The sequence below is a fragment of the Salvia hispanica genome, chromosome 2, assembly GCF_023119035.1.
Source record: "Salvia hispanica cultivar TCC Black 2014 chromosome 2, UniMelb_Shisp_WGS_1.0, whole genome shotgun sequence".
Taxonomy (NCBI): Eukaryota; Viridiplantae; Streptophyta; class Magnoliopsida; order Lamiales; family Lamiaceae; genus Salvia; species Salvia hispanica.
The window spans coordinates 38,623,474-38,680,691 of NC_062966.1; the positions used below are offsets into that span (position 1 = coordinate 38,623,474).

Sequence of the window (57,218 nt, forward strand, 5' to 3'; positions counted from 1 at the left end):
TTTTACATATATTTTTAATTCTTAAAAAAATTATTAATAATTATAAATATACATTATATGTAAAATTTATGGTCCTAAATGTTAAATGTTAAAATTAAATATGTATGTGTGTGCATGAAAAGGTATGGTAATTATGAATCTTGTATGTGCATGGAAAACTATATGGCACGTACAAGTTTAATATGCATATGTTCTAAATGGGTTTTTACTATATATGGAGTATATGTTTATTACACCTACTAAAAAGTAACAAAATAAAATAAAGTAAGAGGGTTAGTCATCAAAATTAAATACGTGGCCTAGTTACTAGTTGAAACACTTGTCTATGTTATATATATTCTCAATTCTAATAATTATTTTATGTGCATATAATTGGGGTGAAACCGACTACAAAGAAACTCTCGAGTATATATATACCTTGAGATTATTTAGCTAAATTGAGAAATGAGATGTAATATAGGCTACTAATCCACAAACTAAACAAAATGTCAACAAATACAACATTATATTAACAAGGGGTAAAATCATGATTTCATTAATAAAAAAAATCGTAAAACTCAAAACTGATTTCAAATCGTTCTAAAAGTTTCTCAAAATCTCTCTTCAAAAATCTCAAATCTCGCTCATCTTCATCAAATTCATAGAACTCGAATCTCTTCAAAATCTGCAAAATCTCGCGATATTCAAAATCTCGCTGATCTAAATGACGAATGAAGAGGAAAATCGGAATGAATCGGTTGAAAAATCAATTGAAGCGAGGAACAGCATCAAAATCGGCAATGCATGAAGCCACTTCTTCGGTTAAGAAATTGATTCAAATTTTAAGTATATTGCTTTGATTTTGGTGTTTTAATAAACATCTCGATTTCGTTTTTTATGAATTCGATACTTTAAATTTTTTATCGATTTACGATTGTAGAATCTAAAAGATGGCAATCGAAAAATGCAAATAAAAAGGAAGGAAGAAGCTTCACCTTCCGAGTTAAGGATTTGTTTAAATTTTTAAGATTATTGACATTTTATATACTAGTCAGTTGACATAGCTATAATAATATACTCGATGTAATGCAGTAGTGTATGCTTGTTTGAATAGGTATTTACATAATAATATTGACATATTGTATGCTTGTTAGAGTTGTAGAAAAATACAAATGTATGGTCAGTAGTAGTATGTCAACAACTATTGACATAGGTATGCTTGTTTCAATGGCTAGTTAGATGTATGTAAAAAACATATGTATGGTTGTAGTAGCTGTGTCAATAGGTATTGACATATTCCAAGCTTGTTTAAATAATAGTTGACATAGTAATATTTATATAAACAGAGCCATAAACTTTATTAAATAATCAACAGTTATGTTAACTTTAACTATTGACATAATAGTAATAATATAATTGTTTTAACTATATATGAAAAATACGCTAATGACGAGCATACTTAATGCATGAAATTCGTTAATTGTGCTTGGTATATCTAATGAAATAACTTTAGTAATATACACACACTTGATGTCAGAGTAAACTTGTTATTGTCATGATACTTTGTATAATTGATATAGATTTATTATGTTTGATTTTAAACCAGAAAACCAGATTAATTATGTGAAGGAGTTGGGTTTCGAGAGTGTCCTACATTTCAAGATTGATTACATTCCTAGCAGATTAGTAGTATTATTAAAATTTTTTGAAGAGAATAAGTGCAAGATAAAGCTTAACAATGGTAAAAAAAATTCATATCACTGAAGAGGATGTGGAGCTTGTATATGGATTCTCAAGAGGTGACATTACATATTCTAGAGATAAGTGTAAAAAGTAATGCAGCTTTCATGAGGAAGATAGCAAAGAAATGTGGTACGAAAAAAGAAAGTGTGCACCATAACGATGTTTTAAAGGTTATGTCGAATGATCTTCAAGGAGGAAGACAGTTTAAGACAATATTTTTGTTATTGCTAGAATCAACATTGATTGAGCAATCAACATGTGGAATGGTAAAATCTAAGATTGGAGAGATAATTGATGATCCGGATAACGTGAGAAATGTAAATTGGTGTTCGTATGTAATATCGTTCTCAAATTTGCAAAACAAAATTGGTCAATCACAGAGAAGAATGCATTTGCTGGACCACTTCCCTTTCTTATGGTATGTTTTACATTTTGCATTGTTGATTATTAACATTATTACATTAGGTTGTGTGTGTAGTTGATATAGCTCGTATTATAGTTGACATAAGCTGTATTAGTTATTTTAAGTGGCTTTTGTATTGAGTTGACACGACACAATAGTAATTGACATGCATTTTTTAACATATGCAAGATAGAGAGATCAAGGCAGAGTTTTTGGTTTAGGAAATATAAAGAAGAGATACATTCGAAATGAAGAGCAAGAAGCAAGAGAATGAAGAATAAAGTGTTGATGTAGATGCATGTGGAGTGGGGTCTTCTTCTCGAACATACTTGTAACAGTCCCGCCCTCCTAGGGTACAAAATGCAGGCGCTACCCAAACGGACTCAAAGAAGTAAACATAGGCTAGGGTTTCATTTAAAGAGTGTTGACCAAAAGATTTGAAAGAACTATCAGAGTATTTAAAGCAATAACTTAACTTAGAAGTTTAAATAAGAAAGAGAAAGGGGTATCTTAAATAACGATCGTAGTCTCAAGAGTACGACAAAATATCCAAGATAAAAAAGTCACAAGAAAAGGGCTAAGGCCTCAAAACCGAAGGCAAGACGCAAATATCCAAAACAAATCCTAAAGTGTATCAAAATTCAAATGTAGTGTTTACCAAGAGAAAGAATAGCTATGTATGAAGACACAACTACACGCTTAAAGTTCATAACAACCATCTTAATTAATTATCATGGCCTAACACCCGCCACCGTCACATTGCTCAACCCGCACATATGAAAACACATATATGGCCGAAAAGTATTTTGAAATACCAAGAGCTCATTGCCAAAACATTTATAAGTTATACTCACCCTTACCAAGTGAACTCGAGTTTTAAGCGCTATAAGAGAATATCACGAGTATCACAAAATATATTTTCCATAGACTCGTCAAATAACTCCCCATTTTTCCTCAACAAAAACCAACAATCACAATCATTCCATGGTGCGACGAGTGTGGCCATTTTCGCCCCCACGACCGACCTCCGACTAGCAAGGACGGCTCCCGATCCTTGTGTACACACTGTAGGGCTTGCGGCCCATACTGCATCTCGACCGTATAATCATATCCATAACCATGTTCCAACGGGAGCGAACTCACAACCAGGCATCGCGCACACACATCACGTATAAATGATAGGCATGGCATAAAGAGAGTTTTAAGAGTAAAGCCCACCTCGACCGTTTTAGATTTCAAGTAGTTTCTGCCAGTTTCGTATCCGTCGCAACCAAAGTTTCACCTTTAATCACATTAAAACATATCACAAATTAAGTTCAACACTACTCTTACTCATGCATGTCTCAAAACTTTTTCCTTTTTCCCATAGATTTATCTTATCATTACTTAATCAGTCAAAATCATGTTTATCATATCACACAAGAATATTTAGCCATCAAACACACACTACACAAACACTACACACACACACACACGCACATACACACACGCCACACACACATACACGAACATTACATACTCTCACATCCCTTTTATCCCAATTTCACTCAACCAAGATGCATGAGGGTTCAAGAAGACCGATTAATCGTTAGAAAGAAGAGGAATCGAGTAGAATCAAGAAGATGAATATAGAAATACTCAAGAGAGAGAAAACGAACTGTAGAATAAGAGGATAGACTCTTTTTCTTCAAAATTCTTAGATCAAACTTCACTTTCAAAGGATGAAGGATTAATGGAGTATAGTAGAAGAAAATTGAGGGAGAATGGAAGATGAGAGGGGCTGCCAAAAGGTGGGGTAAATATGGGGGCTAGTGGTTAGGGCTTTATTCTATTATAGTCCAATAAGATCTTTAGAATATTTTAAGATTCTATTCTCCACAATTAAATAAATAAAGGAGTAGGGAAGAACATTAACAAAAATAGATCCTAGGGCAAATCCCATACAAAATTGTGCTTCTAAAATACCCAAGACTTTTAGTTTTGGTATATTTTACGGAGTAGAATAAAATATCAATGAGCAAAATAAAAAATAAGATTCTACCTAAGTCAAAAGAGGCGTGTAGTAGCCTTTTTTAAATAAGGTATGGATTTTTGAATATTAACTAAAATAAGGTAAGGCAAGATCTCGCGGGAGGTATGGAAAGATTTGGTGTATTATTTAAATTCTAGGTATGGAAGGAATCAAATAAGGGATTAACTAAAATAAAATAACTCTTTCCTTCCCACAATAGGTGATTTTCGAAATCACCAAGGCAACAAGGGGCTCAGATTTTCCCCTTTTAAAAATAAGGAATAAATAGGTCTTCGATTTAATTGATAAATATCCCAAGAATTAAATCGAACCGGAAAATAGAATTCCTCCTCTAAAAATCAAGGGGGTTCGAAAATCTCAAGAATTTGGAGGCTAGTATTTATGGAAATTTTCTCTAATATTCTCACTACACTAGACAATCAATTTACCACATAATCTCATAATTTAATAAATCACATGCCATAAAATAAACAAGTTCTCGACTTTTCAAACTTCCAACGCAAACCCTAGACTCCAACTTGGCCATATCATCTCATGAAATAAATGCATTTCGACTCATCAATAATACCCTTAGGGCTCTAAAATTAGGGTTCTAAATTCGAGATGTTATAATGTGGTGTTCCCACGATTTTGTCGCCTACAATGATGTCACGTAGGTTCCCAATGAGACACACAAAACAATTCATTTGGATTCTACGCTTCTAGAGGTGGCCAATGTGATTCTCGTGATCGACGAAGATGTCTTGTTTGATGCGAATTTGGAAACATATAACACAAATGTGGATACTATCGGCACCGAACCCGTTATCGGTGACATAGATGCTGATCGAGCTGTCCACTGCTCAATTGGGTGATGGCAATGGAGTTCATATTTGACCTTTGTGAGCTTTTGAGCCAGATGATGGTTCCGTCGGTGAGACCCTCAAGCAGACTTCAACACGGTAATTCCATGCTCTCCTCTTAGAAGATGCTGATCGGAGCAAAGGAACCATCTAAAGCAAGAAAAATTACTACCATTACGGCATTTGAATAAGCAGCCACCTATTGACTTAGTGATGGGTGTGGATGGGGAGTTTAAGCTCTTGAATTGCACGGTGAAGTGGGGGACTGATGAGCAGCAGAGCTGTGATGCTTGTGGGACTTCAGGTAGACCGTTTGGGGACTGTGATATTCGGGCTTCAACTATATGTGGCAGGTGTTCGAGCTTGTTGACAAAGGAGAAGAGGATTCTGGGGAACATATTGCAATATGCTACTGGTGGAACTCAGGGAGAGGAAGTTATTATCTTCTGTCTCTAAGGTTCTGGATTTCTCGCAAACCAGTTCGTCTGTGGTGCAGATGAGTGCCGAGGCAGATTTTTGGGGAACTATTCTTTCATAGCTTATTTGAATGCTGATTACTATAAAAATCATTTATGTTTCACACATTGGTGTTCTAAGCGGTGGTTTTCGAGGGGGTGCCAATATTACATTGTTTGTCGTCTTCAATTTCGAATCAAGGAGAGTGTAGTTAAGGGCAGCGAAAAAGTTTAATTATGTTTTTTGTTTAGAGTGTCATTAGTAGGTTGGCTGATTATGACACTAGTCATTAATCTCTAGCATGTGTTTTCATTTCCTAAAAAAGGGTGTCTCGTATTCCATCTTTAATTAGTAGAGATGGAGAGTCTTTGTAAGTTGAATCATTTTCATCTATCTAAGTATCACATTTTCTCCTGAAAACTCACCTCCATAACAACTCCTAAAACGAGACTATACAACATTATCTCAATCAAAAACAAAGAGAAATTCTAGTGCACGATCACGTTGGCATCGAGCTAGTTGAAATACTAGGATTTCTCCAACAAAAAAAGCCTCGAAGGTGAAAGGAAGACAATAGTTGTGTAAAGTTTAGTAAGTATCTCATACAAAATGGAGAACTCACAACATGTTTCTCTACCAATCTTTGCCGGAGAGAACTTTGAGTTTGGTGCGAAGATGAAGGACACTTTTGCCTCATTGGACTTGTGGGAGCTCGTTGATGAAGGCTATGACGACGAAGCAACGAGAATCTACGCAAATAAAGGAGTTAAAAGAAGGCAAGAGATGTTCAGCTTTGTCAAAGATCAACAAGCCGATCGGTTCGATTTTCCCTCAGTCATGGGAGTGAAAAAATCAAAGGAGGCATGGGAGATTCTTCAAAAAATTGGAGGAGATGAAAAGGTTAGACCCATTAAACTCCAAACTACAAAAGAGTTTTTGAGAATACAAAAATGAAAGACAATGAAACCTTAAATCGGTTTCATTCAATTTTTATTGAGCTCAAAAATCAAATGAGGTATGGTGAAGAGTTTGGATGAGAGAAATGATAGAAAAGATTTTGATATGTCTTCCAAAAGGTTTAATGCTATAGTTGTGTTATTGAGCAAACTAAAGACATTTCTCAAATGACATTCATGAGTTGATGGGTTCTTTGAAATCATATAAAGAAAGGCTAAAGGCGATGGAAAAGCGATTGAGAGTGCTTTTAATCAAAACGCATTAAATGTTAAAGTGTTGGTGAATCTTGTTTAGTGGTGGCGAACGTAGTGGAGCATGGTGGTGGAAGAGGTAGGAAAACCCAAACATGGTGGTAGAGTTTTCAAAAGCTGAAAAGGGAAGAAGTGTATCTTGTGGAAAGATAACCATGAAGTCAAGGATTGTTGTTCAAGGACAAGCAGAAATGCACAAGTTATTCGGTTTGGTCATCTTCAAAGGATTGCTAAGAACCAATCAACCCACAACAGCTGATTATGCAAATTTTTGGAAAAAAGGAGTAAGAATATATTTTATTTTCACAAAAGCAAAAAACAAAAAGATGAATTGTTGTACAGACGATGGGGTTGTAACACATATGGATAGGTCCATCTTTGTGAGCATTTACTCGTAAATTCTGGGTTAAGAGGGAAATGGTGTCTTGTCAAAACCCCAAGGGAAAAGGGCGATAATATTGACAAAGAAAGGATGAAGCGCATAAGTGATGCTTCTTGAGGGGGGAATTTGTTAGTGTTGGACAACTTATTGAACATGGATACCGTCCATTTAAAGGAAATTCATTTTCACCCCAAGAAAAAGAGGGGGACAAATTGTGCAAATTAAATGGAGAAGAATTGGGTTTTCCTCTAATTTTATTTTTGAAAATATGGGATAAAGCTCGTAATAGATGAATCATGGTTATGGCTTTGAGACTTGGCCCTTAACCCAATAGTCAAAAAACCCCCCAAACAAAAATATGGCCCATGTCCCCAAAATATGATAAAGGTTCCCCTTGGAAAAATCCCAAAAAGGAGTTGCTTGGAGAGCAAAGGAACCTCTAGAGCTTGTACACACCGATGTGTGCGGACCAATGTCGATAAATTCTAATGGTGGAAACAGGTACTGCATTCTCTTCATTGATGATTTTACTCGTATGACGTGGGTTTACTTCTTGAAGCAAAAATCCGAAGTGTTTGAAGTCTTTCGGAAATTCAAGCTCCTTGTGGAGAATCAAAGTGGTCGTACCATCAAAGTGCTTAGAAGTGACAATGGAAAGGAGTACACTTCAAATCAATTCACCAAGTATTGCGAGGAAGAAGGCATTGGAAGACAACTAAGTGTTGGATACACACCACAACAAAATGGTGTATCCGAACGCAAGAATAGGACGGTGATGGAGATGGCAAAATCAATGATACATGCCAAGTGATTGCTTAAAAGTTTTTGGGCAGATGCCGTTCATTAAGCAGTATACTTGCTGAATCGATGTCCAACAAAAGCTGTGATGGATAGAACTCCAACTGAAGCATGGAGTGGAAGAAAGCCATCAGTGAAGCATTTGAGAGTTTTTGGGTCAGTCTGCTATGCCCAAATTCCAAAATAAAAAAGGCAAAAGCTTGATGAAACAAGTGTGAAATGTATACTTGTTGGCTATAGCAACATGTCCAAAGGCTATAGACTTTACAACTTGAAGACAAGAAGTGTTATCACAAGTCGAGATGTGATATTCGACGAAAATGCAAGTTGGAATTGGGAAGTAAATGAAGTGCAGAAGAATGGATCAATCATTGATGAAACAAAGCAAGTTTCAACTGTCGAAGATGAGGGAGATGGTGATGAAGGTACTGACTTTTCATCCCCAAATGATTCAAGCTCCAATTCAGATCCAAGTTCGTCCACATTATCATCAAGTCCTGCTCCTAGAATGAAAAGCTTGCAAGATGTCTATGAGAGATGCAATGTTTGCCTCATAGAACCTGAAAATTTTGATGAAGCAATGGAGCAAGAAGCTTGGAGAAAAGCTATGCAAGAAGAAATTGATGTGATCGAAAAGAACAAGACATGGGAGTTGGTCGAACGCCCACGAGAAAAAGAAATCATTGGAGTGAAATGGGTCTACAAAGTTAAAGTAAATGAAGATGGATCATTTCAAAGAAACAAGGCAAGACTTGTAGCAAAAGGCTACACACAACAGCCCGGAATTGACTACGACGAAACATTTTCGCCGGTTTCACGTTTGGATACAATCCGGATGCTCATTGCTCTTGCAGCTCAAAAGGGGTGGTTATTATACCAACTTGACATCAAATCAGCCTTCTTGAATGGAGAATTGACCAATGAAATTTATGTGGAGCAACCTCAAGGTTTTGTAATCGAAGGTGCCGAAGATAAAGTTTATCGGTTGAAGAAAGCATTGTACGGATTGAAGCAAGCATCAAGAGCTTGGTACAGCCAAATCGATGCATATTTCATTGAGCATGGATTTGAAAGGAGCAAAAGTGAGTCTACTTTGTACGTGAAGACTCAAGGTACATCTACTCTCATTGTTGCTTTATATGTTGATGATTTGTTGTTTTGTGGTGATGATGAGAAGATGATACATGATTTTAAAATTGAGATGATGAAGAGATATGAAATGAGTGATATGGGGCTGCTACATCATTTCTTGGGTATGGAGATATACCAAGAAAATGATGGGGTGTTTATTTGTCAGATAAAGTATGCAAATAATATTCTGAAAAAATTTGGAATGGGTGATTGCAACCCAACTTTGATTCCATTGGTGGTGAATGAGAAAATGAAGAAAGAAGATGGTGAAAAGAAGATTGATGCTTCTATCTATCGAAGTATGGTTGGAAGTTTGTTGTATCTTTGTGCGACAAGACCGGACATTATGTTTGCTTCTAGTATGTTGTCAAGATTCATGAATAGTCCAAGTCAAATCCATATTGGTGCAGCCAAGAGAGTTCTTAGATACATCAAAGGCACAACAAATTTTGGGATCAAGTATGTCAAAGGTGCCCAAATTAATTTGCAAGGCTATTGCGATAGCGATTGGGCCGGATGTTTGGATGATATGAAGAGTACTACGGGTTACTCATTTTCTCTTGGTTCAAGTGTGTTTTCTTGGAGTTCAAAGAAGCAGGAGAGTGTGGCACAGTCAACTGCCGAAGCTGAATATGTTGCAGCTGCTATGGCAACATCACAGGTGTATTGGCTGAGAAAGATTCTTGGCGATATTGGAATGAAGCAGAAGGAGGCTACCGAGCTGTTTTGCGACAACCAATCAGCAATTGCTATGAGCAAGAATCCTGTTTTTCATAGCCGCACTCGACACATCAACATCAAATATCATTTCATCCGAGAAGCCATTGAAGAAGGTGAAGTTCAGCTCACATTTTGCAAGTCCGAAGATCAAGTGGCAGACATCTTCACCAAAGCACTTCCAAAGGAAAAGTTTTTCAAGTTCAGAGAACTTCTTGGTGTCATGGAGCAGCACATTAAGAGGGAGAACTGTAGTTAATGTGCAGCAGAAAAAGTTTAATTATGCTTTTTGTTTGGAGTGTCATTAGTAGGTTGGCTGATTATGACACTAGTCATTAATTCTCTAGTATGTGTTTTCATTTCCTAGAAAAGGTGTCTCGTATTCCATCTTTAATTAGTAGAGATGGAGAGTCTTTTGTAAGTTGAACCATTTTCATCTATCTAAGTATCACATTTTCTCCCTGAAAACTCACCTCCATAACAACTCCTAAAACAGAGACTATACAACCATTATCTCAATCAAAAACAAAGAGAAATTCTAGTGCCAACGATCCAACAGAGAGGTATGCCATGATTTCAGTGGTGGTTGGTTCAGTGCGCATATCTGTTATGATATGCATTGCTTGGCCTTGGATGGTAATGGAACAAGGAGATAATTCAGAATGGAGTAGAGTCTTCAAAGCAGAGCAAATATTTTCTGTAAATTCAGCTGAAATGGTACTCAGTCAGATGCACCAGTTGTCATTGTTTGGGTTTGAGTCTGCTGCAAATGCCATATATCAGTTTCTTGACAACAATTTTCTTGGAAAAGAAATAGTGATGAAGAGGCTATCCGTAGCATGTGGACAAAGAATTCAAAAGTACACGAATTATGAGCAGCACTTGGTGATTTTCATACTACGAACCATAATTTCAATTAAGTTGAGGGGAGATTGTATGGAGAAAGAAGGGAAGATGTTGATATATGAGTACATGCCAACAAAAGCTTGGATATTTGTATTCGTGATTACAATCCATCACAGAAGGATTAGAAGGCGCATTTTCATATCATGGAAGGCAATGACGTGGACCATTGCTATTCTAATTCTCATGGCCCACCTTGAGGGCAAGGTGGTTTTCAACGGCGGGAGAGTTGATAGGGTCCTCGATCTAGCAAATCTCGCCCAAGATCATCTTCAATATTTTTTAGTATCTTTTATTTGTGTTGGTTATCTTTATTTAATTTCCATATCTTTTTGAAATCTTCTATTTTAATTATGTTTCTTGATTAGCAAGACATATGTTAGGTTTAGAATTCTATATAATAGAATTCTATCGTATTTTCATTTATTGAGAAATAAAGTTAATTACTTGTTCTCATTCCTCCGGTTCTGGCGGAAATCGCCCCCCGCACCTCAACTAGGGTTTATCTTGTTCTTCGTAATCGTTCGAGTGCTCTATTGCTGATCGATAGGATTCAAAATTCTATCAATTACCAATTCCGCCTATCCCTGTGATGAGGATGATTTGGCGGTTGAGTTGATCTCTAGTGAGCTTATCCAAAACTTCAAGAAACACTTCCTCAGAGCCCACCATCACGTTTTCCTTCACAGTGGAAGAAGACGTCAAGGCAGCAACTGGCTTTTGTTGCAGATGAGCTTCCACTGCAATCTTCTCCACCTCTTTCTTGATCAAATTCATATCTTCTATCACTTTCTGCAGATCTTGATAGAAGCCATGACCCTCAACGATTGGTGATCGTTTGTCAATCTGAACCACAATCTGGGATTTGATAACGTCCTCAGCTGCATAAACTGCATTAGCAATGCGACACTCCAATGGATCAGCTTCACGGCCATCAACAACAACAGGGGAAATATAAGCATCAAGAAACTCCAGCAAGAAGGTAACAATTTGAGTGAGAGATTCAACTTGTTTTGTGTCGATAGAAATGGGAGGAGAAGGATGTTTGTGAAGGGTATCTAAGATATGCATAAGAGAAACTAGAGCTCCGTAAGCCGCCATGCTTAACTCTTTCAATGAAAGAAATACAACGAATCTGTTACACAGTTTAATTAATACTCAAAGATGAAATAAACCATTCTGATTTCACAATTGAGATTTACAACTTTCCAAAGGTGCAGCATTATTGAGATCAATTATTTGTGAAATGCTTTTTTATGCCTTTCCACTTTATTACCCCAAAGATAAGATTTGTCGATAAGATGACCCTACACTACATGCTCTTAATTTTGGCATGAAGCAGCAAAAAGATTTCAAAATATTGTCAAATGGATCTGGATGATGGGCCTGAATTTGGGCCTTTCAGCATAATGGACCCAGCCCGTATTCACAATATAAGAGCTCATTGCCTGGCACCCGGGCCCCCAAAGATATAGATCGACATGGTCAACGAGCTCCAGATGGGCTCGATGGAAAGACAATTTTTCGCCGACCATGTCAACACACATCTCGGGGCGCCTGTGGGGCCGGAAAACTGCCTCGGATAGTGTCTAATTTTGGTCATCGAAAGTTGTTGGAAAATTGCCTGAAACGGATCATTAAAATTAAGTGCAACATTTTATTATAACACATAACTTATAGCACCATGCATTGCAATAAGTCTGAAATGCGAAGCAAATATTTACATGGAATTATAGAGGTGAAGTGGAAGTCTAGGCTGAGCAATAGTAATAAGTGGGAATTTTTTTGGCGTAGAAAGTCCGAAAGTCTCCTCCATGTTCAACTCTTCGGGCTTCATGTCACCCGGCAAACTCCAATTGAACCCATGCAATAGATTCGCCAAGCTTGATTGGATCACCTTTAGGCCTAGTGCATAGCCCGGGCACATTCTTCGGCCCGATCCAAATGGCAAAAGCTCGAAATCTTGTCCCTTAACATCAATATTCTTTCGAAGAAATCTATCCGGATAAAATTCATTGGGATTTTCCCATATGGATGGATCTCTATGGATTGTCCATGTATTAACAAACACTTGGGTCCCCTTCTTGATATCATACTCACCCACCTGCATATATGATATTTTAATAACAAATTCATTGAATTTTCTATAATTACTAACCAACACCAACCATTAACTATAGTTAAATGCCAATTTTATGAAACACAATAATAAATAAATAATATACCTTACAGTCTTCCCTTGCTAGACGGGGCACCAACATTGGTGCCACCGGGTGCAGTCTCATGATTTCCTTGACAATGGCCTCCACATAAGGGAGGCTAGGTATATCTTTCTCCGTCACCCACCTATTTTGACCTATGACTCGATCGAGCTCCTCAGTCGCCTTCTTAAAAAACTCATGTTTTTTTAGCAATTCCGACATTGCCCATTCCACAGTCACAGCTGAACTCTCAGTCCCACCGGCCAACATATCCTAAATAAAAAATAAAAAAAAAAACAAAACAAAATGTTGCACCACACAACTCATAACAATAACAAAAGTGACACCTATTTAATGAACTACTACAATTATCATCAATTGATTTTAAGATGGAATTTCATAAATTACTACGACAATGATCATATATACCTGAGTAAACGCTTTGACCATGTGTCTCTCAAGCTTCACCTCCAACGTCGGATCCTCAGCGAACTCGAGAAGCACGTCGACCATATCCCGGCTCGGGTGATCCGTCGCATCCTGCCTCCTCACCTCGTGCTCGTTGAGCACGCGCTCCAAAAACCGGTCGAATTTCTCGCTCAACACCTTCATCCTCTTCACATACCCTTGCAAATCCAAGAAATTGATATACGGAATCATATCACCAATATTAAACACCCCACCAAGAAAGAAAAGCTCATCCAACATCTTCTTGAACTCCTCCGGCGAGACGGCGGCGCTCTCCCTGCCGTCCATATAGCGCCGCCCCAAAACCATCCTGCTGATCACGTTCAAGCTCAGAGTCGACAAGCTATCCTTAACCAAAAAAGCCCGGCCCGAAAGCCCGAAAATCTCCTTCACGAGAGAGCCCGTTTCTTCGGCCCGAATGTACTCGTATGAGTCGATCCGCCGCGCGCTGAAGAGCTCCATCAAGCACATTTTTCGGGCCTGCCGCCAGTGCGGGCCGTAGTCGGACCACGTGATGTCGGAGTAGTTGTAGGTGAGGTATTTTCCGGCGGAGGTTTTGGGGCGCGAGGCGAAGGTGAGGTCCATTGTTTTGAGGAAGATCTTGGCTGCATCGACTGAGGAGCCAACGACGACCGGAAAGGAGCCGAATTTGAGGAGCATTACCGGGCCGTATTGTAGGGAGAGTTGGTGGATGGAGCGGTGTGGGAGCGGCCCGATTAGGTTGAGATTGCCTATCACGGGCCATGGTTTCGGGCCGGGCGGTGGGTTTAGTTTTTTTTGTGGGAATAATTTTTTTAGGATGTGTAATGTTAGCAAGGTGAGTATGAGGAGTAAGGATATTGCTATGATTTGGTTTTCCATTGGGAATAATTTTATGAAAGAGAATGTTGATTAGGTGTATTATGTATACTTATATAGATAGGAGGGTTGGAATAATTGTAAAATATTATACTACTATTAAAATATTTAAAGAAAATAGTAGTTTAATATTTAATGATGAGATAAATAATTTTTGTTTTAGTCTACAAGAAGTAAAACTTTGACTGAATCATTGGTGGTTCGTATATCCTATTACTAATTCAAAAGAAACACTCCATATAATAATAAAATAATTCAACTCTAAATTATTGCTAAAAATAGACTCATATGGAGTATTTTTGATTGGCAAATAAATAAAATTTAAAGAAATTGAATCCAAGACCAAACCACATTCTTTAGATGCTTTTAAAGATTGGGACTCATGTTGTTACTTCTCTTGATAAAAATGTAAATTTCCACTTACTTGGAGAAGTTGTTAGAAAAATATTAATTTGGAGGACTACTATAAACTCATATAAATACTATATTTACGAACCACTATACATATACATACAAATAGAGGATTAAATTAAAAAAAAAATTAATACCAAGTAGTAAATATGAATTTGCACTGCTAATTATTTTATTATTTTTGGATAATGATTTCTACTTATAAACTATGTGCAATTAAGAGTCAAAGAATGGTGATTTTGAATGTGTAGTTTTTGTTAACTACATTAGATGTTGCAAGCATCTTTTGTAACAATGTGTAGTGGAGTATTTCTTAAATCAATCATGCGTATGTGACAATGTATAAGACAACTTGACAATTTGCATGATTCCTTGATTACTGTAAATCTAATAATCTATATATGTAGTATTGAATCAAAGTGGCTAAATTTCACATCCAACCAAAACAAAACAAAAATCAAAGTTCACCATCCAGAAGTCATAAACACACTAACAATTCACCACAATAAAAACAGGAACATTGCAATCAATTCATTAAAGGAAACCCTAAATAATACTAGTATAAACTCAACGATAGAGTATTTAATAGTAGTAGCTAGTAAGACAATCTACAATAATAAAACACCTTAAAATTAATATATACAAACAATGAAAATCTCTTTTTCGACAGATAATGACGATCAAATTATTGACAACACATAACCATAATTAGATTAAGCCCATTTAATATATTGGCTAATTCAGGCCCACTAATATAATGCATTCAAATCATTGAATTATAGAGGTTATTCAAATCATTGAATTATAGAGGTTATGTGGAAGTCGGGCTCGGCACATAACAAGTGGAACTTTCTTGGGGTGAAAGCCCCCTAAATCTCATCCATATTCAACTCTTGGGGGTTCATTTCACGTAAACTCCCAAATTTAATCCGGCAATAGATTGCTAAGCTTGAGTGAATTACCTTCAAACCCAATGTATAGCCCGGGCACATTCTACGGCCTGATCCGAACGGCAAAAGCTCAAAATCTTGTCCCTTGACATCAATATCCTTTCCAATAAATCTGTCTGGATTAAATTCATTGGGATTTTCCCATAACAATGGATCTGTATGGATTGTCCACGTATTAATAAGAACTTGGGTGCCTTTCTTGATATCATACTCACCTACCTGCAAATATGTCAATTTAATTTAAATTTATTGGCTTTTAATATACTTTTTAGTTCTATATTAATTCTAATCAATTTTCCTTTTCAATCTGTTCCCAATTAACTATCTATCACTATTTTTTTCTTTTAGTAATGGACTACATATTCAATTAACTAACTCCTTTTAGTAATGGAGATGGCATATTTTACTAACTCATTACATCACATTTTATAATATTATTACGGAGTATATAAAGGTAAGAATTCATACTTCACTTACATTTTTTGTCCACTTTTCACTATATTTTGAACTTGTGTTAAGTCAAATGATGTCAAAAGAATAACTAATAATGAAGCACATATAAGGACTATTATAATTAAATACCAATTGTATGTTTTGCATTTATTAACTACTCTCTCCAACAAAGCGTTTGGGGCATTTCTTTCAATACGAAGATTAAAAAAAATTGTGTTAAATGAATTAAGTAAACGAAGAATAAAATAGGAAAGGAAAAGATAGAGAGATGAAAAAGAATAAAGTAAAGTGAGAAAAATATGTTGACTTTTTATTAGAAAGGAAAATGATTTACTACTATGAAACGTCTAAAATAACAAATAGCCTCTATAATGGAGGGGTACTACCTTACGTCTTTCCCAAGCGTGGCGAACATAGCCCTGGTGCAATCTCATGGTTTCCTTCACAATAGCCTTCACATAGGGGAGGCTAGGTATATCATTCTCCATCACCCACCTATTTTTGCCAATAACGATCAAGCTCCTCTGTCGCCTTTTTAAAAATTTCGGTTTTTAATAATTCTGACATCGCCCACTCCACTAAAAGATGAACTTCGGTCCCACCCTAACAAATCCTAAATTAACAACAAAATGCTATGTCACGCCACTCATAAATATATTAAGGCTCACGTGTTACTCCACTTATCATCAATTAATTTAAAGATGGAATATTGAATTTTTACGACAATGATCATACATACCAGAGTAAACGCTTTGACGCCGTCTCTCTGAACCTTACATCTAGCATCGGATCTTCGGCGAGCTCGAGAAGCACGTCCACCATGTCGGCTCGCATAACCCGCGTCTCCGCCTCCTCGCCTCGTGCTCGTCGAGCACATTCTCCAAAAACCTATCAAATTCTCTCTCAACACCTTCATCCTCTTCACATACCCTTGCAAATCCAAGAAATTAATCCACGGAATCATATCCCCAACATTCAACACCCCAGTCAGAAGGAAAAGCTCATCCAACATCTCCTTGAACTCCTCCACCGCCACGCCGCCGCCGCCGTCCAAAACCGCCGCCCCAAAACCATCCTGCATATCACGTTCAAGCTCATCGTCGACAAGCTGTCCTTGAGCACAAACGGCCGGCCCGAAATCCCGAAAATCTCCTTCACTAGAGAGCCCATTTCCTCGGCCCGAATGTACTCGTACGACTCGAGCCGCCTCACGCTGAAGAGCTCCATCAAGAAGATTTTTCGGGCCTGGCGCCAGTACGGGCCGTAGTCGGACCAGACTACGTCGGTGTAGTTGTAGGTGAGGTATTTTCCGGCGGAGGTTTTGGGGCGCGAGGCAAGGTGGGGTCCATTGTTTTGAGGATGACGGCGGCGTGGGCCGAGGAGCCGACGACGACGGAAACGAGCCGAGTTTGAGGAGCATTACCGGGCCGTATTGTAGGGAGAGTTGGTGGATGGAGCGGTGGGGAGCGGCCCGATTAGGTTGAGATTGCCTATCACGGGCCATGGTTTCGGGCCGGGTGGGAGGTTTAGTTTTTTTGTGGGAATATTTTTTTTGGGATTTTAATGTTAGTAAGGTGAGTATGAGGAGTGATGATATTGCTATGATTTGGTTTTCCATTGGAAAATATTTTGATGAAAGGGAGCGAATGTTGATTGGGTGTATTACTGTATTATGTATATTTATATAGATAGGAGGTTTGGAATAAATTGGGATTAAGTGGTGGTTTAGGATAATTAAGTCGTTCATTTTGCACATTTACAATGTGATGCTTACGAAGCTGCGAAGTCGAGAGTAGCACGCCTATGATGATTAGCAATAATACTACCCGTCCCGATTAACTGCAATTTTTTCAAAACGAAAAGAAGAAAGGACATTTATACGGACGGGGGAGAAATTTTTCCCCTCCGCCTTCATAATAATTGTCACTCTTATGGGATCCAGTTTTAGAAATGTAGAAAAGTTTAGAAAAAAAAGTGTGGACCCACTTTTATATTAGTCATATAATAAAATGTCAATGAGTTAATAGAACGGAGATCTACTTAACATTTATGGTGAAAATGAATGTGACAATATTAATGATGATAAATGAAAGATGATAATTACTAGGAGGGGGTATTTATTTTAATTGAAAAGTCAAATTTTGATGAGTCGTCCGTATTTATAATATTTGTTAATTATACAGATTGGTTATGTCGAATACTGATGGGTTATGTTATGACAAGAAGATTAGACAAAGTAGGAGTACTTTTAGCCTGCTTACTGGACTTTAAAAAATAACCCAAGCTTTTCTTGGCACTTTCTTGGGATTTCAACATCAAAATCCAAATAAAAAACATATACAAATATGGGTGTACTATTCATTATTTATAGCTGTGAACTAGACTTTCTTTGAGATACTTTTTATAACATGAGATTTTAACTATTTCACATAATAATGATAATGTAAGCTTAATTTATTGTACTCCTTCTTCTGTCCCCATTAATTAGCAACATTTGATTTGACACGAGTTTAAAATATAGTAAAAGATATATTTATGCAAAATCTTCAGGTTTCAGTTCATCTTGCAAACTCCATTTGAACCTCAGCTCATAGTTTCCTTGACAATGGCCTCTACTTAAGGAAGGCTTGGCTGCATCGACCACCAGAAATGAGCCAAATTTGAGGAGCACTACCAGGCCGTATTTTGGGAGAGGTTGTGGAGGGAGCGGCCTGATTAAGTTGAGATTGCCTATCACGGGCCATGGTTTCGGGCCAAGTATTTTTTTAGGATGTGTAATGTAACTTACAGTGAGCATGAGGAGTAATGATAGTACTCGTATATAGATAGGGGTGTGAATAAATTGGGATTTTATTGATCATGATAATTTGACATCATATGTAGGTGTTATGAAATCTAAATCTCCAGCTTATATAACTCAAAATGAAAAAATAAAAAAACTTCATAATAATTGAATACTAATAATTGAAATAAAAAAACTAAATTCTTCTATAGTAGTAGTAAGCAAAGGCAGAGGGCCATACCCATACCTGTCACATTCTCTTGATTAATTGAATATATGATCGATATTGATATTTCCATCAAAACATACGAGCTCACTTAAATTTTATCATCATCAAGATGCAATGTAAAATATGAATGATATGTATCGTCAGTTTTACCAACTAGACAAATTCATTATTGCCCCATTACTACTTGTTGAAATTGTTTTTTCGAGATTTAACTTCGAATTTAATCTATGATTTTATATATTTTAGGTCTCTAAAGTTAAACAAATAATCACATCTCTCGAAAACTTTGATCATTTTCAGATCATTTTCACTATATGACTTATTTTTCTTTGAATTTGCTCCTTAACCCCTAAGGAGAATAAATGGAAAAAAAATAGGCCTAAGACTCGTAAAAAAGGGTCTGAAATGCGATTAATATATTTTCAAAAATATAAGGTGATATTTTTAGATTTAGAGATCAAAAATGTGCCAAGTGCAGGCACACTTAATTTGAATCAAACTCATTATGTTAGGCAGATTTTCATCTAGTGATTTTCTATTTCATAAAGTTGATTTTTTTTTAAATGGGCTAATTTTTTTATTTCAATGCAAAAAATAAAAAAAAGTAGAGAAATGTATTTTATGAGGCCAATAATTAAAAAATGATTCCAAGCCTAATCTTGCATATCATTGACTCATCTATGCACTTAAAACAGCAATTATAAAGGCTAATTTCTATAAATTACATATTTAAGCCTACGTTGAACTTTTGAGCACTACAACATTAATCTTAGATACAAATATACATAAATACATACATACAAACCTAATTACCAACCTTTTTTCTAGCATTATTGTCAACTTATATGGACACACTATTAGGTACACCTTACATGTCACTCCTGGTTCCGAACTCGGCACGAGAAGCTCATACGGCAAGACTCCGCGCGCACGTTCCAAGGCTCGGTCCGAAGTTCTCTTCTCGATTTCCTTCTCGATCTGCCTTATCTCGGCCGAGAACTCGTAAACGTCGATGACCTCGGCATCACCGGACCATATGGACTGGTGATGCCTCCGCCGAGGTACCCCCGCCGGCAGTGAGTCGACAACGTGTCGACCACCGCCATGAACTCGTGGCTTGTAGCAAGCTGGCTTGAAAAGAAGTACTTTTGGTCGGAGGGGAAAAATGGCGTACCCGGGTCGCTTCGCTGGGGATGAGCCGCCGATGAGCGGGGGCCCGGGTTCGGGACATACCCTCCGTAGGGGTACTGGCCGTTTAGGGCCGCGTGTGGGCCAAGCAGCCATATTAAGGTGGTGAGAATCGAACTCAAGTCCTCAGAGTCCATTGGGCCACCAGTCTGCGTGACGTAGATCTGCGTGGCCCACATTGATGGACTCGGCGTACGCCTGCAACTCCTTGTGGGCAGAGCTCGGCCGAGCTCGGGTAGAGTGGTTCACGTAATGTCGGACCCAATTCTCGATAGCCCCCCATATCATTAGCCCGCCGACCCCTACGGATAGTCTTCGACAACCACTTCCGCCCGTGCGGCTGTGTGGGTCCGGCACGCCATTCCTCTGAAATGATTGAAACAAGTAAAATCCATTAGACTTCAAGATTTGATTCAACATTTGTTTGTTTCAAAATTCAAACTGATATTTGGCAATAGATATATACCTTCTGATGAGATCGGCAGGAGGCTTTCTGATCAAAGCGCCAGAAGCTCGAATAGGCAGCCGCGTCATCTCCATACAGTAACGGCCGGGGTGAAGAAGACTCAATCACACCGGGGCCACACTGAGCAAGCTTTGGCGAGCTAGCCCATTGATCTCCAGCTGTACCTCATGGAGGATCCAAGAGCTTAAAAAACGGGTGCATAGGCCATCTGCCTATGCGCTGCCAAGATGAACGGCTCCAGTGTTGCGTGGGGGTTTGTAGCCTATACAACCAACATTAAACCATCAGAAACGACACTTCAAGATCAAGCTACATTCATCGTGCTCACGAAACAGAGGAATACGTACTCAATGGTGGACAAGCTGATGAACTCCGGCATCATTAGAGCAAACATGGGCTTTAGCCAGCTGCCACATCCAATAGGTGGTGGCATCCACCGGCGGGGTGACTACACGGTTTGGCTTCGAGAGCTTGGCGCAAGACTGAGCTCTATAGCTATGGGCTTGAGGGTTCCAGCATCGGTCAAGAAGTAAACAGTTCGTGTTGCGTATGATTTCCGGCCATCAAGGGCATTGATTTTGTCGATGAATGAAGTAAATGTCATGGTAATCAATGATAAAGAGCTTGTTCGCATCCAAAGCCTCAGAAAATAGTTACATTAGATGAACGGGAGAATCATATTCTACTACGACCACCATTGATTTTTCGTACTTTCCAAAAGGCCCAAATAACTACCTCTTTGTATGGTCATGCCATTGAGTTGTCCAGCAATGTGTTCTTCCTTGAGAGCTGATTCCAGAGGTCCATAGACTTCGGGTCAAGTTTACTCACTGGGGAAACGACTGAAGCCCTCAATGGAGACAGGGTTTACCCAAGTTAGGCTTGACGCAGCAAACTCGCCATCCCTCAACCATGCATATTTGTCCTCTGCAAGCCACAAGCACAGTTCACATTAGCACTTCGACATCTTTAAGAGCTACAAATTGCGTTCTAATTAAACCAAACGAAGTCGATAATAAACTAAATATCGACTAAGGGGAGGGACCCCCACTAGTCGAAAGTGATAGCCAACAGAATTTTCTTCATGTCTATACCTAAACCCGTATTTCTAGTCTCCCTGTTTCCCACCAAACAGAGACTATTGCTATCATACGTGTACTACACTACGCCCCTGAATCGAGAAAAGAGAACAGAGCTACTTACTTGATACAATCTTTGGAAGGTCATATTTGAGCAGACCACCTTCTTGAATTGTGGTGACAGCTTTAGGCAATTGGATCTTGTTCATGATCTCGTCGTGGAGGCCGAGTTTGAGGAGAAGGCCTTCACTGTACAGGCTGTCAATGTCCGAGAATCCCTTGAAATCTTGGTTATTCGCTGATATGCTAGCCATCAGAGACGGTATGAGGTTATTACCTTATTAGTGAAGAAAATTCTTTTCCCAGAACGATCTTTCTTGGGCTGAACCCAAGAATTGCAGGGGAAATTAACAGGGCCACATGCAAATCCTTCAACCATAATACTCTCCAAAAAGAACTCCTTTTGGTGCTTATTGGCAACTGTAATTGCACCAGGAATCCCAAAATTTGAATCCACCTCAAACTCTGCTGTGTAATTCACTTTCTCAGTTTTGAGGTTTGACTTCTTTGACCAGTCCTTCAACACAGCTTCTCTGCTCTTCTTTGGAGATTTTGTTTCTAACAAACATCACAAAAGGAAAAATACTAAAATTAGTTAATTTTCAAGCAAGTACCAATTGAGGCATTTCATCAAACAAAATGTGGGGGTAAAAAATCAGTAACTTACTTGGATCAAAATCAGTGCTGATGAGCTCCAAAACAACATTTCTCCCAATCCTGTCAGTGAAAGCATCCAAATGTTTGACCAAAGTCTCCTTAAAATCCTCCTTATTCTTGTTCCTAACAGTCAAAACCGCCCTGACTTTGAACTTCACGGCCTTTTCCGGCACCACTTTCACCAAATCCAGATCCTCGCTGATCGCCGCAACAGGGGTTGTTGTACTCTTCCGTATCGCCACTTGTACCTTCCTCCCCTCCAAGGGCAGAAAGGACCGGCTCCGTTTCTGGCTCAGAAGCAGCCTCGTTGAAGAAGCTGAAGCGAGAAACGGCGATTTCTCCATTAGAGACGAGCCCATTAGCTCTCGAGCTAGCGCCATGGCTCAATCTGGTTGGAAATGTTGGAAAGGTTGGATCTTTGGAGTAGAATTGATGACCCTTTTGTCGGAGGAGGAGAATTGGAGGTTTAATTAGCGGAATTAATGGTGTTTTGTTAAGCTCTGTGTGTAGATTTATACAGTTATGGAGATGGTGGAATTGATGTTGAAAGTGGAAAATCAGAATGATCTCACCGTCCACACGTTTTTTAATTTTCTAATATATGACCACATGCAGAAAAGAGAGAAAAAATCATTTTATTCGTTTTTATATTTTAGTAGTGTTGAAATTTCAAAGAATTTTCGTCTTATTATCAAACGTGGTGGTGGAACTTGGAAGTGAGTTAAGTGAGTTTTTTGTTGAGTGGTTGGACCGTTTTGTCCTCGGGTGTTGGATTAAATGGCGAACTTTGGAGGCGTTGGACTTTTTTCTGATCGATTGGACCACTTGGCCCAAATTTTAAGTCCAGATATACTGCTAGGTCAGTCATTTTTTCGGTTTCGGCCCAGATATACTGCTGAGTCAGTTAAATTCAACCCTCAATCGGTGACCCGCTCTGATACCATGATAGAAATCCATGGGTTTCATCCAAAAACCAATTGGTACTAGGAGGAGCGGCCCATGAGACTTATATACTAGTTTCAGTTTTCTCTTGACACCGATGTGAGACAGTTATAAGTTACTCCCTCCGTCCCAGAGAAGTTGGCATACTTTGAAAATGGCACGGGATTTTAGGAGGTTTTGTTTTGTGTGTTAAATGGAGAGAGAAAATATAATTTTTATATTCATGTGAGAGATAACTTTTTCCAAAAAGGGAAATGTGACATCTTTTGTGGACAAACTAAAAAGGAAAGTGTGCCAACTTCTTTGGGACGGAGGGAGTACTTTTTTAGTTTCAATTGCCAACAATACTCGTTGCTAGCAATTGAAAATGAACAAAGAACTATCGTCGAAGGATTTGGGTGGAACTATTGTACGGTGAAGTCAGTTGTAGTTCTAAATGCGGAATTTAATGAAGTTTCGGCTACCATGAGCAAGTGCGGACGCAGAAAAATGTCTATAGTAAAGGCCGCAAGCAGGAATTTGTTATTCAATACTAGCGGCTTGGTAAGAGGGCTTAACGTGAATTTTCAAAATTTTAAAAAATTTTAGAAGTAAAAAATAATTAAAAATAAAAGTATTTTGGTAAGGGCTTAAGCCCTACCCTCTGGCCAAGGGTGTCCGCCCCTGTCCATGAGCCAACGCACGAGACCGATTTTTCCCTAATCTTATTTGAATCTGTCATTGATAAGTTAAAATTATAGATTTAGTGCAACTAACACGTGGCTTTACAACGGATTATAACAATAACAAATAAAAATATTGCACTTTTTCAGTGCAGTGAGTTAAGATAGGATTAATTGCAGCCTCAAATAAAAATAATAATAATTAGGTAGTGATTAATATCCTACATTAATTGCGAATAGCATCGAACAAATTTTATGTGTTATGCACGCATACATGCAAATACATATGTCAAATTTTGGTACTAGTACTATATATATGCTCCAATGAATAAAGCCACACTGCTATTTAACAAAGCTTTGCCATCAAAGCATTATCTCTTCATTATACTATTTACTTTGGATAATTTAATACTTCCACTTGGAACTTACTAGAGTGAATATACGAAATTACATAAACGTGACCAAATCATATTTATCTACAAACTATATAAAGAAACCCTATAATTCGTCAACAAATCCACCTGTTTAAGGTGAGCAAAGCGAATAAATAAAGTTACGGATGATTCTATATTTCTATTCATCTACTACTATAATACAGCTCGTTATAATTTCGATTCAAATAAAAAGTCGATTAATTTCTTAGTGGCTCAACATTTACTAATTAATTAACCTAAATTCACATTGAGGTCAAATTACTTCTTCAGAGTAAGTAGAAAAATAGTATAATTATAGAGATTTGAGTGAGAATGAATACCATTAATAATAATTTTTTTTATAAAATTTTATAAAAATATATTTTTATGGTCAATCATAGTGTTGTCATATTTTTGTGGGCATGGAGACCCAAAAAGAATTCCACACAATTTGAACCGTGTGATATTCTTTAAAGTGAGGATTGTGACCTTTTGTGAATTGGACAGCCATTCTTGGCTCAATAAATATCCAATAACAATAATTGCGCAAACCCAAATGTTATTGAAATTCTATTATTCTCTCTAATTAATTCCTATCTCTAGCTAGAACTAGTACTTCACTGTACTGATATCGTTCCTACTTTATTATAAAATTTTATATTTGATACATGTTTGACTAATTAATTTGTTTGTTAAATAGTATTTTACCTAATTAGTGGAGGTTGATCAGCTTTACGATTTTTTATGTGTATATAAGATGTACGGAGTACTAAAAAAACAATTTCATTTCGTAATTTAGCATCTTTTCCATTAATGATTCTAGGGTTATGTGAAGTAATTATTTATTACATAAACACATACATACTATAATAACTAATCATGCTACACTGATACAACAATATGTTAATGCATTGTCTAAAATAACTAATCTTTCAAAACAAGAAATAGTAGCACTGAAACTGAACTTTTTATCACAGATCATAGGCTCAAAATTTTCTAATATTAATGTTACAACTCATTTATGAGCACTTGCTCTAACTGTTAGTATACCTTGAATCTGTTGTTTGACACTAGCCAAACGGGGCACATAATCCTGTAATCTGAAAAACACTCTGAATACAATCCGTTCTCATTTCCTGCACGTGGATGTAGTCAACAACGTTGGTGAACCACGTAAATCTGTGTCTTCTTTACATTTCTGTTTACCTTGATTACACAATTGTTATATTCTGTCAAAACACTAACATTACTAATGTTATTGTTTTCATTCTAAAAGTTTGGGAATTTTTAAGCCTAATGAATGTTAATTACTCCTACCTAATCCATGGGAATTATTTTTTCGCTTTTCATAATGATTTTATCTTTGAATTGTCAAAGGTTTTGTGAAGCTAGAAAAATCGAGACAGGGGGGATGAAAATTCTTTGTATTCCAACTTTTGTGTGTACACAACTTGAAAACAATTAGTAAATTCAAAGAATTGACTATTCAAAAAGCATAATATAAGGATTACCACCTATGAAAACACGTAGTTTAATTCAAGATATTTATTGTGTTATTGTCATTAATGATAATTATGATATTTTGTTTGGTGGTTCATGTGCATGTCACAATGATTTACAGCATATAATATGTAATAAAGTATACAATTAAAAATAAAATAAAAGAGACAACCGGGTTTTTTGAACACAAGGCTTGAAAATTAATTAGCACTATTATATAAACAATTTATTGAATGTAAAATTCGACGTCTGATTTTATAAAATTATATAAATGCCCGTTTGCAGTGACATTAAAATAAATATCTACAGTAAAAAACCTTTCTGAAATTGAACTTTGACTCGTCTGTATTAATAATGTTGCCACTGGGATGTGATTAATTGCTAACTAATTATCAATCCAAAATTGAGACCAATTTTTAATCATTAGATTAGAATTTTTAACCATTAGATTAGAAGATCTTGTGGTTAATATAATGTCAAATGTAATATATTTTAAATTTAAATAATTATTCATTAAATTAAAGGGTATTAATGTCAAATCCTATACGTAGTAATTATAACTAACTACTTTCTCTCTCCTCAAAATCATCTCAAATCTTTAAATTTACGTAACTCTTTCAATTTAAATTATTTTTTCGCAAAAAATATATCAAATTAAAGATAATTTAATAAGGATTCCAACGAGATCTCAATTGCATATGTTCCGACGATGTTCGGGTGATTAAATTTGATAAATTATATTTCAATTTTCGTACATGTTGATAAGCAACTTTTATCAACAAATGCAACAAAAAATCTCAATATATTGTAGGCAAAATCTCAATATTATGCATGTCCAATCTCAATAAAAATGTGTTGATATTTTCTTGTCCTTGCATTGATATTCTAATGTCATATTGTTGATATTTGTAATACACAATGTTGATATAAAAAAACATTCACGAAAATTATCATATGATAACATAATGACGATATTACCCCTTTGTTGATATTTTGTCTACTATTTATTGAGATTTGTGAGCTTTAATCTCATCCACTCATTTTAGAATCCAAGAATGGAGATTTAGTCTTGATTTTAGATTAGGGTACTATAAGCATTAGAATAGGACCCTGTTCCCACTTAAGAAAATAATTAAAATAAATTATGGAGAAGAGCACCATTGTCAACTACTACTAGTATGCACTTGAAAGTTGCAAAATATACCGGAGTTTTTCTAACTTATATTTTTCTACTTAATTACATCCTCTTTTACTTGATTTTTTTAATACTCTAAACCATAAATTTTTATACTTCATCCGTACGCCATTAAATGTCTCATTTTTCCATTTTCGTCCATCCGCCAATAAATATTGTACATTTTATTTTTACTATATTTAGTAAGTGGACCCTACATTCAACTAACTCACTTCACTCTTTTTATTATAAAACCAATATAAAAAAGTAGACTCTACATTCCACTAACTTTTCTTATACCCATTTTAACTAACTTTTTCTATCCACTTTACTTTATAAAGTCAAACAATATCTTTAAACCCATGTCGATCAAATATGAGACATTTATTCATGAACGGAGGGAGTACTATACTCTTGGGAAAAAAGTGGCAAAATTTCATGGAAACTAGTTGAGGTTACAAGAAAGAAACAAATTTATTAGTATAGTTTGGTCACTAATTTGAAAGCTGAGATTTGCCAAGCTCAGTGGCTCGATCATCGTAGACCATGTAGCTTACCGAACGGTAACTTGGAAGGATAGTTCTTCTCCTTGCAATTACTTTTGTTTCTCTACCATTCTCGTCACACTTGAAATTCATTACTCTTTTGAGGGTTGTAGATTCTCCATGATCACAATGTTATCACTATTCGGAGGATCAAGGAGATGCAATACTTTAGTGGCATTTTCACTAAGGTCAAAACCATAGAAATCAGTGTTTTAAAAACCGGTTTGGACCGGCCGGTCGGACCGGTCCGGCCGCGAACCGGTGACCTCTCCGGTCCATTTAACCATATAAAACCGGTGGAGCATTGAACCGTTTTGGACCGGGTGAACCGGCCGGTTGGACCGGAAACCGGGAACCGGTCGAACCGGTTACAAAATTTTTTTATTTTTAAAAATCAATTTAAAATAAAATTTACACTAAACTTTCATTTCATATTAACCCATACTTGTAATGGGCCTATGAATTTATCAAAACTAGCTTAAAAAAACATTTGTGTCTTTCTTTATAGAAGTATTCCACAAGATTGTTCTTTCATTTTTCAATATGGGATGAAAAGTTTGTTTTATAGTCATCTTTTACAATCTTTTGCCTTTACTTTTTCAATGTGGGATGTAGTTTGTTTTGTTAATATGTACTACTTCATATTATATCAACTATCAACTATATACTAATTGTGTATGTATAATTAAAAGCTATATACATATTTTATATCATAACTAAAATTAGTAAATCTTAATTAACTTTCAAATAAAGTTTTAATTACTAATGCTTAGATTTAAAATAAAATAACAAGAATATATAATGAGAGAAGTGTTCATAACATGAAAATAAATACATAGTTTAATAAACATATGAATATGTATTTTTACATTACTCGTTAAGAATTGGTATATATATGCTTTATCCGTACTTATATATCTATATATTATTTGAAATTAACTTATATATTGCATTAATGCTTGTTTATTTACATTTTTTGAAACCAAGTGTTTTATAATAAATATGTATTTAATTATATATAAATGCTACAGTAAAACGGTTCGACCGATGGTTCGACCGGTTGGACCAGTTGAACCGTGAACCAGATGCAATACTTTAGTGGCATTTTCACTAAGGTCAAAACCATAGAAATGAACATGCCTAAGCCGAGTCATATTCCAAATTTCACCGGTGCATCAATGTTTTCTTTAGAACCAACAATTAATGTTTGTAGACTCCAGAGAAGATTGAATGAAGAAGAAATTTGGTTGAGTGCCTTCCAGAATGAACAACACGAAGCCTCAGGTTAACCAAATCAAACAAATTTCCCGGGGAGTAATAGTCTTGTAGATAATCATCCTTGTTGTATGTTTTCAATGTCCTCAACAATCTTAAATTGTACAAAGATTGAACTCTTTTACCACCGCTTATACAGGTACGAGCATATGGTCTAGAATTCATGGCATCAACCACTTTTTCCTCTGAAGCGTTTTCCAGAATAACTACGTGTCGTTGACTACATGTGCCTTGAAGACTATACTGCCCTACCACATGATAAAACCTCTCATTTTCAGCTTTTCTCAAGCAATGGTTTCTTAACAAATCATGCATTTTCAAGTACTTCATGTTTCCAGTTTTACCAAACTTGTGAACAAGAATTAGATTTCTATCAACTTGTTCATCCAAGTACTCTTGTAGCTCAACTTCACTATTTTCATGCAATACTTATTATTCTCTAAATTCCCGTAATTCTTCTACTGGTTCTAGTTTTTCTAAAAGACCTCACATCAAAACAATTGATAATGGAAGTCCTCTGCAACTCTCAACAGTCTTCCTTCCAATTTCCTCCAAATCGAAAGGGCAAATTTCCCCCTCAAATACAATGTTGCATAATATACTCCAGTTACTTTCCCCATCCATAAACTTCATTTTAAGGGTATAATTGCTATCCAATTGAGATCCCAAATTCGATAGCTTAGTTGTCACTATTATCCGACTACCATTACTATTGTTAGGAAAGTAGTGTTGTATCTTCTCCCATGCCTCAATACTCCACATATCATCCAACACAATTAGATACCTTCTATATGATAAACATTTGTGGAGTCCTAATCCTATTTCATCTTCGCTCATTTGACCCAACACATGTTTACTTGTTTCAGATAGAATTTCACAAATAAGTTCTTTTGTGTTATATTGTTGAGAAATAGTAACCCAATCACACATATCAGAATGGTAACAAATAGATGGATGTACATAAACATGTTCGGCAAGAGTAGTCTTACCAATTCCTAACATTCCTACACTGGGATGACTTGTCGACTTTGTTGTCCGTAAATGAGCTTCTCCATGAGTTGAAGTTGGACATGATCAAAGCCCATCATGGTTGTGTTGCTCAACCTAGTGAGAGAAGATGTTGGCGACCATCAGATGCTGAGTGATCTTTGAGTACAACAATCTCCTTCACTTCTTTCTTTATCAATTCCATGTCTTCTATCACCTTTTGCAAATTCTCATGCAAGTATGCGGATGAGTAACCAACAAATGCTAAGACTTGTTCATGCAATTGATTTTGGATTACAACTATCTCCAACACTTCTTTCTTGATCAATTCCATGTGTTCTACCACTTTCACCGAGTTCAACCACTTTCACCGAAACGTCGAGAAATGTTGATGTATCCGCTAATTCAAGGCCTAGTCTCCGTTTAAGTGCAAAGAGCTGCATCACTTCTTTTCGTATAAAATCTATGTGTTCTATCACCTTCACCACAAGTCTTGTTAACATTATCCTCTCTCTTACTTTACCATTTCTTTACTTTAAATATTTATTATCATTTTTATAAAACAAGTGCGCAAAAGTGACCGGGACTCCTAATGGCAGCCGAATGGAGTATTATTTGAAGTAAATGGGCCCTACAATCCATTAAACTATTTTACTCACATTATATTACCAAATTATTAATAATATAAAAGTGAGACTTATATTTTATTAACTTTTTTAATTTAATTATTATTTTTATTTCTTAATGCAAATGAAAGCAAGATTATGAACAAGGGAAGGAAGGAGAATATCCGAATTTCACAATTTGACGCTCTTTTGCTTAGAGTCCACTTTCTCGGTAATTGTTGGTTAGTTAGGTATACAATTTTGATTTGATTTTTAATTATTTTGATAATGCACATATTTTGATATTCTTATACTCCCTCCGTCCATGAATAAGAGTCCCGTTTTTGTATTTCTGTCCGTCCACGAATTAGAATCCCGGTTCATAATTACCATAAATGGTAAAGAGACCCCACATTCCACTAATTCATTCCACTCACATATCATTTAAAACTAATATATACAAGTAGGACCCCTATTCCACTAACTATCTTCCACCTTTTTCTTAACATTTCTTAAATCCCGCGCCATTTAGAAATGAGACTCTTAATCGTGGACGGAGGGAGTAATTTTTAAATGTTATAAACTATAAGAATTCCTTTCTATTTATTCTTATCCAGTGTATTATTAGTAAAGCCCATGTTTATTGGGCCAAGATGAGGACTTCAAGCCTGGCCAGAAATTTGTAAAGCCCATGTTTAATTTTTAATGGGACAGAGGAACTAGTATTTTACCGAATTAGTGGAGGTTGGATCAGCTTTACGATTTATTTATGTGTATATAAGATGTACGGAGTACTAAAAAAAACAATTTCATTTCGTTTGCATTGATGATTCTAGGGTTATGTGAAGTAATTTATTACATAAACAGATACATACTATAATAAATTAATTCATTAGTCAGAATACATGGTGATCCGATCTACATATTTTCTCATTTTAAAATATATTACCCACGTTTTAAAATGTCTAATTTCTAACTTCTTATCCATGTTGTTGATGTCAAAAAAAAAAAAAAACTATCATGCTACACTGATACAACAATATGTTGTCTAAAATAACTAATCTTTCAGCACTGAAACTAAACAAACTATTGAAAGATTAGTTATGTTTTTATAATATCTTAAAGACAAATATTATTAATGTTACAATTGTTATATAAGCACTATTTACGAGCACCGTTCTAACATTACTAACGTTATTGTTTTTATTCTTAAAAATTGGGAATTATTAAGCCTAATCAAATATTAATTACTACCTAATCCACGGGAATTATTTTATCGCTTTTCATAATTATTTTTTCTTTGACTTGTCAAAAGGTTTTGTGAAGACTAGAAAACTCGAGACAGGGGATGAAAATTCTTTGTATTCCAAATTTTGTGTGTATACAACTCTAAAAACAACTAATCAATTCAAACAATTGACTATTCCAAAAGCATAATATAAGGATTACTACCTATGAAAACACGTAGTTTAATTCAAGATATTTTTTGTGTTATTGTCATTAATAATTATTATGATATTTTGTTTGGTGGTTCATGTGCACGTCACAACGATTTGCAGCATATAATATGTAGTAATAGTATATAATTAAAATAAAAATAAAATAAAAGGGGTAACCCGGTTTGAACACAATGCTTGAAATTCGACGTATAAAAGGGTTTTGAAATTGAACTTTGACTCATTGAATTAATATTCCCACTTATGTAAATAATTAAAACAAATTATGGTGAAGAGCACCATTGTATTAGTATCAAGCAATTGAAAGTTGCAAAATATACATGAGTTTTTCCACGTAAAAAAAAGTAGAGAAGCTGAACGATAGGATAAACCTCCTACCGGGTTGATCGGCGTCCATAGATCGGCGATCGATAAATATCTGTTTATAATAATATTGATATTCTTGAATGATTTATCAAATGATTGCAATAATTCCTATTTATGATGCTAATAACTAACTTAATGAACAAGAAAACAAAGATATAGAAAAGATACAGAAATCCCTAATTTAACTAACTAAATAATGCTAATGCTCGTATCACTGAAATTCACTTTTTTTTTTCATTACAGTGTTTTATTTTTTTTCTTTTCTAAAGCATAACTATGTATACTATACAAGTTGTGGTTACAAAGAAAGGGACAATTAGTGTAGTTTGGTCGTTCATAGTGCAATTTGAAAGTTGGGATTTGCCAGGCTCAGCAGATCATAGTAGGGAAAGTGGGAGCTCTCCATTATCCAGCATTCCAATTGATGGGAAACATACAAGTGATAAAGTTGGAATTTCACCAAGTTCTGTGGGGATCTCTTTTAAATCACTCAAAGTTGGATATATTACAAACTTAAAAGTCTCCTAAGATTTTTAGATATTTCGGGAAGGGGTCGCGTTAAAATAAAACCAACCTTCTAATCCAGAACCCAAAACTATCTCAATATTATGTATTAAAATTATCAACACAAAGACAAAACTTTCTCAATAGATTTGTGTTAGATAAAATTATGTCTTTGTGTTGAGATTTAAATTTACATGTTATGTTGAGAAAGTTATACTTATATGTTGAGAAATTTTCAACATAATATTGAAGTTCTGGGTTCTGGATTGAGAATTAGTTAGCATTTGATTATAATCCTTTCGGGAAGTATATGTAATAACATGACAAAACCAAGCAAAATTAAGCCGCAGAAAACTTAAGGAGAAAAGGTGGAAACATTTCATGTAAACAAGTTGTGGTTATCTACAAGAATTGCTCAGATATACTCCTATCATCCAAGGTAACGTGACCCGAGACAAAATTCATATTGTATATGATGCAAAAACAGATCAAAGGATCTCACGAGTCACTCTATTCCAATTTAAAGTTGCGATTTGCTAAGGTCTTCAGAAACTCGACGTTGTCGTACTGCTGAGGATAACGGAAACTTTAAAAGATAATTCTTCTTCTCCTTGTAATTCCTCTTGTTCCTCGACCATTCTCTTCGCACTTATCACTGATTCTCCACTGCAACGACACATTCTCACGGATTTCAGTGTCGGAATTTCACCAAGTTCTGCAGGGAACTCCTTCAAAGATACCCAGGAAAGACTAATGTGCTCGAGGCATGGGAAGTGAGAGCTCTCCGTCATCCACCATTTCAAGCCACTGCACAAGCTAAGTTCCAAATATTTGAGACTGGGGAACTGGCCTTCCACTGTTTCCCATTTGCCTGCTGTGAAATCTCCACCCCTCAACTTGAGCTTTTGAAGAAGGGGTAATGCACTTGCCTTTTTCAATATGTCTTCAATTCTATTTATATACGTCCCAAGAGTCAGACTCTTAAGAGAGTCTGGAAAGGTAAGCTTTTGCAACAAACCACTCCTACCTTCGCCTTTGCAGCTGAGAGATTCAAGCTTTGGCAGACGTTCGATGTTGTGGAGACAATAGTCATCACCAGACTCAATTCCCTCAGGTATGGGGAAAGATAGTCCCAATTTTTTTATATTGGGAATGCTACGAACCATCATCTCATCACACTTGAAATTACTTACTCCTATGAGGGTTTGTAGATTCTCCATGATCACAATCTTGTCACTCGGAGGATCTGGGAGATGCAATCCTCCATCGTTGAGCCACTCATCAACATAGAAATCGACATGCCTAAGTTGAGACATGTTCCAAATTTCAACCAGTGCATTCTTGATTGATAGTGAATGAAGAATTAATGTCTGAAGACTCCAGAGGAGATTGATTGAAGAAGGAAGTTGGGAACCGTCTTTATGAAAAACAGCAAGATACCTCAAATTAACCAACTTGAACAATTCTCTCAGGGAATACGAATGTTCTTTTGTATGAGAAAATTGGTCGTATGCTCGCAATGTCCTCAACAATCTTAAATTGGGCAACAATTGAACTCTTTCATATTCACTTATATAGGAACGCACATGTGGTGTAGAACTCATGGCATCAAGGACTTCCTTCTTTGAAGTGTTTCTCGGAATAACTACACGGCGTTGGATAGATGTGCCTAGAGGATTATGTTGCCCGACCACATGATAAAACCTCTCCTTTACAGCTTCTCTCAAGCAAAGGTCTCTCAACAAATCATGGATTTTCAAGTACTTCATGCTTCCAGTTCTCCCGAACTCGTGAACAAGAATTAGATTTCTAGCAACCAGTTCATCTAAGTACTCTTTAACTATTGTTTCCAAACTTTTGCCATTTACTGGTTTCACAAATCCTTCAGAAACCCATAGCTTGATGAGTGTTGAGACTCGAATCTTACTATCCTCCTCAAACATTCCGAGATATAGAAAGCACGGCTTAAGATAAACTGGCAAATGGTTGTAGCTCAACTTCAGTATTTTCAAGCAATGCATACCATCCTCTGAATTCACTAGTGAATTTACGCTTCTCCTAATCGATTCCCAATATTTTTTTGTTGGTTTCAGTTTTTCCAAAAGACCTCCCACCACAACAATTGATAATGGAAGTCCTCTGCAATTCTCCACAATCTTCTTTCCAATTTTCTCCAATTCTAAAGGACAACTTTCCCCCTCAAACACAATTTTGCTGAACATGTTCCAACTACTTTCTTCATTCATAAATTCCATTTCAAGGCTATAATTGTTATTCAATTGGGAACCCAAATTTGATAGCCTAGTTGTCACCATTATCCGACTACCATTACCATTGTCAGGAAAATAGAGTTGCATCTTTTCCCATGCCTCAATACTCCACATATCATCCAACACTATTAGATACCTTCTATGTGATAAACATTTGTGGAGTGATAGTCCTATTTCATCTTCTCTCATTTCACTCAACCTTTGTTTATTAGCTTGAGAAAGAATTTCACCAAGAAGTTCTTTTAAGCTAAATTGTTGAGAAATGGTAACCCAAGCACAGATATCAAAATGGTCACCTATAGATGGATGTGCATAAACATATTCGGCAAGAGTGGTCTTACCAATTCCTCCCATCCCAACAATTGGGATGACTTGGCGACTCTGTTCTCCATAAACGAGCTTCTCCATGAGTTGAATCATGACATCATCAAACCCCACCATGGTTGTGTTGTTCAGCCTAGAGAAAGAAGATGTTGAGGAACCTCCATAGACTTGCGTATGATCTTTGAGTGCAACGACCTTCATCACATCTTTCTTGATTAAATCCATGCCTTGTATCACCTTCTGCAAACTCTCATGAAAGTTTGCATATGTTGAGGAATCAGAAGAGGCTGAGACTTGTATCTCTAGCTGATCTTTGATTGCAATGATCTCCATCATGTGTTTCTTGATCAAATCCAAATCCATGTTTGCATATATGGAGGAATTAGCAGATGGCAAGACTTGTTTCGGCAACTGATCTTTGAATGCAAAAATCTCCATCACTTCATTCTTAAGCAAATCCACGTCTTCTATGAAATCCACCACGGCAGTCTTGTGATAAACTTCATACGTTTTTTCATCAGCATATGCCAAGACTTGTCTCTGCAGTTGATCTTTGAATGCAAAAATCTCCATCACTTCATTCTTGATGAAATCCATGTGTTGTATCACTTTCATCACAATCTTATACAAGTCTGCAGAATCTGAGACTTGTCTCTGCAGATGATATTTGAGAGTGAAGATCAGATCCATGTGTTTTTTCACCCTTTTTTCTATCAGTTGAATGCCTCGTCTCATATTCTGCATAATCTCATACAAGTCTTCTTCAGATATCCAGATATGTGAGACTTGTCTCAGCAGCATACCTTCATTGCCTGCAACGACCGAATCCATGTCTTCTATCACGTCCCTCAAAGCCTCGTACAAGACTAAGACAGGTGGACGAATTCGATCCACAATGTGAGATTCGATGACATCTTCAGCCGCATAAACCGCATCAGCAATGCGCATCTCCAACGGATCTGCTTCATCGCCATCAGCATAAGGAGACTTGTAACCTTCGAGAAATTCCTGCAAAAACATAACAATTTCAGTGAGAGATTCAACTTGTTTCTTGTCCATAGAAATCGGAGGCGAAGGATGATGCTCGATCTGATCCAAAATCTGCATAAGAGAAACCAGAGCTGCATAAGCCGCCATTGATATGAAAATTTTTTTTGGTGATAAGATAACTATTTTCAGGTTGCTGAAAATGAAGATAGAATAAGAATGGATGAGTGGTGGAAAAAAAAAGGGAGAGTTGGAGTCATGCATTATTGATTATACAGACTAAATATCTAAGACTTGGCCCAATAGACTTGGCCATCGGTAACTGATGCAATCTTTAGGTCGGGCTGGACCGTTCTGGCCCCCGGGGTTAATAAATCCGGGTCTGATGTATGTCATAAATACTGACAATATATTATAACTAGAAATAAAAATATTTCGTCATGAGAAAATTATAAAAAAAATGTGTTAAATTAGTGACTTTCACGGGCCAATTTTTAAAGTTGTGGTAAATTATTCCAAGGACAGAGTCAGAGTGGGATGTTATATTGTCTAGACTATAGATAAGTAGATTTATTGCACAGGAAAGATTAAAAAAAAAGACCTAAGAAATTATGATGACTCAATGGGGGTGGATTCATTTGTATAAAAACTTATATTTACATATGTATATGTTCTTTGAAAACAAAAATATGGAAGAAATTCATGTTGAACTCATAAGTGGTACAAATTTAAATTTGAAATCTCATAAAATTCGTCGAATTTCGTATTAACACAAAAGAAAGTGATTGATCATGCACATCCTTTCGTTGCATTAATTTTTGTAATATTCTTACAATTTCTCAATAACATCATAAATATACTACTAAAAAAACGTAAGAAAGTTATTAGTTCCAAGTCCAAAACATAAAAGCACAATAGATCCAATATTACATCAATATACATCTTCTATTACATCACCATGATTTGACACATTTTTTTTGGTGGAGTGAAATTTGAAGAGAGAGAATGGTTGACTAATGTCTAATTAGAAGTGGGATTGAACAACTTTTGCATCTATATATATAAGGTATTAAGGAGAAATTTTGGTGGTGTGACATTATTACGTTACATGTATACATCTAACGTGGCAAATTTCGTAAATATTTGTTGATTGAATTTTTTAGTTTTTTGTGTCATATTATTATTGGTCTGTAAATTACAAATATTGATATTTGAAACAATTTTATCTTCTACATTTTTATCGATAAAGTGGAAAACTTGAACAATTTAGAACATGGTGAGCAATAAAATACAAAGCCAATACTACAAGATAATCAGAGATAAAACACAAGCAAAACAAATGATGGGCCCCCAGTTACATCCATTCCAAACCAAGCCCATTAGCTCAAGATTGAAATCCAAAACCAAGCCCAAATAAGAGAAGAAACCTCTAATTTTGCAGGACAATGGAATGGATATGCAGGGATGCAATGGCAACTTAAATCTCTAGTTAGATATAAAAAAAAAGTAAAATACTTTGTGCATAATCAATAGTTATGTTTTAGTTTATCTCTCATACTTAATAGATTTTACATTAGAACACATGCCATCAAAACCAAGATTATTGGTAATGGGTGAAGGGAGTAATAAGAACCAACAACCCCAATAGCTAACTAAGGATTATAAACTAAAATTTAAATATCAATAATGGAGTAAAGACAGTTCCACACAAAACAAACAAGAACAAATTAAAGCGAGAAGAAATTGAAACTAAAAAAAACATGAAAGGATAGTTGATCTTCTCCCTCGCACTCTTCACAACCGATTCACTGCACTGAAACAATATCTCGAGTTTCACCAAGTTGTGCGGGGATCTCCTTCAAATCATTCAAGGAAACAAGATGAAGGCGCTCGAGACAGGGGAAGTGAGAGCTTTCCATTGTCCACCATTCCAATTGCTGACAGTTTAGATCCAAAGCTTTGAGACTGAGGAACTGGCCATCAACTTTTTCCCATTTGCCAGTTGCAAAACTGTTACAGACGTGCTCCGTAACGAGGCCGGTTAACTAACTTCTCGGAGGGATAAGGTGATCGAACCTTCGACATTCTCGAAAGATAGACCACGAATTGCTGATTTTCGGACGTTCTCCGACGAACAACAATTAGGAACGAAAGATAATCTTCTTGTTTGCTCAAGACAAGTTTAGGAAAAGTATTTCATTGATTAATTGGATTAATTGATTCCCCATACAATGATATAATCTCTCCTATTTATAATAATAAGATACTACTACCCTAACTTAATGAGCAAGAAACAAATATCTAACAAATATAGGAAATATATGGTAAATCAAAATATAACTAAATAATTTGTAGATCCTAAAATATATGATTCGTATCAACTCCCCCACGAAGAGGCAATGTACTTACCTTTTTTCCAATATGTCTTCCATTCTTCCATTTCTGATTTCAAGAGTTAGACTGATCTTAAGAGAGTATGGAAAGGTATAATATACACCTCAAAAAGAAAAACATACAAGATCATTGACATAGCATATATGCTTCTGTAAAAGAATAGTAATTCGAAAATATGAATTCAAAAATTAATATATAATGCAAAAACAAATGGACATCTAAATTATTATTGACAATCAAAGGATCTCACCAGTAACGATCTATTTCAACTTTAAAGTTGCGATTTGCTAAGGTCATCAGAAAATCGACGTCACGGTGGTGCTTGCTGAGGAAAACGGAAACTTTAAAAGATAATTCTTCTTCTCCTTGTAATTCCTCTTGTTCCTCGACCATTCTCTTCGCACTTATCACTGATTCTTCACTGCAACGACGCATTATCACGGATTTCAGTGTCGGAATTTCACCAAGTTCTGCAGGGAACTCCTTCAAAGATTCCGCGCCAAGACTAAGGTGCTCGAGGCATGGGAAGTGAGAGCTCTCCGTCATCCACCATTCCAAGCCACTACACGAGTCAAGTTCCAAATATTTGAGACTCGGGAACTGCCCTTCCACTGTTTCCCATTTGTCTGTTGTGAAATCTCCACCCCACAACTTGAGCTTTTGAAGAAGGGGCAATGCACTTGCCTTTTCCAATATGTCTTCCATTCTATTTAAGTACGCCGAAAGAGTCAGACTCTTAAGAGAGTGTGGAAAGGTAAGCTTTTGCAACAAAGCACTCCTCCTAAGATGGCCTTTGCAGCTGAGAGATTCAAGCTTTTGCAGACGTTCGATGTTCTGGAGACAATAGTCATCACCATCCCCAATATCCTCATAATCAATTGCCAATTTCTTGATATTAGGAATTCTACGAACCATCATCTCATCACACTTGAAATTTCTTACTCCTTTGAGGGTTTGTAGATTCTCCATGATCACAATCTTGTCACTCGGAGGATCTGGGAGACGGTATCCTCCACCAATCTGCCAGCCATTAACATGGATATCGACATGCCTAAGTTGAGACATGTTCCAAATTTCAACCGGTGCATTCATGTTGAAATTCATGTATGGTGGAGGATGAATAATTAATGTCTGAAGGCTCCAGAGGAGATTGATTGAAGAAGGAAGTTGGGGAACCTTGTCTATGACAAACAGCAAGAAACCTCAAATTAACCGACTTGAACAATTCTCTCAGGGAATACTCATGTTGTTTTGAATGAGAAAATTTGTCGTGCACTCGCAATGTCGTCAACAATCTTAAATTGGGCAACAATTGAACTCTTTCATAATCACTTATATAGGAACGCACATGTGGTGTAGATCTCATGGCATCAAGGACTTCCTTCTCCGAAGTGCTTCTCGGAATAACTACACGACGTTGGCTAGACGTGCCTAGAGGATTATGATGCCCGACCACATGATAAAACCTCTCCTTTTCAGCTTCTCTCAAGCAAAGGTCCCTCAACAAATCATGGATTTTCAAGTACTTCATGCTTCCAGTTCCCCCAAACTCGTGAACAAGAATTAGATTTCTCGCAACTAGTTCATCTAAGTACTCTTTAACTATTATTTCCAAACTTTTGTCCTTTACTGGTTTTACAAATCCTTCAGAAACCCATAGCTTGATGAGTCTCGAGACTCTAATTTTACTATCCTCCTCAAACATTCCCAGATATAGAAAGCAAGGCTTAAGATAAACGGGCAAATGGTTGTAGCTCAACTTCAGTATTTTTAGGCAATGCATGTCATTCTCCAAATTCACTAATGAACTCATGCTTCTCTTAATAGATTTCCAACATTTTTTTGTTTGTTCCATTTTTTCCAAAAGACCTCCCATCACAACAATTGATAATGGAAGTCCTTTACAACTCTCCACAATCTTCTTTCCAATTTTTTCCAATTCCAAAGGACAAGTTTTTCCCCCAAATACAATTTTGCAAAACATATTCCAGCTACTTTTCTCATCCATAAACTTCATTTCAAGGCCACAATTGTTATCCAATTGAGATCCCAAATTTGATAGCCTAGTTGTCACCATTACCCGACTACCATTGCTATTATCAGGAAAATAGCGATGTAGCTTCTCCCATGCCTCAATACTCCACATATCATCCAACACAATTAGATACCTTCTATATGATAAAAATTTGTGGAGTGATAGTCCTATTTCATCTTCTCTCATTTCACCCGACCTTTGTTTATTAGCTTGAAAAAGAATTTCACCAAAAAGTTCTTTTAAGCTAAATTGTTGAGAAATGGTAACCCAAGCACATATATCAAAATGGTCACCTATAGATGGATGCGTATAAACATTTGTGGCAAGAGTAGTCTTACCAATACCTCCCATTCCTACGATTGGGATGACTTGGCGACCGGATTGTCCGTAAATGAGCTTCTCCATGAGTTGAATCATGACATCATCAAAGCCCACCATGGTTGTGCTGTTTGGCCTAGAGAAAGAAGATGTTGAGGAACCACCGGAGACTTGTGTATGATCTTTGAGTGCAACGATCTCTTTCACGTCTTTCTTGATTAAATCCATGTCTTCAATCACCTTTTGCAAACTCTCGTGACAGTCTGCAGATGTTGAGGAATCAGAAGAGGCTGAGACTTGTATCTCTAGCTGATCTTTGATTGCAATGATCTCCATCATGTCTTTGTTGATCAAATCCAAATCCATGTCTGCATATGTGGAGGAATAAGCAGATGGCAAGACTTGTCTCTGCAACTGATCTTTGAATGCAAAAATCTCCATCACATCATTCTTAAGCAAATTCACGTCTTCTATGAAATTCATCACCTCAGTCTTGGGATAAAATTCATACATTTTGGAATCAGCACATGCCAAGACTTGTCTCTGCAGTTGATCTTTGAATGCAAAAATCTCCATCACTTCATTCTTGATGAAATCCATGTGTTGTATAACCTTCACCACAGTATTATACAAGTCTGATGAATCTGAGACTTGTCTCTGCAGATGATATTTGAGTGCTAAGATCAATTCCATGTGTTTTATCACCCTTTCTTCTACCAATTCAATGTCTTGCATCAAATCCTCCAAAATCTCATCTGGGTGTGTGTCTGCGGAAGATATCGAGATATCTGAGACTTGTCTCAGCAGCATACCTTCTTTGACTTCAACGATCAAATCCATGTCTTCTATCACGTCCCTCAAAGCCTCGTACAAGACTAAGACGTCAGGACGAAGCTGTTCCACAATGTGAGATTCGATGACATCTTCAGCCGCATAAACTGCATCAGCGATGCGCATCTCCAAAGGATCTGCTTCATCTTTGTCAGCATAAGGAGACTTGTAACCTTCAAGAAATTCCTGCAAGAACGTAACAATCTCAGTGAGAGATTCAACTTGTTTTTTGTCCATAGAAATCGGAGGCGAAGGATGATGCTCGATCTGATGGATGGTCTGCATAAGAGAAACTAGAGCTGCATAAGCCGCCATCTCCGATTGATATAATATTTTTTCTGAGGATGCAAAAAAATGTAGAAAGAGTAACAAGGAAGAACAGGTGAAAATGCAAGGGGAGACAAACAAGAGACTTGAGTGAAGTCTTTACTTTGATGAATTATTGCCAGCAGATATTATTTAACAATGTTTGGTTGTTGAACTGCTTAAACATTTAATTAACATTACAATCTGCCAACTTGGGTCTTGGAAGGTGCAATGCAAGGGAATCCAAGAAAGAGTCTCACATGTCCTTTTCTTAGAAAATTTTGGTCCTATAAATTTTGTAACATCTGTTTGACTGTTTCTTATTAGTAAAATTCAGTAATTTTGATAGTATTAAACCTCATTGGACTCAACAAACATCAAAACAGCCTCTTGATGAAGGGCAGCAGATTACTTACTCGAGTTAAAAAAAGGATATTAAAGAATCAACAAATTCAAATCAAATTGTACAAAAAATGATACTGAAGAATCAACATTAAACTCAAATCAACACAAAAATGAAAAAAAAAACATGCACAGATAATACTCCCTCCACTTCTTTTGGGCACATGATTTAAGGAATTGATATTTAAATAGTTAAAGTGGAGAGAGTAAAGTATGAGAGAGGGAAAAAGTAGGGGAGAGAAGAGAGAAAAAAGTAGGTAGAGAATAAAATAATATAGATGCTTTTTGCTAAAAAAGGAAATGAGTTTAATATGTTGGGAAAAAAGACATGCACAGATGATCATTATTTGGATCAATAATAGCACTCTCAAGAACAGGGCATAATGTGTGGGAGGAGATAGTTTCAATTATTATGATTATGGACCATTTCTATCAACTTTAATACTCCTTAATTAGTATTGGCAGTGGACAAACAAGTTTAAAATAAAATTGATAAAATAATAGAGAGAAAAAAGATGGTATGGTATTGTTATTAGAAAATAGGAATCACTTTGTTTTAAGGAAATTAATTTTGTTTGGGTTTTCTAACTTCGGCCTTTTGAATTTTTGGGCTTCAGGATTTGGGGTTTTGTTTTGGGCTTTAAAACTCCTCAGTCAAATTTTCATTGTTACTAAACCCAATGTATCGAATAAGTGAAACAGTAATAAAATTTTGCTGGCATACTGTTATATTTGATGTGAGAAGGAGCTTTTTCTAAAAGAGAAAATGTGACGTCTTTTGTAGGACAAACTAAAAAGGAATATGTGACATCTTTTGTGGGACAGAGAGAGTACAATTTATACTAAATTATAGCCGAAAGATAAGGTGATTTGTCTTACTTTGATGATTAACTTGTTTATGAGCAATTTTATAATTAATTTTATTCCTTTGTCATCATCAAGTTATAAATGAGACTTATTGGAAAAATATTGAAAGCTAAATTTATTTTTCTTAAAAAAACAAGACCATACCTGTTATAAATAAGTAAACATGAATGCTTTTGTCTCCAATATGGTATGATATCATTCATGTGTGAAGATAAAATCAACAATTTATTTTCCTTTATCCTGTTTAGGTTATATGAAGTTACGGAGTAGTATTATTTATGTAAAAACCAAAAATTGTAACTTTAGGTTATCTGCAATAGAATTAAATCTTATGTGTTTACTCTATTATTTATTTTGATAATAGTATTATTTTATGAAAAAATCATGTGCTACAAATAATGAATAAATATACCATAATGAGCTTAATTATTCGATGGACGGCGGAGAACAATTTTTATATCCATGTGCTGAATGGCTGTTTGCACAGTTTTTTTGGTTAAATTAAGAAAAATATTCTAATATTTTTCTTTTTTTATAGTAATTTGACTTTCTTCATTTTTGCATCATTAATTTATTAAGAGATTCGTTGTCTGAACAACTCATCTCTACTAATATTATTAATTCTTGATCCATATACAATACATGCACATACTTCATTTGATATCTCTCTTACCCCATTAAGCAAAAAAGAAGTACTGTATATAAATAAGTACATAATAAATCCAATATTCCAATGAGATAGATAGAGACGTTATATTGACTAATCTTAACACTCAAAGCCCAAAGGGGGTGGATTCATTTGAATAAAACCTTATATACTCCTATATTTATATATATGTATATGTTCTTTGAAAACAAAAATATTGAAGACATGCATGTTAAACTCACAAGTGATATAAAAATTAAATTTAAAAATCTCAAAATAGCATAATATAACAAGCTTTTTTACTTGTTTTTCTTTTGTAAGTTCTTGATACTGTTTTACAATTGATCATGCACTTGCTTTCCTTTCCTCTTTGTAACACATGACACATTCTTACAATTTCTCAAAAACATCGGGAAAAAAACAAAAACAAAAAGAGTAATAATTTCAAGTACAAAACATAACTCACTCAATTACATATCAATATACATCTTCTATTCCATCACCATGATTTTGCACGTAACTATTCACAGAAGGGCCATGACCGGAATAGCAAAAGAAGTTTCTAGAAGCATACGTTGCTGAAATGACTCAATTGTCCCGCTCTCTCCGATCATATCCTTCACTAAATCTTTATAATTATTCTTCAATTTTTTGAGCATGCTCAAGTACTTGAGCTTTAGCCACTTGAGCTTCGCCTTCTTGCATAGCCTGAGCAGGAAGAAGCCACGTCGGGGCTTCTTCCCACCGAGGCGGACGGTGGGGAGCCGTGCCCGAGACCGGAGGCTCCACCGGAAGGAAGTGGAGGACGGGCGGCGTTGGCTGAGGCTTTTTTTGTTGATGAGTTCAGTTTTTGAAGACATTTTTTTTGGTGGAGTGAAATTTGAAGAGAGAGAAGAATGGTTGACTAAATAGAAGTGGGATTGAACAACTTTGCATCTATATATATAAGGAGAACTTTTGGTGGTTTGGCATTATTACGTTAGAGCACTCCCAATGCACTCGGCGATAAAAACCGGCGTTTTAACGCCGGGTATTCGCCGGCAATGGGGAGAAGTCGGCGTTTTTCCGGCGTTAATTCGGTAGAATTAACACCGGTTCCCGTTTCAACGCCGATTTATCGCCGAGTGAACGCCGGCCACTGTAGGGCGCGTTCGGCGTATTTTCGGCGTTTTTTTTTTTTTTTTTTTTTATAATACCCAACGGCTATTTTTACTCCCCTATATATAATTCCTCCTCCTCCTCCATTCATCACACACAATCTTCATTTTCTCAATCTTCTATATTCAATCTTCAAAATTATGAGTTCAAATAGGAAAAATTCCCGAAAAAGTAAGGGTAAGGGCAAAGAGTCGAGTTCGCAAATTCCCAACAAGGATGAAGAAAATGAGCAGTGGATGAGCTCGTTGTTGTCGATGGGTTCTCCTCCCGGCCAATATCCATATGCGGGTCCGTCCCCATTGCAGACTCCTACGCCACGCAGACTTTCTCCGTACTTCCAGTCTGCCCTCAGCATGCCCTCTCCAGCCGACGATGTGTATCGCCCCCAGATAGTCACATCGTTGTTCGACACCCCTGGATCAACCCCAGGCGACGAAGAATCTTAGGCCGCGACATACACAACGGATCCGACACTCAGCACGGACGACTACGAGGTGGAAGAAACGCCCGCCGAGCCGTCTTCCAGGAGCGGGAAGGGGAAGGCGCCGGCGTCGACGGCTGCGACTGATACGGCTTGCGATGAGAAGCCGGCGGACAAGGACTACTTACATGGAGTATATCTTTTTTAAGTGGACTTTTTAATGTGTTAAATAAAATAGTAATTATATCGTGACTAATTATTGAAGTGATGGAGACATGAGGCAGTACTATGAGTCTATGATTGAAGTACTAATTAACTCTAATTTAGCTTAAAGTGAATCCAACTCAAAGAAAATTGGTTTTGGAGTTCACTAATCTTCAAACAGATCAACTTTAAATATTAGTAGTAAGAATTAATGGATTAAATTCAGATTTGTGCATTATTGATTGAATTGGAAACTTTCAAGTTTCAACCGTATATAATAAACAAACTAATCTGTAAATTCTCTACAATTGAATAAAAAACAAATTGGAAAGTATACAATTAGTTATTGTTGTTGTCGGTAAGTAAATTAATATATTTACGCTAAATCCGGCGGTCGCCGATGCAAATACGATACAGATTCCCAAGCCCAGCATTTTTGGGTCCCTTTTGACTCAATTATGCATTTCTCACAAAACACGTTAAAATACCAAAATAGACAAAATATGCAAATAATGGACGTGTAGAGTGACTTTGACATAAAAAATGGACCAAATAATGGCCTTAAACGATTACGAAATCCGAGCGTATCAACTCCCCCAAACTTATATTTTGTTTGTCCTCAAACAAAACAATAAAAGACACCAAAAAAGACGCACGGAATGCACAAGGACTAGACATCATAATTGCCTCGAAAGATGTAAGAGCAGTTTAAACATGTAGTAACGCAAAAATCGAAGCCCGGGCTTAGTAGTGCACTTTCATTAACTCGTGGAACACCTTGAATTCAAAGCCCTCACATGTGGCAAACTTCCAAAGATGGGAAGTGTTCTCTCCTTTCTCAAGTGTATAAGGGTAATGTGTACATAAGCACTCAAATCATACATCATGCAAAGTTTACCATAGGCTTGCTCAAAGTACTCCACTCTCTACTAAATGTGATTAAGCTTGAAAGTCCGAAAGGTCTTTATCTTTGGATATAATGTAAGGGCTGCTTTGGTAGAGTGAGAATATTTATTCAAAAAATGTTAAAAATAAAAAATATCCCAAGTAGAGTAAAGATAACTCCACTTTTATAAACCCCGAGCACTTTTAACACTTCATTTATCTCCTTGACTCACTTTCCAATCCTTTGATTTTTTTTACATATATTTTTTTCAACCTTTCACATTTTTTTTTCTTTTAACTTTTTTTTCTTACACGTCCTTTTTTTTCTAAGACCAATCACATGTTTGCAATCTTTTCTCAATTTCACAACTTGTACTTTCTTTACATTAAGCACACTACTTTTATACTTTCCCCTTATCTCTCGAATTTCCTTTACAAATAAGATAGCAAAAAGCAACTAACGAAAGGAATTGTCCCCATTTTGGCTTCCCGAAGAAAGGCTTAAAAGGCTCAAACTTGGCTCAAAGGGAAAAATTTTGAATTTTTGAGAGGTCAAAATTTTGGATAATAGTAGGCTAAGAAAAGATGGCCAATCATCCTCCTAAATCGACTTAAACCTTATGTAAACTTAAGCGAAGACTAGGAGCAGTTCTAGAAACAATGCAATAAATCACACGAAATGAAATAATAGGCTCGACCTCACCAAGGTATAAGCATGATTCAAGGCGAACAAGCAATTCACTATTTATGCACCTTTTCACCAAACCATCAAATCAAAACGTTAAGCCGCACTTAAACATAGATGGAATGTAATATCATCGGCGGCTCGATCTAAAGTGTGTCCCACTAGCAGCATGCGTGTTTAAGTTAACATGTTAAGTTCCCGACATGGATTCGAAAACATTTTCTAGAACACAAAATTCAACTACGAGTTTTTTGAAAATAAAAGCCAAAAACTAAACTCCACAGTCCTACATAAATCCCCCCGAAACTTATTTACGACAAAGTGTAAATAAGTTTACGAAGTGTGGGACGTGGTGACTCCCAGCGTACCTTGAAAGAAATTCTCGCGTTGAGGCTTGACCGGGTGAAAGATGAGAAACTTTGGAAAAATCGTATTTGGAGAAATACACCCGGTAGTGACCCGCCGTAGCATGTCCGGCCCGGTCGCCGCGTGTCGACGGGAATGTTCGGCGAGGTGGCGGACCGCCACCCAGCACATGCGGTCGGCTATGAGAAGGTCGAGAGCACACGAAAAAATTTCAATGCACAAATTAAACTAAAACAAAAAAATACTTAACTTAAAGCAAAAATTGTCAAAAGCAAAGGTTGGAGTTTCAGCAAAGCGCTTTATTATTCGTCTTTAGCTTGACGTTCTTTGAAGCTCATGAGTTATCCCCCATCATGAGAATTCCTTTGGAATGCCTTCGTACCAACAATCTTAGTCTCTGCCACTGCAAATGGAACCAACTTGTTGAAAACTTTCTTCCACCATTTGGATTTTCCATTCGAGGTTTGATGCGTAGATTTGGGGTCATCTTGAGGTGTAGTCTTCTTCCTCTTCTTTCTCTTGGGCTTTTCACTGCAAGGTAGGTTTAGTAGGATTAGGCTCGCCCTTTTTAGGAGCTTGAGGTAAAGTGTTAACAATGAAAATAGTAGGGTTAGAAAAGATCTTCCCACTCGGAGAATGGATCATAAGGCTAAGACAAATCGGTCACCATGACCTCCCTATAATCATGTTCCATCTTAGCTTGTTTAGCCTCTTCATACTTAAGCATCGCGCTTTCTCGATGTTAGCCAGGTCGACTTTCCTCCATGGTCACTTATTGTGATTTCTCCTCACTACATCGATAAGAGCTTTGCATGTGGGTAGAAAATTTATGCCTAAAATCGAGGCTTGTTTATCAACTTTCATGTCTAAAACAAAGAAATCGGCGGGGAATATGAAGTCATCAACCTTTACTAACACATCCTCAATTACCTACCCGCGTTACCGCGGTGTTATCGGTAATCATGAGCGGGTATATGATGATTTGAGCGGCCCGATGTTGAGGCACAACCGTAGTACTCCAATGGCATTATGTTGACGCTAGCTCCAAGATCACAAGAGCCTTGTCTACCTTGCCGTTTCCTTTGATGGAGCCGGCGAATGATGAATTGGCCGAGGTCCCTCTTGTGACGGATCCTTTGCTTTTGGATGATATCAACTACGGTGAAGAGGTAGCTTTAGATCGAGATTTACGGAGCTTTTGCTTTTTCATCACTTAGCCTCTCTCCAAGAGCTTGGCATACCTAGGTATTTCCTGGAATGCATCAACAAGAGGAGGTTAGTATGGCGTTACAAAACATATTTAAGAATTGTTGGAATTGCTCTTCAAGCAGAACTGACTTCTCGAGCTGGAAGGGAGATGCAAATCCCGTTGTGCCGCCACCGAGTTCGCTGCTTAGCGGGCGCTAACTGCCTCTTGATCGCGGAGCGGTGCGGGGTTTGCGCGGTCCGCCGAGCGTCGGGCGGGATCAAAGCGCTGCCCCGGTGGCGGCCCGCTGCAACGTATGCGGTGGTCGGCAGGTGTGGGCGATCCACAAAACTCGTTCGGAGGAGTGCGGCTTAAATCCTTGTTGGTACCGACAACCTTGGCAACAACCTTGCCTTTATCCTCCACCTACCTTCTTTTGGAATTGATCCATTTGTAACCCAATGATGGACATAGTGGAGGCAATGAGTATTTAACCAGTTGAGTTTGGTAAGTCTTTCCTCTACGACTCTCATCTTGGTCTCGTTGTTCTTTACATCCTCTGTGCTCAAGATCTTTTGGATGCCGGCTGTGTTGTCTTCCTTGGTAGGTGGCTCCACTCCTTTCTCTTTGCCTAGATTAGACCATGCATGAGATTGGACAAAGTTATAGTTATTAGCATGAGATGTCCACGTGGATGTGGGTGATTTCCATTATAATTATTAAAATTACGCCCCCCCGATTAGAGCGATAATTATTATTATAAAAACTGTTAGGATCACCCCATTTTGGACATATTTGACATTTTTATGGCATTCCCTTCTTTGCACAGGGCTTCCAATTTTCTAGTCTTGCTCGATGAATGCGATTCTTGGGATGTCTCATTCCGCATGGTTTCTTCACTAAATCTAACTTTCGGCTTTGTGTTTTTCCTTGGACCAACCTCATTTGTTTCCTTCAATAATTCCTCTATCACCTCCATAGCAGCAACTCCTCCTTTCCTCCAAGTCCCCATTCTCCCTTTGAATCCAACAAACTAGAGATTTTTTTCGTTAAACCCATTATAGTTCTACACATTGAGAGCATTATTCCAAACCATGATTGGGCACATTTGGGAGAAAAGGGCTTTGAAAACGTGCGAGCTTCATATAGAGGCCATTCGGATCCTTGTATGGTCAGATCTCACTTAAGCTTTGGATAAATTTTGAGTGGGCATGCACAGCTGAGGAAGAGCTACTAGATCACTTCAATTTTTAGAAGTTTTATATAGGCAGACAAATATAGTACCCCATTCTTTAGTAGCATCGGTTAAGGAAAGGAAAAAGTCTTCTGCTCACAATATCATCATCACTTTCATGATCTTGATTGTATTAGCTATTTCCTACAGAAGCTTTCCCTAGTGAGATGTATCGATTTCACAAGTCCCTCCGGTGTCTCTTCTGCAGCATTTTGTTCAACCCTATTGATTAAGGGTATCCCCAACTTGAAGTTGTTGGCCTACATCTACTATAGGACTTTATGAGGAATATCCATAACGTTACCATATTCTATATTCAAAATGGAACTACCTCCCTTGCTCGTTTTTCTTTTTCGGCTTTTTCTGAGCTCTCCTGTACCAACGTCTCTTCCACCTCCTTTTGGAGGGCGATGATAAGATCGTAGTTGTTGAAGCTCCGCCCGTCTCTTATTATCTCCACAAGAGATGAAATCTGCCTGACCTGGAAACACAAAAAAAGGCAAAAATAAAAATAAAAATAAAAATAAGAATGAAAATAAAAATAAAATAAAAAATGAAAGCGGTAAAATCCAAAGTAGTAAAAATTATAGATTTGAAGATATCACTCCAAAGTGAATTGTCTTCCATTGTGTGTAAGAAAACTTGATGCACTTTGTTCAGCACTAAATAAACACTGAAGTATACGAGTATATATAGTATAGCTAAGGTCGGTCTGGGATACCGAACACGGGAAGGCGAACACAAAGTGTCATCCCTCTCTTTTGAGACTCAATTACTATTTGAAGAAACATTTACAGGTTTTGAAAACTTTTGAAAAACTAAAAGCAAATAAGAGCATAGATGTGACTAAAAAGCAAGTAAATCAAAGAGAAAGACAATAGAATAAGGGAATCCCGAGGGATGTGTGTTCACGGTTATGGTTATACAAAATTCCAACTACAATACCCTAGCACAGTTATTACATGATGGACGAGTCACCCTAGATTATGCTCATGAAACAGCATTTGGATACAAGATTAGGTTTGTCAATCCTAACACATAACTCCAAAAGCTCCCTAGACCCTTGAAAAGTCCTCACTCTCAATTAACGATTGCCGTTTAAAGAGCTGGCTGTGAGTGTCTACTAAAAATGGACTACCAACTAAGCTAGAATGCCGAGTTGACAAGTTATGACCAAATCATGAATTGGCCATCACTCAATCATGAAGCATCAAGATTAACCAAGGAAGAAACAAAAGTAAAAAAACAGCGAATATTAAATAGAAAACGGAACTTGTATAACCAAAGTAGATTTACTAACACATCTAAATCCTATGAGTTTAGTTACACATATTTGAATAGCTAAAAACATAGATTGAAGAGTAATTTGAACATAAAACTAAAGCAAATAAAACTAGCTGAGTTGAATCTTGCTTCGTTCTTGATGTTCTTGAAATCTTTACTCCAGCTCACCCCTTTTGATGAAGTACTCTAAACTGATCTCACAACTAGGTATTTGCAATTTAAAGTTCTCTCTTTTTGATGACTTGAGGCGCCGGCATAGGGGAAATACATGCACTTGGTAACCAGAAGAAAAAATCTCAAAATATAGTCCATGGCTTAAATCAAAGGCTTCTCAGGTCCACAGCCTTTCTCAGACATATATATAGCCGGCGTGCCCACGTTGATCTAAGTCATTCTCCGGTGGACGCCCGCTACATCTCTGGCCAGTCTTGACGAGACTTCTGCTGACACATTTTTAAAGCAGACCTTTGCGACCAATCACGGCAGTCGCCTCTTTTCACATCATGATCAGCCGTGCGCCGTCTCCGACTCGTTCCTAACTTGGCGTTTTGAGTCCCTTTTCCGGCTCAATGCTTGCATTTCTCACAAAACAACGTAAAAATACCAAAATAGACAAAATATGCAAATAATGGGCGTGTATAGTGACTTTGACATGAAAACGGACCAAATAATGGCGTTAAACGGTTCAAAATCCGGCGTATCACCCCGGCCCGTAGGCATGGGCTGCCGGCACAGCACACTTGGCGATGCTTACTTCAGATGCGTCATCTACCTCAAGTCCCGGAAACTGCCCATGAAGGACTTCCTCAAAGAAGTCCACCGCTGCCAATAATTCAAGAGCCGAAGAAGCTTGCGGTGTGACTGATTTTGATGTCGTAGCCGTCAGAAGCAAAAGCAATCACATAATTTGCCAAAAAATAATCGAAGTCTATCGATTCATGTTGCACCAACGAATTATAATCATCTATACACCAAGGTAATGATTACTTACATGAATTGAATTATGAAACCATAATACGTCAACTTAATGATTAATAACTTTCTCATATTATAAAATCATGTAATAAGCAACGAAAACACAAACGTTCAAGCAATTCACATAACATGAAATTAATCCACATAATCGAGTCAAAAATTGGCTCTGATACCAATTGATGGGGTTTGGAGCCCTTAAACGGAAGACTTGTACAAAACAAATAAATCGAATCGGATCTATTTGACCGATTATCGATTAATCAATTCACATTTTAAAAGAATAATTGCATGCTAGAACCAAATAATTCATGCTTAGAAAATATAAATCCTAAACATTAATACTACGGTTTAGAGTAACCGATTTGATTCTCCAAAGAATCGTCGATTGCTCGCGCCTTCTCCACGTGATGATCTTCAATACTAGACCACGGATCTTCTCTCGGGTTTCCCCAACTGTATCTCGATATCGGGGTGGGTGATCTTAAAAATCTGGGACTCGAATAAAGAAGACGGAAGAAATCCTTCTCCAATTAGGAGAGAAATTCAAATCCTCTAGGTAGAGGGGGACAAAAATGTGAGTAATAATATTGAATTATTTATGTCTCGTTTATTCTCCTATTTATATTAAGTTCCTTCTAGGCCGAGATAGGGATCTATGGAAGGTTTTGGATATGAGCTCCCCCGATTAGCTTTTTACTAATTAAATTGAACCCACAATTTAATACAAGCATATTGGAATATTACGGCGAGACACTACGGAATATTGAACTCCCCATCCAAATCCGAAATTACAAGTAATCCGGGTTTTCACTTTGTTTATTATTTATTTCCCGCGCTTAAGATATAAATTTTCATTAATTAATTAATGTCTGCTATGGACTTAATTAATTAATATCTTATTAATTCCAAGAGTGGACTTAGCGAGAAACACTTGTTTATTATTCATAGAGTAATAAAACTCAAGCGACAAGTTTTCCGAATAATAAAACTTTGTTGAGCTCCTCTTGAGGACATTATCAAAGAGAATTACCTCGCGCATGTTTCAACATAATAGCGATCCTAGCACCGCTAGATATTGATCACCACTATCCCAAAATATCGGGATCATTGGGTTACGAAAAACCCGCACCATTTGATAAATCAAAGTAGTGCATAATCAATCGTATGCTCAATGCTAACATATGTTGATTAAGAAATAGTATTTTATCAAGACCTAGTCTCTACTACACCAATGTCAACATAAAGACATGTCTTGTCGTTAGATCCGTTCGATGCATACCACACAATGTCATCTTATTTCAGTAAGGCTTAGAAATATGCGGATTTGACATTGCAACCTTTCACGATAGGTAGTATAAGCCTATCTAGGTTGTGAAATTCTTCTTTTCTTTGCAAAGCATTGCATAGATCGCCGTGTAAACTTAAAGTGGACGCCGCCACAACCGGTCTACTAAGCAAAAGACTTAGACTTTGTTTGCTTCTTATACATTTAAATGTTTATAAAACATCTTATAAATGCATATGCAAACACAATGTAATAATAATAGTGATTCTATTCGTGCGGACTGCTCGAATAATGCGAATCGGGTTAAAAGTGGATTGTAGAGTTTTACGTATATAAGAAAATTCTACTCGCTGGCTTGCTCGAAACATGTTTTTTAGTATACCAAACCTAACATAAATAAGTTAGTAGATTATGGAATCAACATTTAAAATGATGTGTAAGGTTAGTATTTGTTTAAAACTTCCATTTTTAAAACTAATTCTTACATGCCTACTCAGCAATGTTCTTGAGTTTAAACCACACAATTTGAAACTATTATATAAATTAACATTATGAGTTGATTGGAATATTAAAGGAGCACTTAGAAGTTATGAAGTAGAGAATAATGCATATGACCTGATGATTTCTAGCCGCCAATGTGTATCATTGGTCTGTTTGGAGTCTTTGCAAGGTCGAACATCCCAGCATGAGTTTCTTTCTTTCTTTTTATCTGGTAAATGGAATAAATGCTTGAAGAAGTGAGATGAAAAAAATCAGATGTGATTGCGAAAATTGGGTAGAATATCCACACATACCTACTTACCTTATACAATTTAAGTATACCCATTTTTGCTCTTGCCATAGGAAAAAAGCTTGATGCCATAGAACCATTCCACACTTTCAAAGAATATTAGAATTAGTAGTATTTTATTAGCTTATATTCACTTCCTTATTATCTTCTCAGGTTGCATCACTGAATTTTTTAATAAAGTTTATGGTTTTCACTCTTTACTTATAATAGTATTAGCACATTTATATTCATTTATTTTACATACTTATTTTGAGTGATTATTATGTTACTAATATTTTGATCATAATTCTTACCAAATGAAGATATTAAAACCATGTAATTCACATTACATGATGAATCTGGAGACAAAATATAATTTATTTCAAATTAATTATGTTTCAGTGTTTCAATTCATTATTGTATATATTTTTAATTCTCATATATACTAAAATTTTGATACTTAGTTTTTTTATTGTTATTACGCTGTACAGTTTTATTTATAATAATGTCGATTCTACTTTTATTATATTCATTTATCATCAGAAATTAATATTTTGATAGAGGTAGTAACTCTCTTACTAATAATGGCATATGAGTATTTTTTTCCAATACAAAAAAAGTATTTCTGATATAGATTAGATTATTAAAGGAAATTTTCATATTTCCATAAAAGATGTTACACTTGTAGAACGATACGAGTTTAAGAGATTTTGTTTTATATGTAGGTGGAAGAAAATATAATATTTATATTATTGTAAGAGAATTTTTTTTGAAAATAGAAATGCGACGTCTTTAGTGGAACAAACTAAAAGGAAAGTGAAACATCTTTATGTGGCGGATAGAGTACTAATTTATTTAATCAAGGTTGGGCCAATCAACGTTTTGCTTTTTCTTATTTGGGTAAATTTTCTATTGGTATATTCTAGTAGTTTTTGAAAAGTGCGCAATGACCGCGCGTGAATAAAAACACGACACAAAATAGCTTGACTGAACACATGTAAGCAAATTGCGTCCTTAAATACACAAAATCGTGGTGTGAGATTGGAAGCGCAAAAATTGCTTTGCGTCTTTAAACACGCGTAGTCGCAACGGTTTCATATATTTGAAGACGAAGTTTGCTTATGCATGTTCAGTCAATGTGAAATTTAAAAAATCGAAATGAAGATAAAATCTTGGAAGATTGGAGAAAACTGCCATTAACAAAGATAAGAAACCGTCAGGAGAGAAAACTGGGGATTTTTCATTAATGATTACATTGTGAAAAGTTAATTGAAAAAAAAAACAATGAAATGGCTTATATATAGGCACAAAACTAATAAAGTTACAAACTAATTTATAATTACATTTTTATATTTAACTTTATTAGTCAAATTATTTTATTTTGTTCGTCGTAGTAGTATAAAAGTTTCACCGCCCGGAGTGGCAAAAACAATCGTTACTCCTTCTAATTTAATCTTTACTTGCTTTCTTCGTTGGATCTGTGCAAACACTTATCTTTGTTGCCTTTTGAAGTACTTGGTGAAGATCAAAGCGTTTAGTTATGAAATTTCTATTCCGAATGTCCCTTTGGTTCGAGTTTGCTTCATTCCGCCTAGGAAAGTTAGATCTAGTCGTTGCTTTAACTTCTAAGCGTTGTCTTATCCTGGAGTTGTTGATTCGAGGTTGTAGTTATGTTTTAGTCTAATTTTCATGCATGAGTCTTTCGTTCGCATTATAATCACCACCTTGCATGTTAGTCAAGAGGTAAAATGCTAGCTCGCTTCATTTTAAGTTTGAGCATTTTAATCTTTCGATCTTGAGTTTGAAGTTATGAATCGAGTTTAGTTTTGGTGTTTGTGTTCATATGATTTCGTATACTGGGAAGAAAACGTCAAAATCAACTTTAGTTTGGACCACTTTACTTTTAAGTTACTTTTACTTTTGTTCCCTACTTTTCGCTTGTACCTTCCGATTGTCGGAAAATCAACCACCACCGATATACCTTGTTGTCTAAATTTCCCCTTTTAGTAACGTCATTTTTCGTATACCTCCCAGACACTTTGTCCCCCATTTTCACGAACATAACCACATGCCCGTTATTTTCACGCCAACTAGTCAAGAGTACCATCTTTATTTCTTCCTAGGTAAATTCTCAACCCAAGCGTGATAGCTAACCAAACACACTGGAAAGTCACCGAGCTTATCCGAACGTGTCCATCCTTGTGGGATTCGACCTTACCTCCACTATACTAATCAGAGAAGTGGGTTGAGGAAACTTGTTTGCAATCAGTCTCGGTTGTCGTACCAACGACTCACTGGTCGAATCTCTTTCGATCAATTGGGTACACTCCCAATTACATGCGTTGACCAGAGAAAACCCGCAACCTTTCAAAATGGCGTGTCTGGGGATGGATGGCGTTCATACTTGTTATTGTGTGTGATCTTTTTGGTGTACATACTGTTTATAATTTTCCCTTTCTTTTGTTTTCGCTTTATGAGAAGTGGCTCGCTCCGGCCGTGGACACCAAGGATACTTCCCGAGGAACAATACTGTTACCACTATTCGCGTCGAACCCCGGGC

At 36.6% G+C, this 57,218-nt stretch overlaps 3 protein-coding genes and 2 pseudogenes across 3 annotated transcripts; all 5 read right to left on the reverse strand.

The window, feature by feature from the left end:
* Positions 1–12,231: 12,231 nt before the first annotated feature.
* Positions 12,232–14,130, reverse strand: LOC125205296 (trimethyltridecatetraene synthase-like). Its single transcript, XM_048104136.1, has 3 exons — positions 13,225–14,130; positions 12,820–13,068; positions 12,232–12,698 (listed from the first exon to the last, which is right to left on the reverse strand). Exons 1-3 carry the CDS (start codon positions 14,122–14,124, stop codon positions 12,315–12,317), a joined length of 1,533 nt encoding a protein of 510 aa, XP_047960093.1. The 5' UTR covers positions 14,125–14,130; the 3' UTR covers positions 12,232–12,314.
* A 908-nt stretch (positions 14,131–15,038) lies between these two features.
* On the reverse strand, positions 15,039–17,553 carry LOC125205297 (annotated as a pseudogene).
* Positions 17,554–19,787: 2,234 nt separating this feature from the next.
* Positions 19,788–22,840, reverse strand: LOC125206981 (annotated as a pseudogene).
* A 10,325-nt stretch (positions 22,841–33,165) lies between these two features.
* Positions 33,166–36,595, reverse strand: LOC125203313 (putative late blight resistance protein homolog R1A-3). The gene has a single exon (XM_048101629.1). The coding sequence runs from the start codon at positions 36,555–36,557 to the stop codon at positions 33,372–33,374; it is 3,186 nt and encodes a 1,061-aa protein (XP_047957586.1). The 5' UTR covers positions 36,558–36,595; the 3' UTR covers positions 33,166–33,371.
* Positions 36,596–39,876: 3,281 nt separating this feature from the next.
* Positions 39,877–42,300, reverse strand: LOC125206982 (putative late blight resistance protein homolog R1B-12). The gene has a single exon (XM_048106190.1). It carries the CDS (start codon positions 42,298–42,300, stop codon positions 39,877–39,879), a length of 2,424 nt encoding a protein of 807 aa, XP_047962147.1.
* Positions 42,301–57,218: the final 14,918 nt, after the last annotated feature.

Coding starts and splice junctions, on each gene's coding strand:
- LOC125205296 (XM_048104136.1), bottom strand. CDS start 14,124: ATGGAAAACCAAATCATAGCAATATCCTTACTCCTCATACTCACCTTG. Junction 13,069..13,224: donor TGGTCAAAGCGTTTACTCAG/GTATATATGATC, acceptor TTTTTTATTTAG/GATATGTTGGCCGGTGGGAC. Junction 12,699..12,819: donor TAGCAAGGGAAGACTGTAAG/GTATATTATTTA, acceptor TCATATATGCAG/GTGGGTGAGTATGATATCAA.
- LOC125203313 (XM_048101629.1), bottom strand. CDS start 36,557: ATGGCGGCTTATGCAGCTCTGGTTTCTCTTATGCAGATTTTGGATCAG.
- LOC125206982 (XM_048106190.1), bottom strand. CDS start 42,300: ATGGCGGCTTATGCAGCTCTAGTTTCTCTTATGCAGACCATCCATCAG.